The 72,089-nt window shown below is 42.9% G+C and overlaps 5 protein-coding genes and 1 pseudogene across 5 annotated transcripts in view; 1 reads left to right on the forward strand and 5 right to left on the reverse strand.

The window, feature by feature from the left end:
* The window catches only part of LOC121778777 (fatty acyl-CoA reductase 2, chloroplastic-like), a 3,389-nt gene extending 2,559 nt beyond the window's left edge, over positions 1 to 830 (forward strand). The window contains exons 7-9 of the mRNA XM_042176179.1: positions 1 to 58; positions 160 to 521; positions 612 to 830. The exon at positions 1 to 58 is cut by the window's left edge and continues 24 nt beyond it. Coding sequence (XP_042032113.1) covers positions 1 to 58; positions 160 to 521; positions 612 to 768 — 577 coding nt within the window. The 3' untranslated portion in view covers positions 769 to 830. The remainder of the gene's footprint in view (positions 59 to 159; positions 522 to 611) is intronic.
* A 13,373-nt stretch (positions 831 to 14,203) lies between these two features.
* On the reverse strand, positions 14,204 to 15,382 carry LOC121780098 (F-box protein CPR1-like). The gene has a single exon (XM_042177622.1). The coding sequence runs from the start codon at positions 15,380 to 15,382 to the stop codon at positions 14,204 to 14,206; it is 1,179 nt and encodes a 392-aa protein (XP_042033556.1).
* Positions 15,383 to 18,090: 2,708 nt separating this feature from the next.
* Positions 18,091 to 19,185, reverse strand: LOC121780099 (putative F-box protein At3g16210). Its single transcript, XM_042177623.1, has one exon. It carries the CDS (start codon positions 19,183 to 19,185, stop codon positions 18,091 to 18,093), a length of 1,095 nt encoding a protein of 364 aa, XP_042033557.1.
* A 4,006-nt stretch (positions 19,186 to 23,191) lies between these two features.
* Positions 23,192 to 23,950, reverse strand: LOC121780100. Its single transcript, XM_042177624.1, has 2 exons — positions 23,707 to 23,950; positions 23,192 to 23,613 (listed from the first exon to the last, which is right to left on the reverse strand). The coding sequence occupies exons 1-2, from the start codon at positions 23,948 to 23,950 to the stop codon at positions 23,192 to 23,194; spliced, it is 666 nt and encodes a 221-aa protein (XP_042033558.1).
* Positions 23,951 to 37,159: 13,209 nt separating this feature from the next.
* On the reverse strand, positions 37,160 to 42,241 carry LOC121780101 (annotated as a pseudogene).
* A 13,205-nt stretch (positions 42,242 to 55,446) lies between these two features.
* LOC121780022 (G-type lectin S-receptor-like serine/threonine-protein kinase At1g34300) lies at positions 55,447 to 58,354 on the reverse strand. The gene has a single exon (XM_042177540.1). It carries the CDS (start codon positions 58,197 to 58,199, stop codon positions 55,674 to 55,676), a length of 2,526 nt encoding a protein of 841 aa, XP_042033474.1. The 5' UTR covers positions 58,200 to 58,354; the 3' UTR covers positions 55,447 to 55,673.
* Positions 58,355 to 72,089: the final 13,735 nt, after the last annotated feature.

Here is a 72,089-nt window from a genome sequence, read left to right on the forward strand (position 1 = left end):
CTATGGGAAAGGACAACTTCCAGGGTTTTTTGGAAACTCCCAAGTGATCATGGATGTTGTAAGTTCAAGTGTTTATTAAATTGAATAAATTAAGAATTGATTTTTTTGGTCAATAGTTTCATTAAGACATAGTACTAATTTATTTTTTATCCTAATCAGATACCAGTAGATATGGTAGCAAATACAACAATTGCAGCTATTGCAAAGGAGGGAAACATGCATAGGCCACAGCCACAACCTAGTGTTTACCATGTTGCATCTAGTTCTACAAATCCTCTATTATATTCTGATTTTTTTGAATACCTTTACCACTACTTCAACTCATCTCCTCTTATCCCATCTCAAAAAATTTCAAGAATTAAATATTTTGACAATTTCCAAGATTTATCTGAATACACAAGCAATTCAATCAATGGAGATGAGAAGATGACTCTAAAATCCAAAAATCAAGCTAAAGCCAAAGCTGCATATGCCAACAAACTTTGCAAGCTGTATGAGTTCATAGGATTTTTCAGTGCAAGGTACATTATCTTGATTAACATTGGGTCTGGATTTCTTAGAGAATTTTGTACAAATAAATCAATATATTTAAAAAATATATTATTTTTCAGGTTTGACACATCGAACACGGAGAAGTTAATTGAAGCAATGTCAAAGGAGGAAAGTGTTAGTTTCGAAGTGAATACTAGAAATATAGATTGGAAGAAGTACTTTGAGGAAATTCATATTCCTGGTTTGATAAAACATATGATCAATGACACTATGTAAATGATTTGTATAAAAGTTAATTTGGTAATATACTTATATGTATGATTGTCTCTGTTTGTAATATCCGAAAAAAAATAATTAAATAAGTTTTTTTTTACTCTTTTAATTAAGGTTTGAATTTTGTGAATATCTTGTTTAAGATATGGTTTGGTAATCTTAATTGTTTTATATTTTTGTATGTGATTATTTAGATTTTTATGGTTAATTGAAAAACAAAATAAAATCCTAATTAACAAATTATATCTCTCTCTCTCCCTCTCTCTCTCGATTTCTCTCCCTCTCCCCACTACTTTCTCAACCTCTCCCCACTCCCACATAACCGATGCACTCCCTTTCTTTCCAATCTCTCCCTCACATCGGTTCCTCTCTTTCTCTCTCGCAATCGTTCTCAACATCACGGTAAGGTCTCCCTCTTTCTCCCCCTCGGTTCTCACTTTTCCCCGTTCACTCCCTCTCATCGATTTCTTGGATTCATCAAGGTGTTACTCTCTCTCGTACTGAATCGGAGTCGGAGAAGGGAAAGCTTTCGACCTTTATTTGAACTCTCCGGGAAAGGTAACCCAAGACCCTAACTCATGCTAATTTCGAAAACACATGCATATAGGACGTTTTGAGTTGTTTAGATGCTGTATAGGACTTGTGGTTATGTGTTGGTGTTGAGTATGTTTTTGGTTGTGACTGACAGTGGGTTCCGAACCCTTTTTGACGAATCAAATGATCTCCTTTTGGTACGAAATTTTAACTGTGTAAACTTTGGTGTGTCTTCTGTGTGGTGTGTAATTTTCAGCTTCATTGGACGTCGGATGATTTTATAATGATTTTTGTAAGTAAACTGCGCAGTTCTGCGAGATGTACGTTTCTGGGTGATGTGTTTTTGTGCAATGGGTGTGAATCTGGGTGTTTTGTTATTATGATGTATGTGGGTGTGTTTGGCCAAGGGATGGCTCGGAGGAATCAGCGTTTGGTTCGAGTGTTTTGTGTGTGTTGGCCGAGAGTTTTAGGGTTTGGCCTAGGGTGGTGTTGTGGAGAGTTTTGGAGGGTTGATCTCATGTTTTCGGGTGTGTTTTGGGATGTAGAATGTGTGTTGTGAATGTCGTATAAGGTTTGAGAATCGTTGGTTGGGGGAAAACTGGTGTGCACTTGATTGGGCCAGCGGCCGAGACGCCGAGCCAGATGCCGAGACATGTGCCGAGCCGGGCGGCCGAGACGGTCGGCCGAGGTACCGAGCCAGGCGGCCGAGACGGTCGGCCGAGGTGCCGAGCCAGGCGGCCGAGACGGTCGACCGAGGTGCCGAGCCAGGCGGCCGAGACGGTCGGCCGAGGTGCCGAGCCAGGCCGAGATACCGAGCTTTTTCCGAACCTTTTCCGAGCCAAGTGAGCCGTTTGCACAAGGAGGGTTTACCGGGAGTGCGAGTGTTTTGGGTGTGTGTCGTGTGCGCGTCTTGGGTACGTTGTATGCGTGTCGGGTGCGTGCGTGGTGTGTTCCGGACGTGTGATTTTGTGTGATTGGCTTATAAGATGTTGTTAAGTGTGTGTACGGGTAACGTGCTAGATGTTGAAGTCATCCACGTAGGAATCATGCATTGTCGTTTAAACCTCGTTTTTCCTGACTCTAATTATGATATTTATTTATCTTTCAAAAGGGTGATCTTTTACGAGGAAATTGTGGTTGAAGAAGGGAACTATTTTAAAAGCTAAGCAATTGAGGTGGGCTTTTCTACCCTACTATTTTGTGGGTTATCTTTAATACGGACGTTGTTCCGGAAATGTTTATGGAGATGAACTGTTTGTCTTGCCAACTGTTTTGTTTTGAAACCTATCTGAAGTGGTTTACCACATATGTTTAATCGAATTCGGGTCTGTTGGGCTGCGAACCCTCAGGCTAGTGTACACGAGATCGGGAGCCATCTGAGAGCAAGTTGGCCGGTCTAGTTGACCTGGGGTGTGGCCACGCCCCTTGTCACCCGTTGGATCAGATAGTGTATGATGGTGGGAATAAGGGTGGCAGTATCTGAAAATGACTGCGCAGTCGAATTTATGAAATATGTTTTAGTGTACTTGGGTTATTTTCTTACACGTAAAACCCCAAGGTTACACTGATATGGCATGACAAACTATGATTTTGGCGTGTGTCCACTGAGTGCAATAAGTACTCAGCCCTGCATGTTGTTTTCTTAATGTGCAGGTTGAGCGACGATGGGGATGACGGATGTTGAGCAATTAAAGTCAAAATTGTGTTTTTACTTTGCCTTTTGGATGGTGTCGTGTCGTCATACCCGGCATTATCTATCTCTTGGTCTTTTCCGCTGCTTTGTAATCCGATACAATGTTTTCATTTAAACTCTGTTTACTTTAACTTTAGAAATGTCGCTACAGTACAATGTTTGAAGTGAACTTTCTTTTATTAAATGTTTTCGGGTCAAGTATTCTTGTTCCCCCCTTTCTTCCCCGCTTCTTTATTCCTCCCCTAGTCGCGGTCCACCGTACTTCCTATCCTTAGGAAATGCGGGCGTGACAGAGTGGTATCAGAGCCTAGGTTTTCTTTCTGCTCTGGATCCAAGAGTCTTTTTCTGTTTTGATTAAGTTTTCAAAAGTGTCATTGGCTCAACATCCGACTCATCGCACTCAACCTGAAATGAGGTAATGAAAATTTTGAATTTTTGGAAAATATATGGAAGTGGAGGAAATTGTGATTTTGGGTTTTGAAAATGATTTTTTGGAAAGTTTAAGTAAATATTGATGCATGTGGAAGGGTACAAAGTGATGTGAAAAGTTGGAAATTATGAGAGTTATGAACTGTTTTTGTGTGTTGAATTTATATGAAAGCATGAAAGCATGTGGCTGATGTGTGATGCTATGATGACGTGAATGTTGATGTGAGCTTTTACGTGTGAATGTGTTGGCCTTTTGAATGATTGAACTTAGACGTGAGAGGTTTCACTAGTGCTTCTTGGACCTATAGTAGATAAGGACTTATGGCCTTTGAACACCAGCGGGCTTGGAATTAGAACAGCGATACGTCTGCATACACATATCTCTCTCTTCTTCGGTTATGCACCCTGTTTTTATATACGAGGCGATTGTTTCTGTTTTTCTATAGATGGCGCGTATGTTCCGAACCCCGCGACGGAGTGATCGTGATAGACTTAGGGCACAGAGGGTGCTCAGGGAGTATAGAGTGTACCGGAAGAAGGATCACATACCGTTGATTGAGTTCGTAGCGCACTTCGATACCCTCTGGAGGGCAGCTCAGGAGTTCGGAGTGACAGAGCATGACGGCATTGAGAAGCTAATAGAATTGCTCCCTGACAGCTGGAAGGAGTGGGCTGAAAGAACGGCGAGGAGGTACACGTGGCATGAGCCCGTTACCGATGACATGGTGGGCGACATGGCTGGCTTTCGGAAGGCCGTGTATTGTGCACTGGTAGACTCTCGCGAGGAGCAGCCCCCACAGGATGTGCAAGAGAGGATCGTGTATCAGGACAAGTACGTGAGTATGTACGAGGGTGAGCAAGGGTTTGAAGATAACTATGAGGAGGAAACCGAAGAGGATCCCGAGGAGGAACCCGAGGTGGCTCCGCAAGGGAATTCCGAGGAGGACGATGACGAAGACCCGGAGGAAGGGCCTATGGATGAGGATGATCGAGTCGTAGTCTAGAAATAGAATAGTTGATGTCTTTTTAGTTTTGTTTTTAGTACGATCTGCTCTTGGGAAACAACGTTTGACCTCCTTTCTTTTAATGAGAATTTGATTTTGATATATATCCTACGTGTTGCATCTTATACTACATGAAGATTTTATAAGAAAATTTTGAGAAAGTGGTAATTTTGGATGAGAATTGTAGTAACACTTTTTGGATATTGAATCAGAATGCCGCCAAGACGTGTACGCCAACCACGACAAGGACCCAACGTGGAGGCACCACCTCCACCACCACCTCCACCCCCGCCTCAGCAAGAAAGATTCATAGTTACGTTCTCCAGGCAGAATCCCCCTAAATTCGATGGACAGGGAGATCCCTCAAAAGCCGAAGAGTGGATACGCGGCCTCGAGCGTATTTTCAGGGTCATGGAGTGCACAGATAGGGAGCGCATTGCTTGCGCCACCTTTCAACTATCAGGTGATGCCGATTACTGGTGGGAGACTCGGCAAAGAACTATGAATCCTGCACGCTTGGAAGCGTTAACATGGGAGGAGTTTAAAATGGAGATTGATAACAAGTATGTCCCAAAGACGTACAGACGGGCCAAGGTGGTAGAATTCCACACGCTGAGCCAAGGCCGAATGACTGTAACTGAGTACGACCGAGCCCTCGCACAGATGGCACGATATGCGCCCGAGTTGATGGACACCGACGAGAAATGGGCGGTGAAGTTCCGGGCCGGGCTCAAGGATGAGATAAAGGCCGCATTGGCTTGTCGAGGAGAACTCTCCTACTCGGAGATCTTGACTTGTGCACTGGACGTGGAAGATGCACTCCCTAAACCAAAAGTGGTGGCGACAACAAACGCGACACCCCTACAAGCTCAGTCAGGTCATCAAGAGAAGAGGAGGTGGGATGGTGATCACACTCAGTATGGTGGCAAGAGGCCACAACACATGAAGAACCCACCCTACAATGGCAGGAGACAGAATACCTACCACCCGAGGGCAAGCTTTCCGCCGAGGAACCCTCAATGTGGAAGATGCTTCAAGTACCACACCGGAGAGTGTCGAGACCCTAGATGCTTCAGCTGTGGTGGAAGTGGCCATTACTTCCGAAGTTGCCCAAATAAGAACATGGGAACGGGGACGAGACAGAACCAGTTAGGCTTCCGTCCACCATCCCAGGCACTACCTGCACCTCAACCGCCACAACGCCGCCAAGGACTGCCGTCGCAAGCAAGAGCCTACGCCTTGAAGGGGAAGCAGCCGGCAAACGGGAAAGAAACCTTTGGGCAAGGAAACTTGACAGGTATGGGCACCCTTCTCAACATGCCTATAGTTGTCTTGTTTGATACGGGTGCATCGCATTCCTTTATATCAACTTCTTGTGTGGATACATTAGGATTACCTACTGTTAAGACCGAACCCACTATGAGTGTGACCTCACCGGTAGGCGGGACTATAGATATATCCCGATCTTGTGCGTGTGTGAACATTGGAATAGGTGAACTCAGTTTGTTGGCTCATAATTTACAAGTAATGACGATGGGTAGCGTAGACATAATCTTGGGTATGGATTGGTTAGCGGAGAACCACGTTACCCTTCATTGTAGAGAAAGGGAAATTTCGTTTGAAACCCCAGGAAAAGAGCCGACGAGGTTTTACGGAATCTCAATGAACCGACGCAAGTCCATTGTCTCCGCGCTGCAAGCCTCTACAATGATAAGGAAGGGATGTCCAGCGTACCTTGTTTATTTGAATGGGGAGGAGAAGAAAGACAGGAAGATAGAAGAGGTGGCGATAGTGAGTGAATATCCCGATGTCTTCCCCGATGCATTGCCGGGACCTCCACCCGACAGGCAAGTAGAATTCACGATCGATCTGGAGCCCGGATCGGCACCAATATCCAAGGCACCTTATAGGATGGCGCCAAAAGAGTTGGAGGAGCTTAAGGTGCAACTACAAGAGCTACTGGAATTGGGATTCATTAGACCTAGCGTGTCTCCATGGGGAGCATCAGTGTTGTTTGTGAAGAAGAAGGATGGAACGATGAGGATGTGCATCGACTATCGAGAGCTAAACAAACTGACGCTGAAGAACAAGTATCCACTACCAAGGATAGACGACTTGTTTGACCAACTTCGAGGGGCAGGAGTCTTCTCTAAGATGGACTTGAGGTCTGGGTACCATCAGCTGAGGGTTCGGCGAGAAGATGTACCCAAGACGGCTTTCCGAACAAGATATGGTCATTATGAGTTCGTTGTGATGCCTTTTGGACTGACGAACGCCCCGGCAGTGTTCATGGACCTTATGAACCGCGTGTTCCATCCATATTTGGATCGGTTTGTTCTAGTTTTCATCGATGATGTGCTCATTTACTCAAAGAACGCGGAGGAGCACAAAGAGCACCTGAGAACCGTCCTAGCAACTCTAAGGGACGAGAAACTATATGCCAAGTTCAGTAAATGCGAGTTTTGGCTCAAGGAAGTGAACTTTCTTGGACATATAGTAACCTCAGATGGAATTCGTGTAGACCCGGCCAAGGTGGAAGCTGTGCAGGAATGGAAGTCGCCTTCTACACAAAATGAAATTCGAAGCTTCTTAGGACTGGCGGGCTATTATCGGAGATTCATTGAGGGATTCTCGAAGATAGCAAGGCCAATGACACAACAACTGAAAAAGGGAGTCAAGATGTTTTGGACACCAGAATGTGAGGCGAGCTTTCAGTTGTTGAAGGAGAAATTGACCACCGCACCAATTTTAGCTGTGCCGGAGTCAGGGACTGACTATGCGGTGTATACAGATGCGTCGAAGGTGGGGCTTGGATGTGTGCTTATGCAGAAGGGGAAAGTGATTGCATATGCATCGAGACAATTGAAGCCCCATGAGCTGAACTATCCGACACATGACTTAGAACTGGCAGCCGTGGTACATGCACTGAAGATCTGGAGACATCATCTCTATGGAGTCCGTTGTGAGATATACACGGACCATAAGAGTCTAAAGTACTTCTTTGAGCAAAAGGAGTTGAACATGCGCCAGCGTAGGTGGCTCGAGTTGGTGAAGGACTACGATTGTGGTATAAATTACCATCCGGGAAAAGCAAACGTAGTGGCCGATGCTCTTAGTAGGAAGTCGCAATCTCAGCTGGCCACCTTTCTTACTATCGAGGAGAGTTTAGTCCAAGAGTTCAGTAAGATGCGGTTGGAAGTAGTGAGAATGCCCGAGACTGTGGAAGGAATAGTAGCCACGTTGGTGATGGAACCCGACTTAAGAGCCAGAATTGTGGAAGCTCAACGGCGGGATACGTTACTAGAAAAGATTCGCTCAGAAGTGAGGGCGGGTGAACTCGGAAACTTTCACGAGGCAGCGGATAATGGTCTCACATACAAGGGAAGGTTGTGTGTGCCTAAGGATGAAGGCCTGAGGATCGAAATCATGAGAGAAGCACATGAAACCCCATACGCTGCACACCCAGGAAGCACCAAGATGTATCAAGACTTGAAGAGGCAATTTTGGTGGAACGGTATGAAAAAGCATGTTGCAGCTTTTGTGGAGAGATGCCTAGCATGTCAACAAGTAAAGACGCTACACCAACGGCCCTATGGGAGATTGCAACCCCTTGAGATTCCAGAATGGAAGTGGGAACATATTGCAATGGACTTTGTGACAGGATTGCCAAAATCCCAGCGAGGAAACACTGTGATTTGGGTGATTATAGATCGCCTCACCAAATCTGCTCATTTTGTACCGGTTCGTGCTACCTATGGATCCAACCAGTTGGCTAAGATATATGTACGGGAGATTATACGCTTGCATGGAGTACCAGCGACAATTACATCCGATCGCGATGCCAAATTTACTTCTAGATTTTGGACGAGCCTGCAGCGCGAGTTGGGGACTAAGTTGAATTTTAGTACTGCCTTCCACCCACAAACCGATGGGCAGTCAGAGAGAACGATTCAAGCCTTAGAGGATATGCTGCGAGCCGTGGTGCTAGATCGAGGTTGGGGTTGGGAAGAAGTGTTGCCATTGGTTGAGTTCGCGTACAATAATAGTTACCAAGCGACTATCAAGATGGCTCCATATGAGGCATTGTATGGAAAGAAGTGTAGATCGCCACTTTATTGGGATGAAGTGGGTGAGAGAAGAATTCTCGGACCAGACTCTGTAGAAGAGATGATAGAGATTGTTCGACAAATCCGTGGGAGGATCAAGGAGGCGCAGGATCGACAGAAATCATACGCCGATGCTCGGAGGACCGATCTACAATTCGAATCTGGAGAGAAAGTTTTTCTGAAAGTTGCCCCTTCTAAAGGAATAACTCGATTTGGAGTGAAAGGAAAGCTGAGACCCCGATTTATCGGACCGTATGAGATTTTGGATAGAGTCGGCGCGGTAGCATACAGATTGGCCCTACCACCAAGCTTTGGGAAGGTGCACAATGTCTTCCATGTGTCACAATTGAGGAAGTATGTGTTTGACCCCGCACATATAGTTCACCAAGAAGAGATGATGGTCCTAAATCCCGACCTAAGTTATGAGGAGAAGCCTGAGGCTATTTTGGATCGAAGGGTGCAAGAATTGAGGAATAAATCAATCGTTTCGGTGAAAGTACGGTGGAGGAATCATGGAGTCGAAGAAGCAACGTGGGAATTAGAAGATAAGATGAGAGAGAAGTTTCCAGAGCTGTTTGAGTGATCTAGGCAAATTTCGAGACGAAATTTCTTTTATGGTGGGAGGAATGTAATATCTGAAAAAAAAATAATTAAATAAGTTTTTTTTACTCTTTTAATTAAGGTTTGAATTTTGTGAATATCTTGTTTAAGATATGGTTTGGTAATCTTAATTGTTTTATATTTTTGTATGTGATTATTTAGATTTTTATGGTTAATTGAAAAACAAAATAAAATCCTAATTAACAAATTATATCTCTCTCTCTCTCCCTCTCTCTCTCGGTTTCTCTCCCTCTCCCCACTACTTTCTCAACCTCTCCCCACTCCCACATAACCGATGCACTCCCTTTCTTTCCAATCTCTCCCTCACATCGGTTCCTCTCTTTCTCTCTCGCAATCGTTCTCAACATCACGGTAAGGTCTCCCTCTTTCTCCCCCTCGGTTCTCACTTTTCCCCGTTCACTCCCTCTCATCGATTTCTTGGATTCATCAAGGTGTTACTCTCTCTCGTACTGAATCGGAGTCGGAGAAGGGAAAGCTTTCGACCTTTATTTGAACTCTCCGGGAAAGGTAACCCAAGACCCTAACTCATGCTAATTTCGAAAACACATGCATATAGGACGTTTTGAGTTGTTTAGATGCTGTATAGGACTTGTGGTTATGTGTTGGTGTTGAGTATGTTTTTGGTTGTGACTGACAGTGGGTTCCGAACCCTTTTTGACGAATCAAATGATCTCCTTTTGGTACGAAATTTTAACTGTGTAAACTTTGGTGTGTCTTCTGTGTGGTGTGTAATTTTCAGCTTCATTGGACGTCGGATGATTTTATAATGATTTTTGTAAGTAAACTGCGCAGTTCTGCGAGATGTACGTTTCTGGGTGATGTGTTTTTGTGCAATGGGTGTGAATCTGGGTGTTTTGTTATTATGATGTATGTGGGTGTGTTTGGCCAAGGGATGGCTCGGAGGAATCAGCGTTTGGTTCGAGTGTTTTGTGTGTGTTGGCCGAGAGTTTTAGGGTTTGGCCTAGGGTGGTGTTGTGGAGAGTTTTGGAGGGTTGATCTCATGTTTTCGGGTGTGTTTTGGGATGTAGAATGTGTGTTGTGAATGTCGTATAAGGTTTGAGAATCGTTGGTTGGGGGAAAACTGGTGTGCACTTGATTGGGCCAGCGGCCGAGACGCCGAGCCAGATGCCGAGACATGTGCCGAGCCGGGCGGCCGAGACGGTCGGCCGAGGTGCCGAGCCAGGCGGCCGAGACGGTCGGCCGAGGTGCCGAGCCAGGCGGCCGAGACGGTCGGCCGAGGTGCCGAGCCAGGCCGAGATACCGAGCTTTTTCCGAACCTTTTCCGAGCCAAGTGAGCCGTTTGCACAAGGAGGGTTTACCGGGAGTGCGAGTGTTTTGGGTGTGTGTCGTGTGCGCGTCTTGGGTACATTGTATGCGTGTCGGGTGCGTGCGTGGTGTGTTCCGGACGTGTGATTTTGTGTGATTGGCTTATAAGATGTTGTTAAGTGTGTGTACGGGTAACGTGCTAGATGTTGAAGTCATCCACGTAGGAATCATGCATTGTCGTTTAAACCTCGTTTTTCCTGACTCTAATTATGATATTTATTTATCTTTCAAAAGGGTGATCTTTTACGAGGAAATTGTGGTTGAAGAAGGGAACTATTTTAAAAGCTAAGCAATTGAGGTGGGCTTTTCTACCCTACTATTTTGTGGGTTATCTTTAATACGGACGTTGTTCCGGAAATGTTTATGGAGATGAACTGTTTGTCTTGCCAACTGTTTTGTTTTGAAACCTATCTGAAGTGGTTTACCACATATGTTTAATCGAATTCGGGTCTGTTGGGCTGCGAACCCTCAGGCTAGTGTACACGAGATCGGGAGCCATCTGAGAGCAAGTTGGCCGGTCTAGTTGACCTGGGGTGTGGCCACGCCCCTTGTCACCCGTTGGATCAGATAGTGTATGATGGTGGGAATAAGGGTGGCAATATCTGAAAATGACTGCGCAGTCGAATTTATGAAATATGTTTTAGTGTACTTGGGTTATTTTCTTACACGTAAAACCCCAAGGTTACACTGATATGGCATGACAAACTATGATTTTGGCGTGTGTCCACTGAGTGCAATAAGTACTCAGCCCTGCATGTTGTTTTCTTAATGTGCAGGTTGAGCGACGATGGGGATGACGGATGTTGAGCAATTAAAGTCAAAATTGTGTTTTTACTTTGCCTTTTGGATGGTGTCGTGTCGTCATACCCGGCATTATCTATCTCTTGGTCTTTTCCGCTGCTTTGTAATCCGATACAATGTTTTCATTTAAACTCTGTTTACTTTAACTTTAGAAATGTCGCTACAGTACAATGTTTGAAGTGAACTTTCTTTTATTAAATGTTTTCGGGTCAAGTATTCTTGTTCCCCCTTCTTCCCCGCTTCTTTATTCCTCCCCTAGTCGCGGTCCACCGTACTTCCTATCCTTAGGAAATGCGGGCGTGACATGTTTCTCAAATTATTATGGTAATAATATGTTTTGTGAAACTAATGCTTTGGATTGGATCTTAAACTGTTGCAATTGGTGTTTGCATACTGTTAGATAAGTTTTGTAATACTTATTATTTTTAAATAATCAAGATATTCAATTTTGAATAAGATATAGAATATCCGATTTTATAAACATAACATAAATCTATAGTATTGAATTATATAAATAACAATAATACTCAATAAACTCATATTTTACAATAATAAAAGAAAAATATTGAGAAAAAAAAAACAGAAAATTTGACAGATAAATATTGAAAGCTATAAGAAACCCTAATCCATAGTCTCTTTGCCACATTCTTGTTCATCAAAACTCTGTCACCATTAATGGAGCAAGATTACTTCATAAATCTACCATCAGTGATCACCACCGACATCCTCTCACGTCTCCCTCTCCGAAGCCGAGCAATCATCAAGTGCGTTTGCAAAGCATGGCTCAATCTGCTCGAGTCCGATGATTTCGTCAAATCCCATCTTTCCAGAATCAAAACCCCACCCGTCCTAGTCTGCATAATATCAACCGAGTTTCACTCAACTCGGTGCACGATTTTCGAAATTAGGCAGAAGTTTCACAGCAACCAGGCATGAACCCGCGCTTCGTCAACCCGAAAATTAGGCAGAAGTTTCCAGAGAAGAAGATCCCCTTGATGCAGGAAAACGCAACCGGCCACTTTGCAAGGGGTTTTTTCTTTTTTTATTCTAGACTACACTTAACATTCCAAGTGTACTTGATTTTTTTTATTCCGCCTTTGGGAGAGACGCATGACCATCATGCGTCTCCTTTTAATGAAACGCATGACGGAGATGTCTCTTTTATAGAGACGCATGAGGGACATGCGTCGTTAAATTTTAATTTTAATTTTTTTTAAAGACGCATAAGCGTCATGCGTCTTTCACTTTTTTATTTTTATTTTTTATTTATTTATTTATTTTTTATTTTTAATAGTGTCTTTAACTTACATACATATAGGGATGCTTTTTAAAAGCGTCCCAAAATTAATTCACCGACACTCCCCGTATGCGTCCTTATTTTAATTTGACACGCCCACATATTTCCACCAAACCACCAACATTAGATTTTCTGAACCACTCTACTCCTACAACATCATCACATGATTCAACCCTTTTCAATTTCAATTCGAAATATTTATAAATAAATACACTTCAAATATACATACCATAGCATTTGTTCATCACGCTTACAACACTCCTCTCCCATCCAGATTCTTCGTCCACCATCAAAATAAATTTTTGCAAAATAATCAAATACCAATTCATAAATATGCCTTTGAAAAGTAAATAATCAATCAAGACTTTAATTGCTTACCACGCGCATCCTTGAAGAAGAATCTCCCATTGGAATAAATGTTTTAGAGGATATAAAGATAGTTGTTGTTCGTGGAATTAACTGTCTCATGCATTGCTATTTATAAAAGAGAAAAAAAGTATTTTAGAATTAGATTACATAGAAAATCTTCCGTCCAAAAGGAGACAGTTATGCGTCTTCTAATAAAATAAAAATAAAAATAAAAAATAAAAATAAAAAAGTGAAAGACGCATGACGCTTATGCGTCTTTAAAAAAATAAAGAAAAAAAATTAAAAATTTAACGCCGCATGTCCCTCATGCGTCTCTATGAAAGACGCATCTCTGTCATGCGTTTCATTAAAAGGAGACGCATGAGGGTCATGCGTCTCTCCCAAAAGCGGAATAAAAAAAAAAGTCCAGTACATTCGAGAAATGATAACTGCATTCTATAACAAAAAAAGAAAAAACCCCTCCCTCTACAAGTGATATCATGTTAACACGATTTATGTTACTATTATACATCCTTCTTACAATAGCCTGTCTTGAAACAACTCATAATGATAAGATCAAACATTAACACCATTTAATATTAAAAAAACATTTGACATGAACATACGATTCGATAGTGACAATGAAAAATCTAGATTAACAGTATGAACTAGAATGAGATTATAAAGAATCGCCAACAATAGTTCATTTTAGTTAAGTGCACTAAAATAAGTCCATTTCTATTTATAGATAGTATTCCACAATATATATAAACACGACGACGTGATAAGGCCAAACTCGAACGACACACGATAAGATAACATTAAAAACAAACATGGACACGATGTAGATTGACATTATCATTTAGAAAGATATCATAGAGAGCATCCCAAAATATATACGAGCTACACAGCCAAATCTGAACACCATACGATAAAGAAACTTTAGACACGAACATGACCAGATAACCACAAAACACAAATATAATACAAAATCCCATGAAAGGCTCTCCATATCAGAAGTAATTAACAAAATTAGCCACTAAATAATGCCATTTAAGGTACAATTTGGGGCTAATTGGTTCACTTTATTGCAAAATTGCAAGAGATATTTTAGGTGCAGTAGCGACAACAATATATTACATACAACATCCCAAATATATAGTGTGTATCGGGTCGATACGATAAGGCCAAACCCGAACAGTAAACGACGAAGAAGACTTATAACCCAAAAACTACACCACAAACAAACCTTCCACACAAATACACAAATGTAGACTAACTAAAATGAGAACACATTCTTAAATCTGAAATTCTTGAGTGAGAAAAGGCTAGGAGTGAAAACGAGGGTACTAACGTAATCCTTCGCAGCTGCATCCTTAAACATATCGACTTGTTGAACAATTCTTGTCTTGTTGGAGTAGTAGATGAGCCGTTTTTCGTCTAGCATCATCAAAACGTCGCCATCTTTAAAAAGTTTAATTGGTTTAACACACATATAATTCCAACCAAAACCAGAAGCCCGATCAAAATCAAAACCATTATTACTTATCTTGTACAGCATGGTCCAAGATTCCTCGACCTGGTATTCCTTCATCAACCAGATGACAATTTCTTCTTCCCATGTGTATGAATAACATAGGCAGTCCCTCAAAGCAGACAACTCCCCGGTTAGACAAGTATGTCCATTTACAGGAGGAGGTGGAGGAGGAGCAGAGAAGACGCTAAAACATTCGTTTTCAAGATCAAAACCACAAATCCGTATGGTATGAGGCGAATAATATACACCTGTCCAATGGAGGTTGCCATTACAAACAATGTGTGCAGCTGAATAGATTCCGAGACCAGAAGCAGCGCCGGCTTGAACGCGCTTCCATGTTCCTGTTCCGAGGGTGTATACATAATGAGTGTCAGTGTCCGCATTGATACAGACCACCTTATATTGCCCACTTATTTCGCTCACACCAAATCCAAAACAAAACACCGGATCAACATCATCATAATCATCATCATCATCAACAACAACAACATCCAAGATGCATTCCTCAGGGCCCCAGATCTCGATATATTGACGAGTGATCGGATTGCATATAAAAAGAGGAATTTCAGCAAACCCTAACTTTGAGTATAGAAGAAGCAAACCATTTGCAGCCATTGCTGCCAGTGGTTCTGAGTTTTCGTGAGGGATATCGAAATGTGTGAGCGGAATGTAGTGAAGATCGTGGATCTCTAGATCGTCTTCGTCTTCGTCTTCAATATCGAAAATTGAGCACCGAGTTGAGTCCATCTGCTGCAAGAGAACTAGGGCGGGTGGGGTTTTGAACTCGAAATCGTCGGAATCGATCAGATTGAGCCATCGTTTGCAAACGCACTTGCTTAATGCGATGCTTCGGATAGGGAGCCGCGAGAGGATGTCAGTGGTGATTTCAATTGGCATATTTCTGAAGAAATTACGCTCCATTTTAATGGAAGAAATGGAATGAGTACAGTGAAGAAGAATAAGTAGCAGCGGCGTTAATTTTGTGCTAAATACTGTAAGAATTAGGGCTTCTTCTGCTACAGTGAAATGGAGTCACGGATTTCGTCATTTATTATTTTTAGTTAATAAATAAATCTATTACTCCTTCGGTCACACTTTACGAGTCTCGGTTGAGTTCGGTCCGGGTTTTAAGAAATGTAAAGAAAAGTTGGTGAAAAAAGATAGTGGAATGTGAGTCTTACTTTTATATATTAGTTTTAGACTAAAGTCCCAAAATAATCCTTAACCTATTGCATTTTTTTTTTATTTTGGTCCAAAACATTATCTTTTGAATTATTCGGTCCCTTATATTTGAAATCGGATTACATTTGGTCCATTTTGGATGGTTCCGTCAAATTTTTTACGGTTTTAATTATCGGGTCATAAACCCGTCACTAATCCGTCACTAATTGGGAGAAACTGATCCGTCACTAAATCCGTAACTAGTCCGTCACAAATCCGTCACTAATTCTTTAAAATTGTTTTATCTCCTTATAAAATATTGTCTTTTGACAATATTCAAAACAATATTATTTCATCAAAATAATTATTTACTTTAGTGAAATTATATAGGTTAAAACGTAAAAGACGATATTTTAAATAAACAATTGGAATGGCTAAGTAAGATGAATATAGTATGATGAGGATTAGTGACGGATCAGTTTCTCCCAATTAGTGACGGATTTGTGACCTAGTAATTAGAACCGTAAAAAATTTGACGGAACCGTCCAAAATGGACCAAATGTGATCCGATTTTAAATGTGAGGAACCGAATAATTCAAAAGATAATATTTTGGACTAAAATAAAAAAAACGCAATATGTTAAGGACTATTTTGGGACTTTAGTGTTAGTTTTATAATAAAATGTGTGGAAAAAAGTTAGTGCAATGTGAGGCCTATTATCAATTATGGAATATTCTAACCGGGACTTCTAAAGTGGGACACCAAAAAATGGTAAACAGGGACTCCTAAAGTGGGAATTGGGAAGGAGGGAGTACTTCACAAAGTTATCGACACCGTTTTTAGTGCGAAACTGATAAATTACTTATAAAAATGAAATTAAAAGTCTCATAATTCCACTATTGTAACAACTATGTGTATAATATCACAATAACTTCATTCGAATGAAAACTTTAAACAGCAATTTCTATTCGACACGACAAGGCCAAACTCGAATACTAAAAGACAAACAAACATTCGACAAAAACACATAAATGTAGACTAAAACGAGATCACATTCTCGAATCTCAAACTCTTGAGTGGGAGAAGGCTAGGATTGAAAATCAGGATTGCATATGTAAACACCTTTCACTGATACGGAGTGTAGTCATTGGGGTAAATACCTTTCACGAGTGATCATATTGCATATGTAAATACCTTTCATTGATAGTGAGAAGAGAATAAGCAATGCATTAGCAGTGATGCCTACCATTGGTCTTGTTCTTCCGTGAGGGATTGCCAAATCTGTGAGCGGATGGTAGTGAAGATCAGCTTCATCTTCGTCTTCAATTTCGTTAATCTTGCACCGAGTAGAGTTATTCCCCCAGTAAAATAGAACTATGGCGGGTGGGGTTTTGATTTTGGATTTAACGAAATCGAACAGATCGCGCCATGGTTTGCAAACGGATTTGCTGATTGCAAGGCTCCGGATAGAGAGGCGTGACAGGATTTCGGTTGTGATTTCTGATGTGAAGGCCTACTAATCCTGTCACTACGGCAAGTTTATCCTTTTATAGAAGTTTACATCATAGTCTAAATAAGTTAGGCCATCAATAAAAAATCTTTATTACTTAACAGATGATACGGCAAAGCTATTAATGAAATGTCGGTCTCAATTTCAAGTCTTGCGTGACACAATTTTTAAATTTATATTCACTTACCAATAAAAAAGGCTTATGCTATAGCGATCGACTATTTGTGTCAAATTGTAATCCCTTGATATCCATATCTGTGTGCTGATGGTAGTGAAGATCATGCCTCTCCAAATCGGTTTCGTCTTCGTCTTCAATTTCGAAAATTATGTTGGTGGTGATTTCTGATGTTAGATTTGTGAAGTAATCAGCCACCCACCATTAATGGAGAACTCAATCACACGTAGAAGATTTATAGCTTTAATAAATCTATTGATGATTATACTACTACGCCCTAAATAAAATTGTAAAAACCTAAAAGAAAAAGCTAAATTAAAAATCTAAAATTGAAAACTTGTAACATAAAATTTAAATTAAAAAACGTAAAATATAAAAGAATGATTTTATGACTTCATATCTTTCCTTTACTTTAGATCTTTTGCGGCATAGCAGCGTTTACTGTAAGTAAGAATTTAGGGCTTAAATAAATCTGATGATAATATTTTTACAGAAAACTACTTTTTCCTTAATAAAATTGCAAATACAAACGCCTTAATTCTCAATAAATGTCTCATATTTTCTTTGGCACACCCTATATTAGTATGATAATTTACCTATCGTAACAACTTTGTGTATTATATCGCAATGAATTCATTCGAATGAATAAATTAAACTACAATTCTTATTCGACATGACAAGGCCGAACCCGAACACTTAATGACAAAGAGGCCTTAGAACTGTAAAACTACACAAACCAACAAATTTCGGCACAAACACACAAATGTAGACACAAATTATGGGCTAAAACGAGATCACATTCTCGAATCCGAAACTCTTGAGTGAGAGAAGGCTAGGATTAAAAATCCTGGGATAACCCTTGTTTTCATCTGCATCCTTCAACATATTAACTTGTTGGAGAGTTCTAGTCTTGTTGGAGTAGTAGACTAGAATAGAATGGTCCAGCAACATCAAAACATCACCATCTTTAAAAAATTTAATTGCTTTAACAAGTGTATAATGAACAAGTGTATAATGCCCATCAAAACTAGCGGTACTCATCTTGTACTCTACGGTCCAAGATTCATTGACTTGGTATTCCTTCATCATCCAGATGAGAATTTCATCTTGGCGTTTGTTGTAGTAAGAATAACACAGACAGTCACTCAAAACAGATAATTCCCCGTTTCTAATTCCCGCAAGAGGAAGGGAGAAGATGCTAAAATGTTCTGTTTCAAGGTCAAAACTACAAATCCATTGGATACGACTCGAGTCAACTACTATCCAATGGAGGTTGCCATTACATATTGTGCATCCAACTGACTCGAATACGAAACCAGAAACCTTGCCGGCTTCAAGGCGCCTCCATGTTCCTGTTCCGAGGGTGTAGACATAATGAAGGTCGGATTTAGGGAACGAATTGATACCGATCACCTTATATTGCTGACTTATTTCGCTTACACCAAATCCAAATCGCATCACAGGATTCGGTGGCACAGGGCAGCAGAGCTCGGTATACTCACGAGTGATCGGATTGCATATGTAAAAAGGGCAGCTTAATGTTGAGTAAAAAAGAAGCAATCCATTAGCGGCGACACATTGCTTTCGTATTCTGTAGCCTTCCATTAGTCCTGTGATCTCCAAATCTGTGAGCGGATGGTAGTGAAGATCAGCTTCATCTTCGTCTTCAATTTCGATAATCTTGCACCGGGTTGAGTAATGCCCCCAGTAAATTTGAACTAGGGCGGGTGGGGTTTTGATTTTGGATTTGACGGTATCGAACAGATCGCGCCATGATTTGCAAACGGATTTGCTGATTGCAAGGCTTCGGATAGAGAGGTGTGACAGGATTTCCATGGTGATTTCTGATGGTAGATTTGTGAAGTAATCAACCTCCATTATTGAGAAGTAGCTGCGTATATTTGTGAATTAAGAATTAGGGTTCTTATCAACAATATTTATATCTGTTTATTTACTTTTTTAACTAAAATAATATTGCATACATTTAAATAATATTCATTTTTAAAATTATTAATTAGGGAAAATCTTGAACATTACATTATAAAACCTTCGTCACAAACACGACCAGATAACAATAAAACACGAATGTTGACTAACATTATGACCTATAACGTGATTATGAATAGCATCCCTCAATATATATATACAAGCTATGCCCGACATATAAGGCCAAATGCGAACACTAAAGAGAAAATAAATCTTAGAACTCGATCCCTACACGACAAAAAAACTTTACACGAACACATAATTGTAGACTAAAACGAGAGCACATTTTCGATTCCAAAATTCTTGAGTGAGAAAAGGCTAGGACTGAAAATCTTGACATAGGTATAGTAATCCATCGAAGCAAGGCTCTTAAATATCCCGACTTCTCGAGTAATACTTGTCTTGTTGGAGTGGGAGATGAGTTGCTCATCCAACAATATCAAAACGTCACCATCTTTGAAAAGTTTGATAGTATAAACCGCGATTTCCTCCAAATGACTATCCAAAGCAAATTCAAAATACTTAGCACTCAAATTGTATTCAATGGTCCAAGATTCCTCGACTCTGTATTCCTTCATCAACCAGATGACAATTTCCACTTCCCAAGTGTAAGAAAAACACAGGCAGTCCCTCAAAACACTCAACTCCACATCACACACATCATCCATAGTTAGAAAAGGTCCATCGTCTCCTGTAGGAGGAGTAGAGAAGATACTAAAACATTTGGTTTCGACGTCAAAACCACAAATCTGCAAAGACTGTTGAATCAAATCATGCACAGTCCAATGAAGATTGCCATTGCATACAATGGGTCCGTCTAAATAGAATCTGAAGCCAGAAGCAGCACCGGCTTCAACGCGCCTCCATGTTCATGTTCCGATGGTGTATACACAATGAGAGTGTGTCAATAGGGCAACGATGAACTTTTCCATTATTTCGGATAATTTATTATTATTATTAAGCTTATTTATTGTAATTGTTAGAATTTGATTTACTTTTTCCATAGCAATTTGATTTACTCTTCATATTTATACGAAATCTACTTTTTCACATATACTATTAATATGTATGGAGTCTTTTATTATTAATAAAAATAATTATTCTCATTCTCTCTCGTGAAACGCTTCTCTAGCCTCTCAACTAGGGATTTTCTTTCACGTTCACATCTTAACTCTGGGTATCATCAAATAATTTATTGTGGTTTCATGACCTTAAATACTCTGTATTATTATTTGGCGTATTTTGTGATTTATTGTTATTGTTATTGTTATTAGGATTTGATTTACTTTCCAAAATTTCTCTAATAGGATTTGTTTTCCTAAACTAAGATGACACAATCTCTCAACAAAATGACGAAGATAAGTGCGTATGTAGCAAAAACCAACGTTAAGTCTCAGCCCATCAACAAAGAGAAGGTCAAGAACGACGACAGAGTGCCGCAAGCAATAGAAGAGGAAATTGCTATTATAGAAACTATATTTCCTTCAAAATTTCATTGCCAAGGCTCTCTTTTTTCGTCATTGGTTGCATCTATGAATAATCTCATGCCAGCTTAATGATGCAATTTTGATTGGTTGCAAGAGGACAACGAGATGGAAACTCATATTTCTGACTTACACCTTAAGGCAAAGTGTCTTTCAACCTTGGAGAATTGATAGGGACTTTATTTTGGAAGTGAGCTGTTACACTCTATATTATGATTTATTGTTATAGTTATTATAGTTGTTAGGATTTGATTTGTTTGCCTAATTTATAGAAGATCTTTTTTGTACCACATATCATATATTAAAAATAATGAACATAAAATAATTATTCTCATTCTCTATGGCATGAAACACCTCCATAGCCCCTCAACTAAGAATTTTCTTTCTTGTTCACATATTTTCTCCTATTATCTTCAAATAGATAGGTATTAATCCATAATTAATACCTATCACTTGACCTCTCAACGCTTGGCAAGCACGATCGAACATCAAGTATTAGTTCAATGCTTAATACTCGGTTTCTCAATTCTCAATGGTCAAACACTCGATTAAGCATTGATGCTCGGCCGCACACCACTCTATGCTCGATCGGAATTAATAGAGCAAGGTGAGTGAGGTTTGAGTCACAGAAAGATGGGAACTTCATGAAATAGGAGTATGATTTATGAACAATATCTATAGTGACAAAATGAGTGTTCAATGATAGTTGAATGTTTTTAAAGTATTCCAACTATGTTTATCACGTTGAATAATCCATGAGACTCAAAGAACTTGTACTATATTACCTTTTTCCAGCCCTATTCCATTACAAACACAAACTAAAATCAAGAATTCATCAAAATAAAAGAGAAAAAGCAAGATGCCAATGTGTAAATCTGTTTTGACCTAATCAAAGGAAAACATTTTTTTATCTGTTTTCGTTTGTAGTCAATCTACAAGATACTAAGATCAGTTCACTTCGTCACCAACGTCAACAGCAACGAGTAAGTTTCCCGTTCTCTGTGCTTCCTGGACGAGAACGACAACCATCCAGTTGTCTGCATCGACGGCCAGGAAGTTCTTAGTCATCAGGGCTGTTCTTGTATATGCCAAAAGCACACAAAAGTGCCCTCCTCATTTGATTGTGAAGTTTGAATGAAGTTATAAACTAAAGAATTTGAATAATCTCACAAATGGAGGCACAAATCAGAAATAGATATTTTAACTGAGAGTCAACATTGCTCTTAACAATACACAATAAGAAACCTTCGACATGGACACGACCATATAATGACAAAACACATCTGTAGTCGAACATCATGAACTAGAACGAGATCACGTTCTCGTCTCCAAAATTCTTGAGCGAGAAAAGGCTAGGGGTGTAAACCATGACAGAGGCAAGGTCATCCTCTGAAGTTGCAACCGTAAGCAAACCGACTAGTCGATTAGTTCTCGTCTTATTGGAGCAACAGAGCTCAGTATATTCACGAGTGATCAGATTGCATATGCAAACATGAGGATTATATTCTGTTGATGGTGAGTACAGAATAAGCAATCGATTAGTAGTGAAGATCATGGCTCTCCAAATTGGCTTAATCTTCAATTTTGAAAACTGTGCACTGAGTTGAGTTCCTCCCAATCGAAGTGAAGCGAACTAGGGCCGGTGGGGTTTTGAGCTTGGATTTGTCGAAATCGTTGGAATCAAGCAGATTGATATTGTTGTTGTTGATATATAGTACTCCCCTATTCCCCAAATTTTGTCACAATTTGACCGGGCACGAGTTTTAAGAAATGTAATGGAAAGTGGGATGAAAAGTTAATAGGACGTGGATCCTATGAAATGTGTGTGAGAATAAGTTAGTGGAATGTAGGGTCCACTATAAAAAATGATAAAAAGTGAAATGTGACAAATTTTGTAGGAAGAACGAAAATAGAAAAATGTGACAAAATTTCATGGAGTACATCGGTATTTATAGAACACTAGATATAAAAACTCTACGTTATAAATGTTAATCTCTTCCCATCATACTTGGAACATTTCGAATTGTTTTCATGATGAAGTTATAATAGTTTCTGTAATTTTCTACTTAAGATAAAAGAATTAAATTACCTTCGACTCATTAGATGGCACAAACAAGCTACGGCGATCAACGATTTGCGTAAAAATTATTCTGAGTAAATAAGTCTATTAGTTTATGTTTTAATTTAATTTGTATGTGTATGGTTAAAGGTTTCAGGTTCTTGCATAATTTACTCATAAAAATGAAATTAGAAGTCTCATAATTCCACTATTGTAACAACTATGTGTATAATATCCCAATAAATTCATTCGAATGAAAACATTAAACTACAATTTCTGTTCGACATGACAAGGCCAAACCCGAATACTAAAAGACAAACAAACATTCGACAAAAATGGAGACTAATATTATGGACTAAAACGAGATCACATTCTCGAATCCCAAACTCTTGAGTGGGAGAAGGCTAGGATTGAAAATCAAGGCATAACCCTTCTTTGCATCTGCATCCTTCAACACATTAACTTCTTCAAGAGTTCTAGTCTTGTTGGAGTAGTAGACTAAAATAGAACTGTCCAGCAACATCAAAACATCACCATCTTTAAACAGTTTAAGTGCTTCAACAGATATACAATGCTTACGAAGAGATAAATCTAAACAAGTAGTACTCATCTTGTACTCTATGGACCAAGATTCATCGACTTGGTATTCCTTCATCATCCAGATGACAATTTCATCGTTGTTGTGTGCGCAGTAAGAATAACACATGCAGTCCCTCAAAACAGACAATTCCCCATGTCTAATACCCATAGGAGGAAGAGAGAAGATGCTAAAACATTCTGTTTCAACGTCAAAACCACAAACTACCCATATGTTATTCCTCAAATTATATACTAACCAATGGAGGTTATCATTACATAAAATGGGTATACCCCATAAATTGAAACCAGAGGAAGCTCCGGCTTTAACGCGCCTCCATGTTCCGGTTCCGAGGGTGTATACATAATGAGAGTTGGAACCAGTGTCCCCATTGATCAAGACTACCTTATATTGCCCGCTGATTTTGCTCACACCAAATCCAAATTGCAACACTAGATTCGGAAAATTCACGAGCTCAGGGTAGCTGAGCTCGGTATATTCACGAGTGATCAGATTGCATATGTAAATATCTTTCATTGACAGTGAGTAGAGAAGAAGCAACGCATTAGCACTGGTACCCCTTCTTCTTACTGTGCTTCCGTAAGGGATCTCCAAATCCCTTCTTCTTCCTGTGCTTCCGTAAGGGATCTCCAAATCTGTGAGCGGATGGTAGTTGATGGGGTACGTACTAAACAAGCCCAATAGCAGTGACGGCCCATCAGCCCAAAGCCCAAGGAAGAGTATCAGTTCGGCATTACCAAAGAGTTCGGCCCCAGCCTACGGCTCGGTAAAAGCCGACCAATCAGTTCGGCATTACCAAAGAGTTCGGCCCCAGCCTACGGCTCGGTAAAAGCCGACCAATCAAGCTCTACTCTCAGATCGGCAAAAGCTGCTCGGCAATAGTTCAGCAGTTCGGTCTCAGTATTCGACCGAACTGGGAGATAGTGGACCCATGCAGAACCTCCACGACCTCCACTACACGATCTATTTAGTGGTGGACCCATGCAGGATCTCATGACCTCCACGACATCCACGACATACTTAGTGGTGATGTAAGCCACGACCTAGTTAGTGGTGATGTAAGCCACGACCTAGTTAGTGGTGATGTAAGCCACGACCTAGTTATTGGTGATGCAAGCCACGATCTTAGTTCAATGTATAAATAGAACTTAGATCAGAAGGAAAGAGAGTTCTCGAGAGATCAAATATCAAATAGCAAGTCTGTATTGTAAGCTGTAGAAAACAGATCAAGCAATACAACTCTGCCCTCTTTTCTTCCCGTGGACGTAGATTTACCTCAGTAAATCGAACCACGTAAATCTCTGTGTCGTGATCTGTATTTTCCTACATTTACTACTATCAAAAATTCGCCAAACCATCACTGGCGCCGTCTGTGGGAAACAGAGAACCAAATTTGTGATAAAGCGAATTTTTGACCCTTTTTCCACCCAAAAAAAAAATGCATACCAGATCACATACTACCCGTAATACCGTTCGTGAAAACCATGAGGAAGCTAGTCCAGCCCGCAGGTCCGGAAAACAGCCTCGGGAGACATCTACTTCCAGTTTTCACGATGAAGGAACAAGCCGCTCAAAAGGTCCACACACCGAGTCTTCCCAGCAGCCTGATTTGAATGAGGCTGTCAAGCTGTTCTTGGCTGAGAAGCAGGATGAGTTCTTAGCCTTCCTGCAAAAGAGCCAAGAGCCGAAGACGAAAACGGTGGATTCTCCTTCCTCTTCCAGACATGAAAGTCACTACCGCAGTAGTGCCGTGTCTTCCAGGAAGAAGAATCCTCAACCCCGACATGTTCCTGTTCCTCCTCGGTACCGGAATCACAGGAGATCTCCATCTCCTCCATACCGAAGAGATGTCGGGTTCGCCATGTACGGAGCATTGAAGACTCCGTTCTCGGACGATATCACCCGAACTCCCCTTCCACAGAACTACCGAACTCCGTCGATGACTTATGACGGGTTGGTGAATCCTCATGACTTCCTGGGACGCTATCAGTATAACATGGCGAACCAGGGTCTCAATGAGGTCCACATGTGCAAGCTGTTTCCCGAGCTGCTTATCGGGAACGCAAGAAGGTGGTTCGATAGCCTCCCCCAAGGCAGCATTAGATCTTACCGAGATCTAATGGATGCTTTCCACAGGAGGTTCTTTCAGAAAGCGGAAGCCCGAATCACTTCGGCTCAGCTGCTTTCTATACGTCAAGGTCGCGACGAAAAGATCAGCGACTTTATGACGAGATTCCACAAGGAATGCCTACAAGTAGATGATCTCAATGATCTACTTGTCATTTCGGCATTCCAAAATGGAATCCTGCCCGGAGCTCTCTACAGAAAGCTCGTGGAATGCAGTCCGCAAACAGCTCAACAGATGTGGGACATTGCGGACCAGTTCTCCCGTGCCGATGAGGCAGACCGTCGCAAACGGTCTTTAGACAGCTCATCCCGAGGAGACAGGAGGAAGCCCGATCATAGCGATCAGGGACAAACTCGCCGAACTCCTTTTGGCGATCAGGGACATCCTCGCCGAACTCCTTTTGAAAGGATTCAAAGGACTCCGGTGCAAGACCGATTGGGGCCACGTCTCAATCCTGAGAAGCCGCCCGCTCAGTTCGTACCATTGAACAAGTCAAGAGCGGAAATTTTCGAACTGCATTCCGATATGTTCGAAAAACCAAAGCGGATGACGAAATCGGCCGCGCGTCGACCTCAGGATCAATATTGCTCCTTCCATCAAGACCACGGTCACGATACCGAGGAGTGCCGACATTTGGCTGCAGGTATTGATGCTCTTGTGAAAGCAGGGACATTAAAAAAATACCAAAGCAAGCAGCCGAAAAAGAACAAAAAGCAGAGAGGTGCGAACTGCGCTCCTCAGGATCCGAAAAGGCAACAAGATCCCGAAGACGATGACGAGCAGCAATATGATGGAGTAATCCTGACTATTGATGCTCTCCCTGCCGGGAAGACTAAATCGTCCCTGAAGTCAGAGCGCAGAGACTTCAATCGAGAGGAGCCAACGCATAAAAGGCTGAAGCAGGACGAAGTGATTACATTTTCAGATGCAGATCCCGTCCCGGCCATCTCTCCTCATCAAGACGCTATTGTCATCCAAGCTGGAGTGGCAAACAAACTGATCCACAGAGTGTTTGTGGATACAGGAGCGTCAGTCAGCATTCTTTTTAAAGAATGTTTCGATAAACTAGAAGTGGATCCAGCTCGGCTTAGTCCGGCACCACTTCCTCTGAAAAGTTTCGCCCAGGAGGACACCCGCCCTGAAGGTATTATCAGCCTTCCGATCACGGTGGGAAAAGCGCCTACAAGCTCCAGTACGATGATCGAGTTCTTTGTGGTAAAAGCTCGGTCTCCGTACAACATCATCCTGGGAAGAGACTGGCTCAACGCAGTTCGGGCCGTTTGCTCTACTTATCATCTCACCATCAAGCTCCCCACTAAAGGGGGGATAGCGGTCATCCGAGGTGATCAAAGGAGAGCAAAAGAGTGTCTGCAGATTGCGCTTAAAAGTGCCGAGCAATCAGATCGGCATCATCAAGCATAGCAATCACAGCAGCCGGAGTCAGAGGCAAGCGAAATGACCGAAGTCACACCAGAGCCGAACTCAATGACCGTTCAGTTATACGAAGATGATCCATCCAGAACGGTCAAGATCGGTTTCGCGGGAACGCCTCTACTCCGGGAAAAGACCATCCAGCTCCTCAAGGAGTACAAAGATGTCTTTGCATGGTCTCCGTTGGACATGACCGGAGTGCCCTCTGAGGTAATCACTCATCGGTTAAATATTGATCCATCAGTCCGGCCTATAAAACAGAAGCAAAGACTCTTTGCGACAGAAAGAAATCAAGTCATCCATGACGAAGTCCGCCAATTACTGAAAGCGGATGTATTATTCGAGGTGAAATATCCCTCTTGGGTGGCCAATCCTGTGATGATCAAGAAAAAAGAAGGAGGATGGCGGATGTGCATAGATTTTACCGATCTAAACAAGCACTGTCCTAAAGATTGCTATCCCCTTCCGAACATAGACAAAAAAGTAGAAGCTTTGATCGGCTTCGAAATTTTCTGTTTTCTTGATTTATACAAAGGCTACCACCAAGTCTTAATGGATGAGAGTGATGCTCCAAAAACGGCTTTCATTACTGACTTCGGCATCTTTGCTTATAAAAAGATGCCGTTCGGTTTAAAGAATGCCGGAGCCACATATCAAAGGATGGTAGATAAGCTTTTTCGGCATTTGATCGGAAAGGAGGTTGAAGTGTATGTTGACGACATAGTCGTTAAAAGCAGAAGCACTTCGGAGTACGAAGACAATCTCAAGTCCACTCTCGACGTGCTCCGAAAAGCCAACCTCAAACTCAATCCCCAAAAATGTACCTTTTTGGTAGATTCGGGAAAGTTTCTAGGTTGTTGGGTTTCAAAGGAAGGACTCAAGGCAAATCCGCTAAAAGTTCAAGTTGTTCAGAACATGGCAATGCCGAAGTCCATACATGATGTGCAAAGGCTAACTGGATGTCTAGCCGCACTGAATAGATTCCTTTCCCAAGCAGCCGAAAAGCAAATGCCATTCTTCAAAGTGTTAAAGAAGGCACCAAAGTTTGAGTGGGGAGTCGAGCAGAAAAAGGCTTTTGACGAGCTCAAAAGTTATTTAGCCGAGCTTCCTATTCTCTCTGCTCCAACAGATGCTGAAGTGATATTCTTATACTTAGCGGCATCGGATCAGACCATTAGCGCGGTGCTTGTACGAGAAGAAGGCCTAAAGCAGCTTCCCATCTACTTTACAAGCCGAGCATTAAGAGGTCCAGAAACAAGGTATCAACCTCTGGAAAAAATTGCTCTGGCATTAGTAAATGCAGCAAGGAGACTGCGGCCATATTTCTATGCTCACAAGGTATGCGTCTTAACCGATCTTCCACTTCGGCAAGTTTTGACCAAGCCAGAAGCATCAGGCAGAATCGCCAAATGGGCCATAGAGTTGGGAGAACACTCAATCGAATACCTACCTCGGAAAGCCATCAAGGGACAAGCCTTGGCAGATTTTCTTGCAGAAGCAAAGTTCGATCAAGCAATCCCTGTCATTGCCGAACAGAAAAATTCTACCAATGCCGAACTAGCACAGCCCCTGGAATCCGAAGTAGAGCCACCGGACTGCTGGAGCGGATTCGTAGATGGAGCTTCGAATAAAACGGGAAGTGGAGCTGGTATTTTACTTATCGCTCCCGACGGACACGAGGTAACTTACTCACTTCGGTTCTTATTCCCAACTACTAATAATGAAGCCGAATACGAAGCTCTCCTTGCCGGACTCAAGCTAGCGCAAAGTCTATTTATCAAGTCTCTCAAAATCCATTGTGATTCACAAGTCGTAGTGAATCACATGTTGGGTACAAGTGAAGCCCGTGATGAGAGGATGAGGAAATATTGGGACAAAGCGCAAAGCATTAGCCGAAGTTTCTCTTATTTTCGGATAATCCGCATTCCCAGAGCGGAAAACAGCCGAGCAGATATTTTAAGTAAGTTAGCCTCATATCCAAGTTCAAAGGTGGAGGAATTGATGCACAGAAGCATTGATGAAGCTGAGGTACTTTCAGTAGCCAGCTCGCCGAACTGGATGACGCCGATCTTACAGTATCTAGATCAAGGACAACTGCCCGAGGATAAGAGAGAAGCTCGGAAAATCACATGCCGAGCCATTCGGTACGAACTTCATGGAGGAGTCCTATACAGAAAGTCCTACCTTCAGCCGTTATTGCGATGTGTAGGGCCAGAAGAGACGGACTACATCCTTAGAGAAGTTCATGAAGGATCTTGCGGTAGCCACATCGGAGCTAGAGCTTTAGCTAAAAAAGTTCTGAGATGGGGGTATTATTGGCCAACTTTGGTACAAGACGCAGTGCAGCTCGTCAAGACATGCACGAAGTGCCAAATCCATGCAAATATCCCAAAGATGCCGCAGACCGATCTATATGCTATGCAAAGCCCTTGGCCTTTTATGCAATGGGGCATAGACATAGTGGGACCACTACCACAAGCTCCTCGGCAAATGAAATTTCTTATTGTTGCCGTGGATTACTTTACAAAGTGGGTAGAAGCTGAACCATTAGCTACGATAACGAGCTCGAAGGCATTGGATTTCGTCTGGAAGAACATAGTGTGCCGATTTGGCTTACCCCACATCCTCATTTCGGATAACGGGACTCAGTTCACCGACAAGACATTCAAGAATTGGTGCCAAGAGCTGAATATTCAACAGCGGTTCACTTCGGTCTCCCACCCACAAGCAAACGGACAAACGGAGGTAACAAACCGTATCTTGGTGAAAGGGTTGAAAGCTCGGTTAGAACAAGCCAAAGGACAATGGGTAGAAAATCTCCCTCAAGTCCTATGGTCCTACCGAACTACACCCAAAGCTTCCAACGGTGAAACTCCGTACAGTCTGGTGTACGGCGCTGAAGCCGTGATTCCGGTTGAGATCGGCGTACCCAGTCCCCGAACTCTAAATTTCTCCTCAGAAATGAATGATGACGGACTGAGAGCCGAACTAGATCTGACCGAAGAAAGAAGAGAATTGGCCTGCATAAAAACAGCCAAGTACAAGGAGCAAGTAGCCCGGTATTATAACCAAAGGGTGAAAAAGCTGCAATTTCAAGTGGGAGATCTTGTCTTGAGAAACAACGAAGTAAGCCGAGCAGAAAAGCTGGGCAAGCTCGAACCCACATGGGAAGGTCCATATCGGGTGTCAGAAGTCCTCGGCAAAGGGTCTTACAAATTGACTCACATGTCAGGAGAACAAGTACCCCGAACATGGCACATTTCCAACCTCAAGAAGTTCCATTTGTAAGAGACAGTCCGGTCAGTCCGTCTTGTGTCTAGTTCGGTCCTAGAGGTATGTGTTTTCTTTGTTTTTTTACTTTGTCTATGTGCTTTTTGTTTGTCTATGTGCGTCTCGTTCGTTTATGTGCGTCTTGCTTGTCTAGGTGTGTTTTGTCTGTCTATGTGCGTGTCGTCTCTTACAAATGTTACTGAGGTATCTTGTTCTTCAAAGGCTGATCCCCTTTTTAGAACATATATAAGCCAACGATTGTGAGTCCAAGCTTCTAAGGAGGATACAAGACCACAATTCAGCTTAAAAAACAAGCAGTTCGTCTGAAACGAACTGCAACAATAAGCCAACGATTGTGAGTCCAAGCTTCTAAGGAGGATACAAGACCACAATTCGGCTTAAGAAACAAGCAGTTCGTCCGAAACGAACTGCAACAAAGGGAAAGTCCGATCCACGCGATAAAACTCGCCGAATTAGGACAAGGGAAAGTCCGATCCAAGCGATAAAACTCGCCAAATTAGGACACAAGCTTAGTCCGGTCAAAGAAATTTACTTCATAAGACCAAAGACGAGTCCGGTCAAAGAAGTTTATTTCATAAGACCGAGGACCATATCCGGTCAAAGAAGTTTACTTCATAAGACCGAGGACAAGTACGATGAAATTATTTCGCTGAGCTGTTAATACGCAGTGTTAGAAGCGAAATGAAAATTTCATTTATTAAATCTTGTTCGGCATACAACTCCGCTACCCTACAAAATGGCGTTACGCTATTACAAAGGACTATTCTACTGTCCAGGGTTGCTAAAGTTGAGCCATCTATTCACAAAATCCTCGTGAAGCCGAGTTCGGGCGTTCCAGGCAGCTGAAGAATAAGCAGGTTGACGAGATGCTCTGATCGACCTGCCGCCTCTTCCCTGAGCCCGAGAAGCTCTAGCACCTCGGCGGCGAATAGTCTCTTCACAAATCATTTGCCGATCTTGCTCACTCATAACCACAGCTCCTCTGCGAACTTCAGTCCGTCCTCGACTTGACGTCTCCGGTTGTTCCTGAGTTCGTTGCTGACTTGGAGTAGGGTTTTGAGCAAGTGAATCAGAAGTTTGAGCTGGAGTGCGAGCATCTGTTGGCGGGAAATGCCTAAGGAATCTCTCGATTGAAGGACGCCGGGAAAGAATGATGTCGTACCGAGAAGCATAGCGCCGCAATGAATTCACGACTTGTTGGCAAACCGAGCTCTCCAGCGCATTGTTCCTCCGGAGTACATGATATTCCTCCCACAGTTCGTCAACTCGTTCCTGAACTTCAGAGATGGTCATTCCCCCGCGCCTGCAGATGAAATCCTCATACGCAGTCCTCTCAGCGACGGCGGTATTCAGCTCGGCCTCCAGATCTTTCTTTTCGGACTCTAAGTCCTTATTGTCGGCCTCCAGCTTCACTGAACGAGCCAAGAGTTCGTCATTCTTCACCTGGTCAGCTATGGCTCTTTTCTCAGCTTCGTCTAAAGCCGAAGAGTACAGCCGCTTCCAGTGAAGTACCTCCAGCTCCTTAAGAGTTCAGAATATAGAGCAGCTATGTCAGTTCGGCATTTCAGATTACTGAGCAGGTAGTAAACCACAACAGGAGTAAAAGAGAGTACGAAAGGCTATACGAAGACACAAGAGCAGAAAGAAGAATTTTTTCATTCATAAGAAAAAAATTTTTCTACACAAGGGCTTCAAGGCCGTTTTACAAGAAGGAAGAAACTAAACTAAGAGAAGGGAGACGAAATCATACTCCGCCAGCTTCGTCTCCGCCTTCTCGGTGAGGTTCAGCTTCCTTCTCCTTGTCTGCTTCAGCTTCAGCCTCGGCCTCCCTGCTCTCCCCAGCCTGCTCGGCGCCACCGTAGCCAATCTGCTGCGCCTCCTGCTCGGCCTGCTCATCGCCGGTCTGCCGCTCATGCTGCTCGGTCTCACCCTCTCCATGGAAAATTGGAGCGGGTGAAACTGACCCTATGGAGGCAAAGATAGCCTCCATGTTCTCATCGCGGTCAGCTCGGCAACTACGAACTTGGTCTGCAGAAAGCAGGACCGAGGACGAAGCAAGCTCCTCAAGCACCGGCAGACTCTGAAGCCGAGCTGCTATCTCTCGGCCGTACAGCGGCAGGATGACTTCGGGCCCCTGCTCGGCATTATCGGTCATCAGTTTCAGCAGATCACCGACAAAGGCCGAAAATTGATTGCTCAGAAAGAGTTTCTCCGCGAAAGCACGGAGAACCTCCCCTTGGGCAACCACGGCGGCAGCATCCCTCCGTTTCGTCTGCTCTCGCTGGATGACGAGCTGGTTTTTGGCAAACTGGGCTTCATCCTGGGCCGAGATCCTAGCAGCTCTGGCCTTCTCAAAGTCGGCCTTAGCCTGTTCGGCCTGGTGACGAGCTGCTGCCAACTTCCTCTGCATCTCAGCATAATCGTTGGACGCTTTGGAGAGTTCAACGGCGACGAGCTTGGAGAGCATATCGTTCCTCTGAAAATGGAAAAAGGAAAAAGTCAACCGAGGGGCCACAAAAAATACAGGAAAAAAGCAAGGCCAGAAAATCAAGAAGACAATTCACCTCGGCGAAGTCCGTGGGCCATAAAAATGGCTCACAGATATGCTCCGAAGGAGGCGCCAAGACCACGTCTTTCTCTGGCGCTCTTGGGGGCTTCTGGGTCTTCCCCTTCCTACTTGCCGAAGTCGACTCCGGCTTCTTTGGATCCGAAGAGGTCTTTTGCCTCTTCGGATTCTTCTCGGCATCAGGCGCCGAGCTGGTAGCCTTCTCTTTCTCCGGCTCCTTAAGCTCGGAGGATTTGCGGCTAATCTTATTCAGCATGTACACTGCCAAAAAGCAAGAAAGCAAAGTTAGTTTTCGCCACAAAAGCAGTAAGGCACAAAAAAGAATTCCTCACCCTCGGTCTCTTCATCCGAAGACGAGGAGTCGAACACGAAGTCGCCCTTGACGAGCTCAGACTCCAGGTACTGCTTCCTAATCATAGGAATCTTATTGAGCTCGCCCTCGAGCTCGTCCAACGGTTCTAACCGAGGATGAGGAATCACGGACTTCGGCCCTCTCCAAGGAAAGCCCGGAGCCGCTGTCCTATTATAAAAAAAGAAGCGATTTTGCCATTTCGGCCATTTGGTTTTACAAAAGGCTCTAAAGGGCTGTAAAGGGATCAAGTAAAACCAAGATCCCTTCCTCTTAAACTGGAAAAAATTAAGGATTGCCCTCAGAGACAGATCCTTATCTAGCCTACGCAGTTCGGCAGCAAAGGCCGATAAGTGCCTCCAAGAATTCGGAGTCACCTGACCTAAAGGGAGTTGAAAAAAATCTAGCAGCTCTACAAAGGCAGGGGGAAGAGGGAAACGAAGCCCGCATTCCAAGCCGGCTTCATAAACGGTGGCGTAACCCTCCGGCGGCGAGTCAGCCCTATGAAGGTCGTCGGGAATCGCAACCTTCCCCCCAGGAAAAAAATATTTTTCGTGTAAGGATATCACAGTATCCTTACTCAAGATGCTGTGAAAATACTCTACGGTCTTTTCCCCGGATTCTTTCCGGCTAGAAGACCCCTTATCCCCTTTCCTACCGCTACCTGACTCAGAAGAAGAAGAAGAAGACATAGTTCTTACTCTTTGAAAGTCTGAAGAAATTCTGAAGAAATTCTTGAAAGCGGAAGGAAATTTTTACGCAAAAGAGAGAGAATGCAGAAGAAGCAATAGCAAAAGTGTTCAACTGATGAAGAAAGGACGTATTTATCAGATTCAGAGAAGATTTCAAAATCATCGCACCGTTTCGAATCCCACCTTTTCAGGATTCAACGGCCGGATTTTACTGTCGCATTTAATGCAGTCACGCGCAAGGCACGTCCCCTGACGTCAGCCTCCCCCGTACCTTTATCCAGAATGCCGAAGTGACTCGCTTCGCCGAAGTGATTCACTTCGCTTTTCGGGTGGGGTAGTGATGGGGTACGTACTAAACAAGCCCAATAGCAGTGACGGCCCATCAGCCCAAAGCCCAAGGAAGAGTATCAGTTCGGCATTACCAAAGAGTTCGGCCCCAGCCTACGGCTCGGTAAAAGCCGACCAATCAGTTCGGCATTACCAAAGAGTTCGGCCCCAGCCTACGGCTCGGTAAAAGCCGACCAATCAAGCTCTACTCTCAGATCGGCAAAAGCTGCTCGGCAATAGTTCAGCAGTTCGGTCTCAGTATTCGACCGAACTGGGAGATAGTGGACCCATGCAGAACCTCCACGACCTCCACTACACGATCTATTTAGTGGTGGACCCATGCAGGATCTCATGACCTCCACGACATCCACGACATACTTAGTGGTGATGTAAGCCACGACCTAGTTAGTGGTGATGTAAGCCACGACCTAGTTAGTGGTGATGTAAGCCACGACCTAGTTATTGGTGATGCAAGCCACGATCTTAGTTCAATGTATAAATAGAACTTAGATCAGAAGGAAAGAGAGTTCTCGAGAGATCAAATATCAAATAGCAAGTCTGTATTGTAAGCTGTAGAAAACAGATCAAGCAATACAACTCTGCCCTCTTTTCTTCCCGTGGACGTAGATTTACCTCAGTAAATCGAACCACGTAAATCTCTGTGTCGTGATCTGTATTTTCCTACATTTACTACTATCAAAAATTCGCCAAACCATCAGTAGTGAAGATCGTGGCTCTCCAGATCGGTTTCATCTTCGTCTTCAATTTCGATAATCTTGCAACGAGTTGAGTTACTCCCCCAGTAATTAAATCGAACTAGGGCGGGTGGGGTTTTGATTTTGGATTTGACAGAATCGAAAAGATCGCGCCATGCTTTGCAGACAGATTTGCTGATTGCAAGGCTTCGGATAGAGAGGCGTGACAGGATGTCGGCTGTGATTTCTGATGGTATATATGTAAAGTAATCAACCTCCATTAATGGACGCAGATTTGGACGGAATAACTGCTTAAACACTTAAATGAAGAAGAAGAAGAAGAAATTAGAGGCGTGTATTTTGTGATTAAGAATTAATTAGGGTTTTAACTTGACTTGAAAATTAAGCTACATAAAATATAAATTAAAATACATTGAAATATATTATATACACAAAAATGAGGTAGTTATAGAATAAAGATTTGTAGGCTAAGTTAATTATATTTTAGGTTTTATTTATTTCCTAGTTATTTTAGGTTTTTCCATCTACTAATTCTATTAATTAAAAAATAAATAAAACCTAAAATATAATTTACTTAGCCTTTAAGTCTTGTATTCTATAGTCTTGTATTCTATAACTACGTCATAAAATACATTTAAATAATCTATTCTTTTCTCTTTTTAGTAAAATAAAATATAAGTCACTTATATTTACATCATTAGCAACTCAGCTCGTCACCTCACCCATCTCGAGCTGCTCTCGCTGAGACAAGACGACGGCAAGCTAGCATTGCAGCCGAAAAATCCCGTGTCGTCACATGGAGGGTCTCTTTTTATTATTATGATCAAATACAAGACAATCACAGTTGCTCACAGGAATTCATTTTTGATACATCTGCAAATTGAGTTCATTAAAAATGATTAGGTCAAACTCAAAATTTAATTCAGGTTGACACGATCTAATACAACGAAAAAACAAATGTTGATAAACATACTATATGACATGATTTATTGTTATAGTTGTTAGATTTTGATTTACTTTCCATAACAATTGAGAACTACTAATGACGACAATGTGACGAACATCAAGTATTAGTTCAATGCTTAACACTCGATTAAGACACCACTTTATGCTCGATTAAGACACCACTTTATGCTCGATCGGCATTAACAGAGCTAGGTGAGAGAGGTTTGAGCCACAAAAAGATGGGAACTTCATGAAATAGGAGTGTGAATACTATCTATAATGACAAAATGAGTTTAAAATGATAGTTGAATGTTTTAAAAGTATTAGGTTGATTGTATCTCGTTGAATAATCCATGTGACTCAAACAACTTGTAACAAATCCTTTTTCAGATTACCTTTTTTCAGCCCTATTCCGTTACAAACTAATTCTATTATTCATCACAATAAAAGAGAAAAAGTAAGATACAATTGTGTAACTCAGTTTTGACCTAATCAAAAGAAAACTTTTTTTCCTGTGTTTTCCTTTGTAGTCAATCTTCAAGATACTAAAATCAGTTCACTTAGTCACCAATGTCAACAGCAACGAGGAAGTTTCCCGTTCGCTGTGCTCTTCCTTTCACAGTCACATAACAATAATTACAATTCCTTTTTCCAAATTTCCTTTTTTTCAGCCGTATTCCAAAATAAAATCAAGAAATCATCACAATAGAAGAAAAAGCAAGATACAGATATATGCTCTGTTCTAACCCAATCAAAGGAATAAAGCCCATATAACAACAAAACACATATGTAGACTAACATTATGAACTAGAACGAGATCACATTCCCGACTCCAAAATTCTCAAATGAGAAAAGGCTAGGAGTGTACTCCATGGTCCACCCTTGACTCGGTATTCCTTCTCTTCTCGTATATAGCCATATGACAATAATTACAATTCCCTTTTCAAATCACCTTTTTCCAGCCAAATTCCATAACAAACACAAAATATAATCAAGAAATCATCACAACAAATCAGAAAAAGAAGAAACAAATGTGAAAAATCTGTTTTTACCTAATCAAAGTAAAACATTTTCTCTCTGTTGTCAATCTACAAGATACTAAAATCTGTTCACTTTGCCTCCGATGTCAACAGCAACGAGGAAGCTCCCTGTTCGCCATGCTTCCCAGAGGCAAACGACGACACACAGCGACAACGACCAAGAGGGCACCAGCACTGAAACCGGAAATGTAGACCCAGCGACATCATCATAATAATAATAATAATAATAATAAGAAAAACTTATTCAAGAAAAAAAGATTAAATTGACTACACATATATAGCTGTATAACAATAATTACAATTCCTTTTCCAATTTAATTGTTCCAGTCCTATTCCATTTCAAACACAATAAAATCAAGAACTCATCACAATAGTAGAGGAAAAGCACATACTCCTACAACTTTGTACCCTGTTTTAACCTAATCAAAGGAAAAACACCTCTCTGTTTTCCTCTCTAGGCAAATAGTTCACTTCGTCTCCGACGTCAACAACGACGAACTCCCCCGTTCGCCGTTCTTCCCGGAGGCGAAGGACGACACTCCCGGGGTGGTCCGCATCAACGACGACGAAGAGGGCACCGGTATCGAAGCTGCGAAAGTAGAGAACGCGCTAACGCTGCTCGCAGTGGCACTGGTGCCACCAACGGATCCCTCCGAAGCCGCCTTAGGTGCCGGGGGCCGTTCGATCTCCATGATCCCTTCCAACATTTGCACGACTTTCCCCATCATCGGCCGCTGCGATGGCTGTTCTTGGATGCACCAGAAACTCACAACGACCGCCCTTCTCGCTTGTTCCATGTCGATCTCGTGATCCAAGAGGCGCTTGTCCACGACTGCCTCGACGTTGCCCTTCTCGAACTCCTCGTAAGCCCACAGAGAGAACTTCTTGTGGTTCGTCTCTGCAGAGACTTCGAAGTTCCTCTTCCCGCTCACGATCTCGAGCAACACCATTCCGTAGCTGTACACGTCGGATTTTGAGGTTATTGGGAGGTTGGCGAGCCACTCCGGAGCCAAGTAGCCCCGCGTGCCTCTCACGCTAGTTAGGGTTCTATACCGGTGATCCTTAGGGTTAACGAGCTTTGCAAGGCCGAAATCGGAAACCTTCGCGCTGTAGTTCTCGTCTAAGAGGATGTTCTCCGGCTTGATATCGCAGTGAACGATGCAATCCCGGCATTCCTCATGGAGGTAAGTGATCCCTCTCGCCGTACCGAGGGCTATGTTGTACCGATTCTCCCAATTCAGATGCTTCCCCGACTGCTCCTCGGAGGAGGTGAATAAGAAACTATCGAGCGAGCCGTTTTTCATGAACTCGTACACCAGCAGCCGATGCTTCCCTTCCGAGCAAAATCCAATCAATCTCACCAGATTCAAGTGGTGAGTGCTGCTGATGGTGGCCACCTCCATCCGGAACTGCTTCTCGCCTTGCTCGATCCCCTCCAGCTGCTTCACCGCAGCCACGGTCCGGTTAGCAAGAACCCCTTTATACACAGCCCCAAACCCTCCAGCCCCGAGCTTCTCCTTGAACCCCTTGGTCGCCTTCTGTAACTCCCTATACGAGAACTGCACCGGTGCACCCGATGCATACTCAAGGAGCGCGTACTGAGACGACAACGCACTAAACTTAGTATTGTTCCGAACACACCACCACCACAAACCACCTTCAACAAGTGCCAACGCGAACAGCGTGGCCAACACTGCCGCCACAACCACCCACGCCTTCAACCTCCACTTACTCCTCACCCCACCACCCCCTGAACCAGCCGAGGGATTAGGCATCACAGGCGAGCAAACTTTCACATACGAAGTGCTTGGAATAGCCGGGGTGTGAAAGCCACTCACGAAGCTACTCGTCTTCAAGAAACACTGCCCTGATCCATCAGATAAAGAGGTAGAAGCAACACAAGATGCCCCATTCAGACAATTCAGGTTACAAGGCTGATTTCCCATGTAGAAAACCTGCGATGCCAGCTCGGGATTGAAGGTTAAGAACTCGGTATGATCCAACGGCAGCATAGCCACCTGACCAGGGCAATCTTGAAGCTCAACCTTCCTCTTACAACCACTCCTACTATCACCAGCATCAATTAACTCAAAATTAAGTGAAGGACATCCACAAATTGGGGAAGTATCATTGTAGCTACAAATCCCATTATTCCCACAGAATCCATAAACCTGACATTGATCACTCACAGCAGCCCAACCAGTAGCTAAAGCCCCAATACTACTCCCTTGAACAAAGCTATGAATCCTCAAATTCCCATCATTATCTAATCTAACAATCCTAATCACATTGCTTTCCTCAGCATAATCACTACTGTAAGCCAAATCAAGATCGCTAGAGAGTGAGATATCAGAGAGGGAGAGGATCCCAGTTGGCTGAATTTCAAGAATTGGGTTTAGTAAAGTTGAATTGGCGGTGGAATTCAAACCTGAGTTGTAATAAGTGACGGAGTTGTTCCACAAAAGCGTCAAGTTCCCATTTCGCATAATTTGGAATGTGTAGGGACCTGATTTGAGGGTGTGATTGGCGTTGAATTGCTGATTGGGGAGGAGGGGTGTCGGGTGGGGCGGTCGAAGGAGGCCCAGACGGCGGCCCGCCGGAGGAGTTTTTGAGGATGAAATTTCCGGATCAAGAAGCTCGGCGGCGGAGACGCCGAGGGAGGCGGTGGAGGAGGACCAGAGGGGGGAGGAGGAGGAGGGAGAGGGGAGGAGCTGGAGGTCGCCGGAGGGGAGGAGGCGGAGGACGGCGGAGGAGTGGAGCGGGGGGGGCCGGCTTGCCAGATGGGGATGGAGTTGAAGGAGATGGCGGCGATGAGGGAATCGGCGGCGGAGGGGGAGGGGAGGAAGGAGAGGGTGAAGGTGTTGTTGGAGGAGGTCCATTTTGAATTGGGGTCGGAGGCGAAGAGGGTGGAGTTTAGAGGGATGTCGGCGGCGGAGGCGAGGAGGAGGAGGGGGGAGGAGGAGGAGGAGCGCCGGAGGAGGGGAATGCGGGAGGCCCATTTCGTTTGGTGGTAAGATCGGAGCTTTACGGCGGAAAAACACGCCCCATTGAAGAATTGGGAGGTGATTGAAGCGTAGATATAGTCAATGTGTGTGTTTGTGTGTGTGAGGAGAGAGAGAGAGAGAGTGTTTGACCTTTGTTTTCCGATTTGCAGCTATTTGCAGGTCTTAAACACGGTTGGATTCATTTCTTTACAACTGTTTAAAAAAATGAGTAATTATTATTTATACCAGTATTTAATTATTTCTCTGACCACCATGTATATTATTCTCTGAAATTATAACACGCCTCAATTTTATATAGCTCGAATTATATAACTATCACACTCGTGAATTTTATATTGATTCTAAAATCAGATTTTATTTTTGCTGTATATTACTAGAATTTTAAATGAACTTGGATTTTCCGGTGAAATTTAGAGACATAAGTTGGGAAATTTACTACAACATGGTGAGTTTTTCCCAATGTTTTATTTAGAAAAAAAATTCGAATTTATGGAAAATTCATTACGGGACTGAAGTTATGGTTCGTGATTTTAGAGATAATGAGAAATATTAAATTTAAGCTAAGGTTCGTAACTTTAGAGATCGGTGTAATTATAATTTTTTTTACCAAAATTTTGTATTTTTCACGAATTGAAAATTTGGACACAAATAATAAACTTAGGTTTGCGGTAAATTTTTCATGAGTGAGGTTTAAATAGGAAATATTGAATTTGTGTGAAATTCATTACAAGAGACCTAAGTTAGGATTCGTGATTTTAGATATATCAAAATTATGCTAAGGTTCGTGACTTTGGTCGGGCTGAACCAAACAGCCTACAATTCTGCCCATGAACTCATGAAAGCCCATTTACCATACATGCATGTTAATTATTTTCACACCTACCAGACGAGCCCTTATAGTATACACAATTAATAGTAACATTATAGGTAAAAGTAAAAATTTAAATAACATCGCGATGGACTCAAACTAAAAACTTTAGATACGAATATTAACCGTTCTGTCACTCGGTCAACTCATAGCCATAATGCATCGCCAACATATGTGATTGGTTTTGTTTTTGTGGCTATAGGCACGAGAAGTTTAAGATTTATGAGTTTGGTATACAATTAATTTGAAAGTGAAGTTTCATCAATAAATTTTACTATCATTATTGTTGTGTTAAGTTCATGTATTTGTCTATGGCATGTGATATATATTGATAAAGTTTATTGTTTTCGAATCTACCACTTTTAGGTAGATAGTTCGATCTTCACATTCTTGGCAGGACAAAATTCTATTTTCCATCAATGTGAAAATTAAATACTCATTTGCTAGATTTTTGGAGACGTGTTCGTGTATAGTACTCCTTATAATAAATTAAACGCGTTTATGTGAAAATTATGTGGGAAACCAATTAGTATCTCATTATTATTTTTATTTTTTAATTTTGAAATTGCATATATATTAATATATATGCAATTGGTCAATGGAAAAGTAAAATTGAGTTATTATTAGTGGTCCTTGTTATTAGTAGACTATGAATTGGTCAGTGTGATGAAGATTGTGATAAGATTTTTCTTTCTCCTCTCCTCTTTTTTCAAGTCAACCATTTGATCAAGTAAAACTTCATGTCATTAGTTTTCAAATAATAAACAGAAAGTTATAATCATAATTATAACTATATTTTCTTTACTTCAAGTTTTATTAACAATAGTAATGTAAGGAAGAAAACATGACGTACTAAAAATTTAGTTTGAATAGGTCAACAAAATATTGTGAACCAAAATTAAGGAAAACAATTGACTAAAAGAAAAATAAGTTCACACATCCTTTTCTTTGATAACTTAACAATTTTCATAATTCTTGATTTTTTAATCATCAAATCAAGAATTCACACGATTTAACATTTGGAAACTTGCCAATAATTGCAATCACTATTCCAAGGCTGAACTAAAACAAATACTACAAAAATTGAAACTAAACCAAGATCTTCAATCAAAAGATGATCATGTTTCTTCACCTTCCAAGCTAAAGATGAACACCAAGATCCTTCAAGACGAAGCCAACGACGAAGCAACCACCATTTGGTACAACGAAACTGATGAAATCAGTCAATCACAACAGAAGATTGAGCTGATCCATCAGCCAGGGAACAAAGGTGGAGGTGGTTTCTTCACATCAGCAATCCCTTCAAGCATCTGCACAACCTTCCCCATCGTAGGCCTAAAAGAAGAGGTGTTCTTGGATGCACCAGAAGCTCACCTTTAGCAGCTCCTTGCTGCTCATCATCAAGGTCATCCTCCTCCAATAGTTTCTATCAAGAAACTGATCCCACATTGTTATGACAAGTGACTCATACGCTAAAACTACGGAATCTTGGTTTAGAATAAAAAAGAACCACATCAAAACAGTACCAACAAATGGCCATTACCAAAATGCTTCCCAAACTAAACAGCAATCTTAAAGTGTACTGTCTATTTCGACTTTTTGAAGAGAACGGAGGATTTGAAAGCCCAAGGAAGAGTATCAGTTCGGCATTACCAAAGAGTTCGGCCCCCAGCCTACGGCTCGGTAAAAGCCGACCAATCAGTTCGGCATTACCAAGAGTTCGGCCCCAGCCTACGGCTCGGTAAAAGCCGACCAATCAAGCTCTACTCTCAGATCGGCAAAAGCTGCTCGGCAATAGTTCAGCAGTTCGGTCTCAGTATTCGACCGAACTGGGAGATAGTGGACCCATGCAGAACCTCCACGACCTCCACTACACGATCTATTTAGTGGTGGACCCATGCAGATCTCATGACCTCCACGACATCCACGACTACTTAGTGGTGATGTAAGCCACGACCTAGTTAGTGGTGATGTAAGCCACGACCTAGTTAGTGGTGATGTAAGCCACGACCTAGTTATTGGTGATGCAAGCCACGATCTTAGTTCAATGTATAAATAGAACTTAGATCAGAAGGAAAGAGAGTTCTCGAGAGATCAAATATCAATAGCAAGTCTGTATTGTAAGCTGTAGAAAACAGATCAAGCAATACAACTCTGCCCTCTTTTCTTCCCGTGGACGTAGATTTACCTCAGTAAATCGAACCACGTAAATCTCTGTGTCGTGATCTGTATTTTCCTACATTTACTACTATCAAAAATTCGCCAAACCATCACTGGCGCCGTCTGTGGGAAACAGAGAACCAAATTTGTGATAAAGCGAATTTTGAGACCCTTTTCCCTTTTTCCACCCAAAAAAAAAATGCATACCAGATCACATACTACCCGTAATACCGTTCGTGAAAACCATGAGGAAGCTAGTCCAGCCCGCAGGTCCGGAAAACAGCCTCGGGAGACATCTACTTCCAGTTTTCACGATGAAGGAACAAGCCGCTCAAAAGGTCCACACACCGAGTCTTCCCAGCAGCCTGATTTGAATGAGGCTGTCAAGCTGTTCTTGGCTGAGAAGCAGGATGAGTTCTTAGCCTTCCTGCAAAAGAGCCAAGAGCCGAAGACGAAAACGGTGGATTCTCCTTCCTCATCCAGACATGAAAGTCACTACCGCAGTAGTGCCGTGTCTTCCAGGAAGAAGAATCCTCAACCCCGACATGTTCCTGTTCCTCCTCGGTACCGGAATCACAGGAGATCTCCATCTCCTCCATACCGAAGAGATGTCGGGTTCGCCATGTACGGAGCATTGAAGACTCCGTTCTCGGACGATATCACCCGAACTCCCCTTCCACAGAACTACCGAACTCCGTCGATGACTTATGACGGGTTGGTGAATCCTCATGACTTCCTGGGACGCTATCAGTATAACATGGCGAACCAGGGTCTCAATGAGGTCCACATGTGCAAGCTGTTTCCCGAGCTGCTTATCGGGAACGCAAGAAGGTGGTTCGATAGCCTCCCCCAAGGCAGCATTAGATCTTACCGAGATCTAATGGATGCTTTCCACAGGAGGTTCTTTCAGAAAGCGGAAGCCCGAATCACTTCGGCTCAGCTGCTTTCTATACGTCAAGGTCGCGACGAAAAGATCAGCGACTTTATGACGAGATTCCACAAGGAATGCCTACAAGTAGATGATCTCAATGATCTACTTGTCATTTCGGCATTCCAAAATGGAATCCTGCCCGGAGCTCTCTACAGAAAGCTCGTGGAATGCAGTCCGCAAACAGCTCAACAGATGTGGGACATTGCGGACCAGTTCTCCCGTGCCGATGAGGCAGACCGTCGCAAACGGTCTTTAGACAGCTCATCCCGAGGAGACAGGAGGAAGCCCGATCATAGCGATCAGGGACAAACTCGCCGAACTCCTTTTGGCGATCAGGGACATCCTCGCCGAACTCCTTTTGAAAGGATTCAAAGGACTCCGGTGCAAGACCGATTGGGGCCACGTCTCAATCCTGAGAAGCCGCCCGCTCAGTTCGTACCATTGAACAAGTCAAGAGCGGAAATTTTCGACATGCATTCCGATATGTTCGAAAAACCAAAGCGGATGACGAAATCGGCCGCGCGTCGACCTCAGGATCAATATTGCTCCTTCCATCAAGACCACGGTCACGATACCGAGGAGTGCCGACATTTGGCTGCAGGTATTGATGCTCTTGTGAAAGCAGGGGACATTAAAAAAATACCAAAGCAAGCAGCCGAAAAGAACAAAAAGCAGAGAGGTGCGAACTGCGCTCCTCAGGATCCGAAAAGGCAACAAGATCCCGAAGACGATGACGAGCAGCAATATGATGGAGTAATCCTGACTATTGATGCTCTCCCTGCCGGGAAGACTAAATCGTCCCTGAAGTCAGAGCGCAGAGACTTCAATCGAGAGAGCCAACGCATAAAAAAGGCTGAAGCAGGACGAAGTGATTACAATTTTCAGATGCAGATCCCGTCCCGGCCATCTCTCCTCATCAAGACGCTATTGTCATCCAAGCTGGAGTGGCAAACAAACTGATCCACAGAGTGTTTGTGGATACAGGAGCGTCAGTCAGCATTCTTTTTAAAGAATGTTTCGATAAACTAGAAGTGGATCCAGCTCGGCTTAGTCCGGCACCACTTCCTCTGAAAAGTTTCGCCCAGGAGGACACCCGCCCTGAAGGTATTATCAGCCTTCCGATCACGGTGGGAAAAGCGCCTACAAGCTCCAGTACGATGATCGAGTTCTTTGTGGTAAAAGCTCGGTCTCCGTACAACATCATCCTGGGAAGAGACTGGCTCAACGCAGTTCGGGCCGTTTGCTCTACTTATCATCTCACCATCAAGCTCCCCACTAAAGGGGGGGATAGCGGTCATCCGAGGTGATCAAAGGAGAGCAAAAGAGTGTCTGCAGATTGCGCTTTAAAAGTGCCGAGCAATCAGATCGGCATCATCAAGCATAGCAATCACAGCAGCCGGAGTCAGAGGCAAGCGAAATGACCGAAGTCACACCAGAGCCGAACTCAATGACCGTTCAGTTATACGAAGATGATCCATCCAGAACGGTCAAGATCGGTTTCGCGGGAACGCCTCTACTCCGGGAAAAGACCATCCAGCTCCTCAAGGAGTACAAGATGTCTTTGCATGGTCTCCGTTGGACATGACCGGAGTGCCCCTCTGAGGTAATCACTCATCGGTTAAATATTGATCCATCAGTCCGGCCTATAAAACAGAAGCAAAGACTCTTTGCGGCAGAAAGAAATCAAGTCATCCATGACGAAGTCCGCCAATTACTGAAAGCGGATGTATTATTCGAGGTGAAATATCCCTCTTGGGTGGCCAATCCTGTGATGATCAAGAAAAAAGAAGGAGGATGGCGGATGTGCATAGATTTTACCGATCTAAACAAGCACTGTCCTAAAGATTGCTATCCCCTTCCGAAACATAGACAAAAAGTAGAAGCTTTGATCGGCTTCGAAATTTTCTGTTTTCTTGATTTATACAAAGGCTACCACCAAGTCTTAATGGATGAGAGTGATGCTCCAAAAACGGCTTTCATTACTGACTTCGGCATCTTTGCTTATAAAAGATGCCGTTTCGGTTTAAAGAATGCCGGAGCCACATATCAAAGGATGGTAGATAAGCTTTTTCGGCATTTGATCGGAAAGGAGGTTGAAGTGTATGTTGACGACATAGTCGTTTAAAAGCAGAAGCACTTCGGAGTACGAAGACAATCTCAAGTCCACTCTCGACGTGCTCCGAAAAGCCAACCTCAAACTCAATCCCCAAAAATGTACCTTTTTGGTAGATTCGGGAAAGTTTCTAGGTTGTTGGGTTTCAAAGGAAGGACTCAAGGCAAATCCGCTAAAAGTTCAAGTTGTTCAGAACATGGCAATGCCGAAGTCCATACATGATGTGCAAAGGCTAACTGGATGTCTAGCCGCACTGAATAGATTCCTTTCCCAAGCAGCCGAAAAGCAAATGCCATTCTTCAAAGTGTTAAAGAAGGCACCAAAGTTTGAGTGGGGGAGTCGAGCAGAAAAAGGCTTTTGACGAGCTCAAAAGTTATTTAGCCGAGCTTCCTATTCTCTCTGCTCCAACAGATGCTGAAGTGATATTCTTATACTTAGCGGCATCGGATCAGACCATTAGCGCGGTGCTTGTACGAGAAAGAAGGCCTAAAGCAGCTTCCCATCTACTTTACAAGCCGAGCATTAAGAGGTCCAGAAACAAGGTATCAACCTCTGGAAAAAATTGCTCTGGCATTAGTAAATGCAGCAAGGAGACTGCGGCCATATTTCTATGCTCACAAGGTATGCGTCTTAACCGATCTTCCACTTCGGCAAGTTTTGACCAAGCCAGAAGCATCAGGCAGAATCGCCAAATGGGCCATAGAGTTGGGAGAACACTCAATCGAATACCTACCTCGGAAAGCCATCAAGGGACAAGCCTTGGCAGATTTTCTTGCAGAAGCAAAGTTCGATCAAGCAATCCCTGTCATTGCCGAACAGAAAAATTCTACCAATGCCGAACTAGCACAGCCCCTGGAATCCGAAGTAGAGCCACCGGACTGCTGGAGCGGATTCGTAGATGGAGCTTCGAATAAAACGGGAAGTGGAGCTGGTATTTTACTTATCGCTCCCGACGGACACGAGGTAACTTACTCACTTCGGTTCTTATTCCCAACTACTAATAATGAAGCCGAATACGAAGCTCTCCTTGCCGGACTCAAGCTAGCGCAAAGTCTATTTATCAAGTCTCTCAAAATCCATTGTGATTCACAAGTCGTAGTGAATCACATGTTGGGTACAAGTGAAGCCCGTGATGAGAGGATGAGGAAATATTGGGACAAAGCGCAAAGCATTAGCCGAAGTTTCTCTTATTTTCGGATAATCCGCATTCCCAGAGCGGAAAACAGCCGAGCAGATATTTTAAGTAAGTTAGCCTCATATCCAAGTTCAAAGGTGGAGGAATTGATGCACAGAAGCATTGATGAAGCTGAGGTACTTTCAGTAGCCAGCTCGCCAAACTGGATGACGCCAATATTAAAGTATCTAGATCAAGGACAACTGCCCGAGGATAAGAGAGAAGCTCGGAAAATCACATGCCGAGCCATTCGGTACGAACTTCATGGAGGAGTCCTATACAGAAAGTCCTACCTTCAGCCGTTATTGCGATGTGTAGGGCCAGAAGAGACGGACTACATCCTTAGAGAAGTTCATGAAGGATCTTGCGGTAGCCACATCGGAGCTAGAGCTTTAGCTAAAAAAGTTCTGAGATGGGGGTATTATTGGCCCAACTTTGGTACAAGACGCAGTGCAGCTCGTCAAGACATGCACGAAGTGCCAAATCCATGCAAATATCCCAAAGATGCCGCAGACCGATCTATTGCTATGCAAAGCCCTTGGCCTTTATGCAATGGGGCATAGACATAGTGGGACCACTTCCTCAAGCTCCTCGGCAAATGAAATTTCTTATTGTTGCCGTGGATTACTTTACAAAGTGGGTAGAAGCTGAACCATTAGCTACGATAACGAGCTCGAAGGCATTGGATTTCGTCTGGAAGAACATAGTGTGCCGATTTGGCTTACCCCACATCCTCATTTCGGATAACGGGACTCAGTTCACCGACAAGACATTCAAGAATTGGTGCCAAGAGCTGAATATTCAACAGCGGTTCACTTCGGTCTCCCACCCACAAGCAAACGGACAAACGGAGGTAACAAAACCGTATCTTGGTGAAAGGGTTGAAAGCTCGGTTAGAACAAGCCAAAGGACAATGGGTAGAAAATCTCCCTCAAGTCCTATGGTCCTACCGAACTACACCCAAAGCTTCCAACGGTGAAACTCCGTACAGTCTGGTGTACGGCACTGAAGCCGTGATTCCGGTTGAGATCGGCGTACCCAGTCCCCGAACTCTAAATTTCTCCTCAGAAATGAATGATGACGGACTGAGAGCCGAACTAGATCTGACCGAAGAAAGAAGAGAATTGGCCTGCATAAAACAGCCAAGTACAAGGAGCAAGTAGCCCGGTATTATAACCAAAGGGTGAAAAAGCTGCAATTTCAAGTGGGAGATCTTGTCTTGAGAAACAACGAAGTAAGCCGAGCAGAAAAGCTGGGCAAGCTCGAACCCACATGGGAAGGTCCATATCGGGTGTCAGAAGTCCTCGGCAAAGGGTCTTACAAATTGACTCACATGTCAGGAGAACAAGTACCCCGAACATGGCACATTTCCAACCTCAAGAAGTTCCATTTGTAAGAGACAGTCCGGTCAGTCCGTCTTGTGTCTAGTTCGGTCCTAGAGGTATGTGTTTTCTTTGTTTTTTTACTTTGTCTATGTGCTTTTTGTTTGTCTATGTGCGTCTCGTTCGTTTATGTGCGTCTTGCTTGTCTAGGTGTGTTTTGTCTGTCTATGTGCGTGTCGTCTCTTACAAATGTTACTGAGGTATCTTGTTCTTCAAAGGCTGATCCCCTTTTTAGAACATATATAAGCCAACGATTGTGAGTCCAAGCTTCTAAGGAGGATACAAGACCACAATTCAGCTTAAAAAACAAGCAGTTCGTCTGAAACGAACTGCAACAATAAGCCAACGATTGTGAGTCCAAGCTTCTAAGGAGGATACAAGACCACAATTCGGCTTAAGAAACAAGCAGTTCGTCCGAAACGAACTGCAACAAAGGGAAAGTCCGATCCACGCGATAAAACTCGCCGAATTAGGACAAGGGAAAGTCCGATCCAAGCGATAAAACTCGCCAAATTAGGACACAAGCTTAGTCCGGTCAAAGAAATTTACTTCATAAGACCAAAGACGAGTCCGGTCAAAGAAGTTTATTTCATAAGACCGAGGACCATATCCGGTCAAAGAAGTTTACTTCATAAGACCGAGGACAAGTACGATGAAATTATTTCGCTGAGCTGTTAATACGCAGTGTTAGAAGCGAAATGAAAATTTCATTTATTAAATCTTGTTCGGCATACAACTCCGCTACCCTACAAAATGGCGTTACGCTATTACAAAGGACTATTCTACTGTCCAGGGTTGCTAAAGTTGAGCCACCTATTCACAAAATCCCCATGAAGCCGAGTTCGGGCGTCCCGGGCAGCTGAAGAATAAGCAGGTTGACGAGATGCTCTGATCGACCTGCCGCCTCTTCCCTGAGCCCGAGAAGCTCTAGCACCTCGGCGGCGAATAGTCTCTTCACAAATCATTTGCCGATCTTGCTCACTCATAGTCACCGCTCCTCTGCGAACTTCAGTCCGTCCTCGACTTGACGTCTCCGGTTGTTCCTGAGTTCGTTGCTGACTTGGAGTAGGATTTTGAGCAAGTGAATCAGAAGTTTGAGCTGGAGTGCGAGCATCTGTTGGCGGGAAATGCCTAAGGAATCTCTCGATTGAAGGACGCCGGGAAAGAATGATGTCGTACCGAGAAGCATAGCGCCGCAATGATTTCACGACTTGTTGGCAAGCCGAGCTCTCCAGCGCATTGTTCCTCCGGAGTACATGATATTCCTCCCACAGTTCGTCAACTCGTTCCTGAACTTCAGAGATGGTCATTCCCCCGCGCCTGCAGATGAAATCCTCATACGCAGTCCTCTCAGCGACGGCGGTATTCAGCTCGGCCTCCAGATCTTTCTTTTCGGACTCTAAGTCCTTATTGTCGGCCTCCAGCTTCATTGAACGAGCCAAGAGTTCGTCATTCTTCACCTGGTCAGCTATAGCTCTTTTCTCAGCTTCGTCTAAAGCCGAAGAGTACAGCCGCTTCCAGTGAAGTACCTTCCAGCTCCTTAAGAGTTCAGAATATAGAGCAGCTATGTCAGTTCGGCATTTCAGATTACTGAGCAGGTAGTAAACCACAACAGGAGTAAAAGAGAGTACGAAAGGCTATACGAAGACACAAGAGCAGAAAGAAGAATTTTTTCATTCATAAGAAAAAAATTTTTCTACACAAGGGCTTCAAGGCCGTTTTACAAGAAGGAAGAAACTAAACTAAGAGAAGGGAGACGAAATCATACTCCGCCAGCTTCGTCTCCGCCTTCTCGGTGAGGTTCAGCTTCCTTCTCCTTGTCTGCTTCAGCTTCAGCCTCGGCCTCCCTGCTCTCCCCAGCCTGCTCGGCGCCACCGTAGCCAATCTGCTGCGCCTCCTGCTCGGCCTGCTCATCGCCGGTCTGCCGCTCATGCTGCTCGGTCTCACCCTCTCCATGGAAAATTGGAGCGGGTGAAACTGACCCTATGGAGGCAAAGATAGCCTCCATGTTCTCATCGCGGTCAGCTCGGCAACTACGAACTTGGTCTGCAGAAAGCAGGACCGAGGACGAAGCAAGCTCCTCAAGCACCGGCAGACTCTGAAGCCGAGCTGCTATCTCTCGGCCGTACAGCGGCAGGATGACTTCGGGCCCCTGCTCGGCATTATCGGTCATCAGTTTCAGCAGATCACCGACAAAGGCCGAAAATTGATTGCTCAGAAAGAGTTTCTCCGCGAAAGCACGGAGAACCTCCCCTTGGGCAACCACGGCGGCAGCATCCCTCCGTTTCGTCTGCTCTCGCTGGATGACGAGCTGGTTTTTGGCAAACTGGGCTTCATCCTGGGCCGAGATCCTAGCAGCTCTGGCCTTCTCAAAGTCGGCCTTAGCCTGTTCGGCCTGGTGACGAGCTGCTGCCAACTTCCTCTGCATCTCAGCATAATCGTTGGACGCTTTGGAGAGTTCAACGGCGACGAGCTTGGAGAGCATATCGTTCCTCTGAAAATGGAAAAAGGAAAAAGTCAACCGAGGGGCCACAAAAAATACAGGAAAAAAAGCAAGGCCAGAAAATCAAGAAGACAATTCACCTCGGCGAAGTCCGTGGGCCATAAAAATGGCTCACAGATATGCTCCGAAGGAGGCGCCAAGACCACGTCTTTCTCTGGCGCTCTTGGGGGCTTCTGGGTCTTCCCCTTCCTACTTGCCGAAGTCGACTCCGGCTTCTTTGGATCCGAAGAGGTCTTTTGCCTCTTCGGATTCTTCTCGGCATCAGGCGCCGAGCTGGTAGCCTTCTCTTTCTCCGGCTCCTTAAGCTCGGAGGATTTGCGGCTAATCTTATTCAGCATGTACACTGCCAAAAAGCAAGAAAGCAAAGTTAGTTTTCGCCACAAAAGCAGTAAGGCACAAAAAAGAATTCCTCACCCTCGGTCTCTTCATCCGAAGACGAGGAGTCGAACACGAAGTCGCCCTTGACGAGCTCAGACTCCAGGTACTGCTTCCTAATCATAGGAATCTTATTGAGCTCGCCCTCGAGCTCGTCCAACGGTTCTAACCGAGGATGAGGAATCACGGACTTCGGCCCTCTCCAAGGAAAGCCCGGAGCCGCTGTCCTATTATAAAAAAAGAAGCGATTTTGCCATTTCGGCCATTTGGTTTTACAAAAGGCTCTAAAGGGCTGTAAAGGGATCAAGTAAAACCAAGATCCCTTCCTCTTAAACTGGAAAAAATTAAGGATTGCCCTCAGAGACAGATCCTTATCTAGCCTACGCAGTTCGGCAGCAAAGGCCGATAAGTGCCTCCAAGAATTCGGAGTCACCTGACCTAAAGGGAGTTGAAAAAAATCTAGCAGCTCTACAAAGGCAGGGGGAAGAGGGAAACGAAGCCCGCATTCCAAGCCGGCTTCATAAACGGTGGCGTAACCCTCCGGCGGCGAGTCAGCCCTATGAAGGTCGTCGGGAATCGCAACCTTCCCCCCAGGAAAAAAATATTTTTCGTGTAAGGATATCACAGTATCCTTACTCAAGATGCTGTGAAAATACTCTACGGTCTTTTCCCCGGATTCTTTCCGGCTAGAAGACCCCTTATCCCCTTTCCTACCGCTACCTGACTCAGAAGAAGAAGAAGAAGACATAGTTCTTACTCTTTGAAAGTCTGAAGAAATTCTGAAGAAATTCTTGAAAGCGGAAGGAAATTTTTACGCAAAAGAGAGAGAATGCAGAAGAAGCAATAGCAAAAGTGTTCAACTGATGAAGAAAGGACGTATTTATCAGATTCAGAGAAGATTTCAAAATCATCGCACCGTTTCGAATCCCACCTTTTCAGGATTCAACGGCCGGATTTTACTGTCGCATTTAATGCAGTCACGCGCAAGGCACGTCCCCTGACGTCAGCCTCCCCCGTACCTTTATCCAGAATGCCGAAGTGACTCGCTTCGCCGAAGTGATTCACTTCGCTTTTCGGGTGGGGTAGTGATGGGGTACGTACTAAACAAGCCCAATAGCAGTGACGGCCCATCAGCCCAAAGCCCAAGGAAGAGTATCAGTTCGGCATTACCAAAGAGTTCGGCCCCAGCCTACGGCTCGGTAAAAGCCGACCAATCAGTTCGGCATTACCAAAGAGTTCGGCCCCAGCCTACGGCTCGGTAAAAGCCGACCAATCAAGCTCTACTCTCAGATCGGCAAAAGCTGCTCGGCAATAGTTCAGCAGTTCGGTCTCAGTATTCGACCGAACTGGGAGATAGTGGACCCATGCAGAACCTCCACGACCTCCACTACACGATCTATTTAGTGGTGGACCCATGCAGGATCTCATGACCTCCACGACATCCACGACATACTTAGTGGTGATGTAAGCCACGACCTAGTTAGTGGTGATGTAAGCCACGACCTAGTTAGTGGTGATGTAAGCCACGACCTAGTTATTGGTGATGCAAGCCACGATCTTAGTTCAATGTATAAATAGAACTTAGATCAGAAGGAAAGAGAGTTCTCGAGAGATCAAATATCAAATAGCAAGTCTGTATTGTAAGCTGTAGAAAACAGATCAAGCAATACAACTCTGCCCTCTTTTCTTCCCGTGGACGTAGATTTACCTCAGTAAATCGAACCACGTAAATCTCTGTGTCGTGATCTGTATTTTCCTACATTTACTACTATCAAAAATTCGCCAAACCATCAGTAGTGAAGATCGTGGCTCTCCAGATCGGTTTCATCTTCGTCTTCAATTTCGATAATCTTGCAACGAGTTGAGTTACTCCCCCAGTAATTAAATCGAACTAGGGCGGGTGGGGTTTTGATTTTGGATTTGACAGAATCGAAAAGATCGCGCCATGCTTTGCAGACAGATTTGCTGATTGCAAGGCTTCGGATAGAGAGGCGTGACAGGATGTCGGCTGTGATTTCTGATGGTATATATGTAAAGTAATCAACCTCCATTAATGGACGCAGATTTGGACGGAATAACTGCTTAAACACTTAAATGAAGAAGAAGAAGAAGAAATTAGAGGCGTGTATTTTGTGATTAAGAATTAATTAGGGTTTTAACTTGACTTGAAAATTAAGCTACATAAAATATAAATTAAAATACATTGAAATATATTATATACACAAAAAATGAGGTAGTTATAGAATAAAGATTTGTAGGCTAAGTTAATTATATTTTAGGTTTTATTTATTTCCTAGTTATTTTAGGTTTTTCCATCTACTAATTCTATTAATTAAAAAATAAATAAAACCTAAAATATAATTTACTTAGCCTTTAAGTCTTGTATTCTATAGTCTTGTATTCTATAACTACGTCATAAAATACATTTAAATAATCTATTCTTTTCTCTTTTTAGTAAAATAAAATATAAGTCACTTATATTTACATCATTAGCAACTCAGCTCGTCACCTCACCCATCTCGAGCTGCTCTCGCTGAGACAAGACGACGGCAAGCTAGCATTGCAGCCGAAAAATCCCGTGTCGTCACATGGAGGGTCTCTTTTTATTATTATGATCAAATACAAGACAATCACAGTTGCTCACAGGAATTCATTTTTGATACATCTGCAAATTGAGTTCATTAAAAATGATTAGGTCAAACTCAAAATTTAATTCAGGTTGACACGATCTAATACAACGAAAAAACAAATGTTGATAAACATACTATATGACATGATTTATTGTTATAGTTGTTAGATTTTGATTTACTTTCCATAACAATTGAGAACTACTAATGACGACAATGTGACGAACATCAAGTATTAGTTCAATGCTTAACACTCGATTAAGACACCACTTTATGCTCGATTAAGACACCACTTTATGCTCGATCGGCATTAACAGAGCTAGGTGAGAGAGGTTTGAGCCACAAAAAGATGGGAACTTCATGAAATAGGAGTGTGAATACTATCTATAATGACAAAATGAGTTTAAAATGATAGTTGAATGTTTTAAAAGTATTAGGTTGATTGTATCTCGTTGAATAATCCATGTGACTCAAACAACTTGTAACAAATCCTTTTTCAGATTACCTTTTTTCAGCCCTATTCCGTTACAAACTAATTCTATTATTCATCACAATAAAAGAGAAAAAGTAAGATACAATTGTGTAACTCAGTTTTGACCTAATCAAAAGAAAACTTTTTTTCCTGTGTTTTCCTTTGTAGTCAATCTTCAAGATACTAAAATCAGTTCACTTAGTCACCAATGTCAACAGCAACGAGGAAGTTTCCCGTTCGCTGTGCTCTTCCTTTCACAGTCACATAACAATAATTACAATTCCTTTTTCCAAATTTCCTTTTTTCAGCCGTATTCCAAAATAAAATCAAGAAATCATCACAATAGAAGAAAAAGCAAGATACAGATATATGCTCTGTTCTAACCCAATCAAAGGAATAAAGCCCATATAACAACAAAACACATATGTAGACTAACATTATGAACTAGAACGAGATCACATTCCCGACTCCAAAATTCTCAAATGAGAAAAGGCTAGGAGTGTACTCCATGGTCCACCCTTGACTCGGTATTCCTTCTCTTCTCGTATATAGCCATATGACAATAATTACAATTCCCTTTTCAAATCACCTTTTTCCAGCCAAATTCCATAACAAACACAAAATATAATCAAGAAATCATCACAACAAATCAGAAAAAGAAGAAACAAATGTGAAAAATCTGTTTTTACCTAATCAAAGTAAAACATTTTCTCTCTGTTGTCAATCTACAAGATACTAAAATCTGTTCACTTTGCCTCCGATGTCAACAGCAACGAGGAAGCTCCCTGTTCGCCATGCTTCCCAGAGGCAAACGACGACACACAGCGACAACGACCAAGAGGGCACCAGCACTGAAACCGGAAATGTAGACCCAGCGACATCATCATAATAATAATAATAATAATAATAAGAAAAACTTATTCAAGAAAAAAAGATTAAATTGACTACACATATATAGCTGTATAACAATAATTACAATTCCTTTTCCAATTTAATTGTTCCAGTCCTATTCCATTTCAAACACAATAAAATCAAGAACTCATCACAATAGTAGAGGAAAAGCACATACTCCTACAACTTTGTACCCTGTTTTAACCTAATCAAAGGAAAAACACCTCTCTGTTTTCCTCTCTAGGCAAATAGTTCACTTCGTCTCCGACGTCAACAACGACGAACTCCCCCGTTCGCCGTTCTTCCCGGAGGCGAAGGACGACACTCCCGGGGTGGTCCGCATCAACGACGACGAAGAGGGCACCGGTATCGAAGCTGCGAAAGTAGAGAACGCGCTAACGCTGCTCGCAGTGGCACTGGTGCCACCAACGGATCCCTCCGAAGCCGCCTTAGGTGCCGGGGGCCGTTCGATCTCCATGATCCCTTCCAACATTTGCACGACTTTCCCCATCATCGGCCGCTGCGATGGCTGTTCTTGGATGCACCAGAAACTCACAACGACCGCCCTTCTCGCTTGTTCCATGTCGATCTCGTGATCCAAGAGGCGCTTGTCCACGACTGCCTCGACGTTGCCCTTCTCGAACTCCTCGTAAGCCCACAGAGAGAACTTCTTGTGGTTCGTCTCTGCAGAGACTTCGAAGTTCCTCTTCCCGCTCACGATCTCGAGCAACACCATTCCGTAGCTGTACACGTCGGATTTTGAGGTTATTGGGAGGTTGGCGAGCCACTCCGGAGCCAAGTAGCCCCGCGTGCCTCTCACGCTAGTTAGGGTTCTATACCGGTGATCCTTAGGGTTAACGAGCTTTGCAAGGCCGAAATCGGAAACCTTCGCGCTGTAGTTCTCGTCTAAGAGGATGTTCTCCGGCTTGATATCGCAGTGAACGATGCAATCCCGGCATTCCTCATGGAGGTAAGTGATCCCTCTCGCCGTACCGAGGGCTATGTTGTACCGATTCTCCCAATTCAGATGCTTCCCCGACTGCTCCTCGGAGGAGGTGAATAAGAAACTATCGAGCGAGCCGTTTTTCATGAACTCGTACACCAGCAGCCGATGCTTCCCTTCCGAGCAAAATCCAATCAATCTCACCAGATTCAAGTGGTGAGTGCTGCTGATGGTGGCCACCTCCATCCGGAACTGCTTCTCGCCTTGCTCGATCCCCTCCAGCTGCTTCACCGCAGCCACGGTCCGGTTAGCAAGAACCCCTTTATACACAGCCCCAAACCCTCCAGCCCCGAGCTTCTCCTTGAACCCCTTGGTCGCCTTCTGTAACTCCCTATACGAGAACTGCACCGGTGCACCCGATGCATACTCAAGGAGCGCGTACTGAGACGACAACGCACTAAACTTAGTATTGTTCCGAACACACCACCACCACAAACCACCTTCAACAAGTGCCAACGCGAACAGCGTGGCCAACACTGCCGCCACAACCACCCACGCCTTCAACCTCCACTTACTCCTCACCCCACCACCCCCTGAACCAGCCGAGGGATTAGGCATCACAGGCGAGCAAACTTTCACATACGAAGTGCTTGGAATAGCCGGGGTGTGAAAGCCACTCACGAAGCTACTCGTCTTCAAGAAACACTGCCCTGATCCATCAGATAAAGAGGTAGAAGCAACACAAGATGCCCCATTCAGACAATTCAGGTTACAAGGCTGATTTCCCATGTAGAAAACCTGCGATGCCAGCTCGGGATTGAAGGTTAAGAACTCGGTATGATCCAACGGCAGCATAGCCACCTGACCAGGGCAATCTTGAAGCTCAACCTTCCTCTTACAACCACTCCTACTATCACCAGCATCAATTAACTCAAAATTAAGTGAAGGACATCCACAAATTGGGGAAGTATCATTGTAGCTACAAATCCCATTATTCCCACAGAATCCATAAACCTGACATTGATCACTCACAGCAGCCCAACCAGTAGCTAAAGCCCCAATACTACTCCCTTGAACAAAGCTATGAATCCTCAAATTCCCATCATTATCTAATCTAACAATCCTAATCACATTGCTTTCCTCAGCATAATCACTACTGTAAGCCAAATCAAGATCGCTAGAGAGTGAGATATCAGAGAGGGAGAGGATCCCAGTTGGCTGAATTTCAAGAATTGGGTTTAGTAAAGTTGAATTGGCGGTGGAATTCAAACCTGAGTTGTAATAAGTGACGGAGTTGTTCCACAAAAGCGTCAAGTTCCCATTTCGCATAATTTGGAATGTGTAGGGACCTGATTTGAGGGTGTGATTGGCGTTGAATTGCTGATTGGGGAGGAGGGTGTCGGTGGGGCGGTCGAAGGAGGCCCAGACGGCGGCGCCGGAGGAGTTTTTGAGGATGAAATTTCCGGAATCAAGAAGCTCGGCGGCGGAGACGCCGAGGGAGGCGGTGGAGGAGGACCAGAGGGGGGAGGAGGAGGAGGGAGAGGGGAGGAGCTGGAGGTCGCCGGAGGGGAGGAGGCGGAGGACGGCGGAGGAGGGAGCGGGGGGGCCGGCTTGCCAGATGGGGATGGAGTTGAAGGAGATGGCGGCGATGAGGGAATCGGCGGCGGAGGGGGAGGGGAGGAAGGAGAGGGTGAAGGTGTTGTTGGAGGAGGTCCATTTTGAATTGGGGTCGGAGGCGAAGAGGGTGGAGTTTAGAGGGATGTCGGCGGCGGAGGCGAGGAGGAGGAGGGGGAGGAGGAGGAGGAGCGCCGGAGGAGGGGAATGCGGGAGGCCCATTTCGTTTTGGTGGTAAAGATCGGAGCTTTACGGCGGAAAAACACGCCCCATTGAAGAATTGGGAGGTGATTGAAGCGTAGATATAGTCAATGTGTGTGTTTGTGTGTGTGAGAGAGAGAGAGAGAGAGTGTTTGACCTTTGTTTTCCGATTTGCAGCTATTTGCAGGTCTTAACACGGTTGGATTCATTTCTTTACAACTGTTAAAAAATGAGTAATTATTTATTTATACCAGTATTTAATTATTTCTCTGACCACCATGTATATTATTCTCTGAAATTATAACACGCCTCAATTTTATATAGCTCGAATTATATAACTATCACACTCGTGAATTTTATATTGATTCTAAAATCAGATTTTATTTTTGCTGTATATTACTAGAATTTTAAATGAACTTGGATTTTCCGGTGAAATTTAGAGACATAAGTTGGGAAATTTACTACAACATGGTGAGTTTTTCCCAATGTTTTATTTAGAAAAAAAAATTCGAATTTATGGAAAATTCATTACGGGACTGAAGTTATGGTTCGTGATTTTAGAGATAATGAGAAATATTAAATTTAAGCTAAGGTTCGTAACTTTAGAGATCGGTGTAATTATAATTTTTTTTACCAAAATTTTGTATTTTTCACGAATTGAAAATTTGGACACAAATAATAAACTTAGGTTTGCGGTAAATTTTTCATGAGTGAGGTTTAAATAGGAAATATTGAATTTGTGTGAAATTCATTACAAGAGACCTAAGTTAGGATTCGTGATTTTAGATATATCAAAATTATGCTAAGGTTCGTGACTTTGGTCGGGCTGAACCAAACAGCCTACAATTCTGCCCATGAACTCATGAAAGCCCATTTACCATACATGCATGTTAATTATTTTCACACCTACCAGACGAGCCCTTATAGTATACACAATTAATAGTAACATTATAGGTAAAAGTAAAAATTTAAATAACATCGCGATGGACTCAAACTAAAAACTTTAGATACGAATATTAACCGTTCTGTCACTCGGTCAACTCATAGCCATAATGCATCGCCAACATATGTGATTGGTTTTGTTTTTGTGGCTATAGGCACGAGAAGTTTAAGATTTATGAGTTTGGTATACAATTAATTTGAAAGTGAAGTTTCATCAATAAATTTTACTATCATTATTGTTGTGTTAAGTTCATGTATTTGTCTATGGCATGTGATATATATTGATAAAGTTTATTGTTTTCGAATCTACCACTTTTAGGTAGATAGTTCGATCTTCACATTCTTGGCAGGACAAAATTCTATTTTCCATCAATGTGAAAATTAAATACTCATTTGCTAGATTTTTGGAGACGTGTTCGTGTATAGTACTCCTTATAATAAATTAAACGCGTTTATGTGAAAATTATGTGGAAACCAATTAAGTATCTCATTATTTTTATTTTTTTAATTTTGAAATTGCATATATATTTAATATATATGCAATTGGTCAATGGAAAAGTAAAATTGAGTTATTATTAGTGGTCCTTGTTATTAGTAGACTATGAATTGGTCAAGTGATGAAGATTGTGATAAGATTTTTCTTTCTCCTCTCCTCTTTTTTCAAGTCAACCATTTGATCAAGTAAAACTTCATGTCATTAGTTTTCAAATAATAAACAGAAAGTTATAATCATAATTATAACTATATTTTCTTTACTTCAAGTTTATTAACAATAGTTAATGTAAGGAAGAAAACATGACGTACTAAAAATTTAGTTTGAATAGGTCAACAAAATATTGTGAACCCAAAATTAAGGAAAACAATTGACTAAAAGAAAAATAAGTTCACACATCCTTTTCTTTGATAACTTAACAATTTTCATAATTCTTGATTTTTTAATCATCAAATCAAGAATTCACACGATTTAACATTTGGAAACTTGCCAATAATTGCAATCACTATTCCAAGGCTGAACTAAAACAAATACTACAAAAATTGAAACTAAACCAAGATCTTCAATCAAAAGATGATCATGTTTCTTCACCTTCCAAGCTAAAGATGAACATCCAAGATCCTTCAAGACGAAGCCAACGACGAAGCAACCACCATTTGGTACAACGAAACTGATGAAATCAGTCAATCACAACAGAAGATTGAGCTGATCCATCAGCCAGGGAACAAAGGTGGAGGTGGTTTCTTCACATCAGCAATCCCTTCAAGCATCTGCACAACCTTCCCCATCGTAGGCCTAAACGACGCGTGTTCTTGGATGCACCAGAAGCTCACCTTTAGCAGCCTCATTGCTTGCTCATCATCAATGTCATCCTCCTCCACTAGTCTTCTATCAAGAACTGATCCCACATTGTCTGAACAAGTGTACTCATACGCTAAACTACGGAATCTTGGTTTAGACATACAAAAGAACCACATCAAAACAGCTACCAAAAATGGCCATTACCAAACTGCTTCCCAAAACTACAACAGCAATCTTAAGTAGTGCTACTGTTCTATTTTCGACTTCTTTTGAAGAGAACGGAGGATTTGGTGTGGCGAGCTCACACACCTTAACGTATGATTTACTAGCAATTGTTGGTGATTGGTAACCACTGATGAAACTTGATCTTTTCATGTGGCAAGTGCCTGTTCCGTTTGCCAAGAAAGTCGAAGCTACACATGAAGAATCGTTTAGACAATTCGACCTGCAGGCTGCAGCAGTTGCTATGGAGGAATCTTCATCAGTTTCTGGAGGATATGTCAAGAACAAAGTATTATCCATAGGCAGCATTGTTGTTTGACACTTCCGAATATCCATTTTCCTCTCACAACCTGCATTCCTTCCCCCGTTCGACTTGGTCAGAAAGACTGAGATGGGCATCCACAGAAGGGATTCCCACTGATCTCATCATATCTGCAAACACCAAAATCTCCACAATAACCGAAAACCTTGCACTGATCTGTGACAGCAGCCCATGTCACATTCTTACTTCCTCTTCCATTTATTGAAGAACTATACAGCCGCAAATTCCCATCACAATCCAACTTCAGGAATCTCAGACTTTGATCACTTACTTCACCATAGTCACTACCTCGTGCCATTATTACACGTGATGATTGATCGTTCAGCAAAAGAATCCCTTCTGAATCCAGCCTTAAACTTGGTGAGGTCATCATGTTTGAGTAGTTAACATGATTATCTCTCCTGAACTCGAAAGATGAAAAGAGTACAACTCACATTGCAAGATATTATCAACAGTGAAACTTTGCATAGGAACTATTGTATCAGTTGGATTGTCAAAGGTTGACCACTTAGAAACATTTCCATTTTTAAGCACAAAGTTACCTGAGTTTTCGAGTGAGGCAGAGGTGATGCCTTGGTCGTATGTGTTGGACCGCCACACAACAGAATAGCCTTTATAGAGCAGGAGGTTATTTCGGTAGAAAGTAAACTCGAGCCAGGCAGAGGAGTCGACAGCACCACCTGCTTTCCAGATGGGAACCCCATTACATGTGATGGCAGCAAAATATGTGTCTGTGGATTCTTGAATGAAGGAAAGCGAGAAGAGTTTGATAGGCGATTGTTGAAAAAACCGGGTAATTTTCTCTCAAATAGTGAAATGAACCGATTCAGTAATTTCAGAGTTAACCTAATGGGGTCTACTCGATAAAATTACTTCTCTAAATAAATTCTTTGGAAAGACTGGCGAGGACACTGTCCTTCTTAAATACCAGATTCCTAACAGAATTTATCAGTCGGTGTATTTATCACAATATAAAAACACCCAAAAGAACCGTACAAAACACTACTACCAAACCCGCAAATAATATTGAATACAATATCACAACAGAAAATAAACCCAGAAATAAATGCGGAACAAAATAAATAATAAAGAAAGAACACACCCGAAACTTTGATAACGGAGTTCGGCCAAATTGCCTACGTCTCCGAGCACCCTCTGCAGAGCCCGCTTATATATAGACGGAGAAGAGAATACAATATTTGAGGTACCTTACAAATGAGGGAGGAGTGCTCCTTTTATAGGAAGCCACTCCCCCCAACTCCCTAATACCCACCGATGTGGGACAAAGAAATTTTGGCAATTTCAACAAATCTCCACCTTGACAAAATTTCAAATTCCACCGAACACAAATCTTCTCCATCCAAACAGACGACACGCGGTGCTTTCATATTGGCGCAGTCAAGCGCCAGCTCCAAATCGCAGAATATTAACCAAGTCCAAACAATGTTCAAACTTGGCTCTCGTTACCACCTTGGTCAACATATCTGCAGGATTCTCCAAAGTTGGAACCTTTCTGATGACAATTTCCTCTTCTTCGAGAATTTCACGCACAAAATGATAGCGAACATCAATGTGCATCGTCCTTGCATGAAAGACCTGATTCTTTGCTAAATGAATAGCACTCTGGCTGTCAGAATATACTTCAAGTTGTTTCTGACCAATACCCAATTCTTTCAGTAACCTATGAAGCCAAATCGCCTCCTTCACAGCTTCAGTAATGGCCATGTACTCTGCCTCTGTCGTAGACAAAGCTACCGTTGACTGCAAGGTAGACTTCCAACTAACTGTCGCACTCGCTAAAGTGAACAAATAGCCCGTAGTAGATCTTCGCTTATCCAAATCACCAGCATAGTCGGAATCACAATATCCAACTGCAAAATGACCAAGTGATTTATCCTGCTCAAACAACAAACCAATGTCTACAGTATCTTTGATATACCGCAGAATCCATTTCACAGCTTGCCAATGACCCTTTCCTGGATCATGCATGTATCTGCTCACAGTACCAACGGCCTGTGAAAGTCTGGTCTTGTACACACCATTGCATACATCAAGCTTCCAACTGCGTTAGCATAGGGAACCTTCGCCATATATTCTCGCTCATCTTCCGTATTTGGAGATAACTGAGAACTAAGTTTCAAATGTGGAGCAAGTGGGGTACTTACAGATTTGGAATCATCATTCACACCAAAACGCTGTAGTACTTTGGTCAAATACTGTTTCTGTGTCATCCAAAGCTTGCCTCCATTTCTATCCCTTGTAATCTCCATACCGAGAATCTTCTTGGCTTCCCCAAATCCTTCATCTCGAACTCTTTACTCAACTGAGCCTTCAATCTATCAATTTCAACTTGGCCCTTTGATGCTATCAGCATATCATCAACGTATAAGAGTAGGTAGATGTAGGAACCATCTTGAAGTCTGCGCAAATACACACAGTGGTCGTATTTGCTTCTTGTGTACATCTGATCCTTCATAAACTTGTCAAACCGTTTGTACCACTGTCTTGAAGACTGCTTCAATCCGTACAACGATTTGTTCAACTTGCAAACCCAATTTTCTTTACCAGCAACCTTGAATCCCTCCGGTTGGGTCATATAGATTTCCTCCTTCACATCACCGTGTAAAAACGCGGTCTTCACATCAAGTTGAGCTAGCTCCAAATTCAACTGCGCTACTAAAGCCAACAAAATTCTAATTGAGGAATGTTTAACAATAGGAGAAAATACCTCATTGTAATCAATTCCCTCCTTCTGAGCGTAGCCTTTAGCTACCAATCTTGCTTTGTAGCGAACATCATCTTTGTCAGGAAATCCCTCTTTCTTTGCAAAAACCCATTTACATCCAATTGCCTTCTTGCCTTTCGGCAATGGCATCAGCTTCCACGTTTTGTTCTTCTGAAGAGATTGCATCTCTTCTTCCAAAGCACATTTCCAACCATCGCTTTCTGAACTTTCAATAGCTTTCGAAAAGATACATGGAACATCATCAACAACTGGAAGCGCATATGCTACGATATCCGCAAATCGAGCAGGTTTCTTATTTTCCCGCCTCGTTCGCCTGACTGCAATTGGCTCTGATTGTTGCGAAGGTTCTTGGGGTGGAACCTCTTCATCATCTGACTCTTCTTCTTCCGTAGGAGAGTCATTTGTGGTGTTCGTAGTTGGGATCACAACTGCTTCTTCGAACTCCACCTGCTTCGGTGTATACTCCACCTGCTGCGAAGTATCACTACTATTTTGATTTACCTTATTCAACATGGAAGATTCATCAAAGGTAACATCCCTACTTACAATCGTCTTCTTAGACTCCAAACACCATAACCGATATCCTTTAACACCAGCACTGAAACCCATAAACAAAGCCTTCTTTGCACGTGGATCCAATTTTGACTCAGCCACTTGATAATATGCAATAGAACCAAAAATACGCAAAGAATCATAATCAGTTGTTGGTTTACCGGACCATACCTCTAAAGGAGTCTTGTCATCAATGGCAGAATATGGCAAACGATTGACAATGTGTTAAGCGTATGTGATGGCCTCAGCCCAAAATTTCCTGTCTAGCCCAGCATTAGACAGCATACAACGAACTTTCTGTTGTGGTGTATTTCTCACTGTGAAGTGCCGAACTATGCCACACTCCTGGAAAGGATCACTCTTGTATTCTCCACCGTTGTCAAATCGGAGAACCTTGATCTTCCTCCCCATCTGATTTTCAACTTGAGCTTTCCATTTCAGAAAAATCCCAAGGACTTCATTTTTGCTCTTCATAGTGTACACCCAAACTCTCCTGGAAAAATCATCAACAAATGTGACAAAATAATGTCTACCTCCAAGTGACGGGGTCTTGGCAGGTCCCCACACATCTGAGTGCACGTAATCCAGAATTCCCTTCGTATTATGGATTGCAGTGCCAAATTTCACTCTTCGCTGTTTTCCCAGAACTCAATGCTCGCAAAACTCTAATTTGCAAGACTTCGTACCTTTCAATAATCCTTGCTTGGTGAGAATTTGCAATGATCTCTCACCAGCATGTCCCAATCGCAAATGTCAAAGCTTCGTCGCCTCTACATCCTTCTTGTTACTCGAAGTTGCAGTTGCTACTGTCCCAACAACTGTACTACCTTGATAGTAATACAAATTGTTCTTCCTCACGCCTTTCAACATCACCAATGCTCCTGAAGTTGCTTTAAGAATTCCATCTCGCATCATCACAACTAGGCCTTTAGATTCTAAGGCACCCAATGAGATGAGATTCTTCTTCAACTGGGGCACGTACCGCACATCCTTCCAAATTCTGGTGGATCCATCCTGATTCCGTAGTGATTGAGTCTATCCCGGCTGTCTTACATGGACTGTCGTTTCCCATGTAAACAAGTCCGCCATTGAGTTCTTCAAAATCAAAGAACCACTCCCTGATGGGACACATATGATAGGTGCAACCTGAATCCAATATCCACTCGTCTGGATGCGATGTTGAAGCTGAAACCGTCAAAGAACAATCTGACTCCGCATCATTTTTGCATTTAGCAACATTTGCATCTTGTGAAGCCTTTTCTTTCTTCTTCAACTTTGGGCAGTCTTTCTTCCAATGTTCTTTCTCATAACAGAAAGCACACTCATCTTTGGCAACTCGCCTTTTCGATTTAGACCTTCCTCTTCTCTCCTTTGATCGGCCTTGTTGACGACCTCTTGCCACTAATGCTTCATCTGTAACTGCTTTGCCTTTCATTTTATCTGCCTTTCGCAATTCATGACTATACAAAGCAGAACATACAGTATCTAAAGACACATTCTCTTTACCGTGGAGTAATGTGGTCTCCAGATGTTCAAATTCATCAGGTAGAGACGACAACAACATCAATGCCAGATCTTCATCCTCAAATTTCACATCTAAATTTAGCAGGTCTGCTACTAATTGGTTAAACAAAGTAATGTGTTCATTCATAGTGGTACCTGGTCGGTATTCAAATCGGAACAACCTTTTCTTCATAAGGAGCTTATTCTGACCACTCTTCTTCAGAAATTTGTCCTCCAGTGTCTTCCACAATCTATGTGCAGAAGTCTCATTCTTGACAGCATACTTCTGCTCCCTGGACAGACACGACCGAATTGTTCCACAAGCTAACTGTAATAATGGAGTGCTCATTTCAGTTGGAAGAAGAAGGCAGAAGAAGGAAGCTCGGCTTTGAGCTGGAACTAGCCGAGAAGGGAGTTCGGTTTTTGAGCCGAGAAGGGAGTTCGGTTTTGAGCCGAGAAGGGAGTTCGGTCTTGAGCCGAGAAGGAAGAAGCAACCTAGAGAAACTAGCCGTTGGAGCAGCAGTTAGTTAGCTGAGATGTAGCGGTTATTCTTCTTGTTTTCTTGATTCTTGTTGTAGTTAGTTAGTAGCAGTTGCTACTTGATTGTAGAGCTTTAAATAGCTCATAAACCGTGTATGTAGTTAGTAGTTTTAATCAATAAAGAGTTTTCCAGTTTCTCTCCAAGATTATCATCTTCAATACTCAAAGTGTGAGTGTGTGTGTTTCTGCATTGTGTGATCTCATACAACAGTGAGTGTGTGTGTGATCTTCTTGAGTGTGTGAAAGCCTTGTGTGTGTAAATCCCAACAAGTGGCGCCGTCTGTGGGAAGGGATATTGAAGCTGATTTGCAGAGGATCAAACGGTTTCAGAGATGGCAGCAAGGCTTGATGCAGAAAAGTTCACAGGCAAGAATGATTATAGCCTGTGGAAGATGAAGATGAAGGCGGTTTTGATTCAACAAGGCTTGGCCGCAGTTCTTGCAAAACCAGAGGAGAAAGGAAAGGCTCCAGTGCTTGATGATAAAGCTCAGGCAAAGATGGAGGAGATGCAGCTCAAGGCACATTCTGCAGTGATTCTGTGCCTTGGAGATAAGGTCTTGAGGGATGTTCAAGAAGCCAAGACTGCGGTGGAGATCTTGGACAAGTTGGATGAAGTTTACTTGGCCAAATCCTTGGCTAACCGGCTGTATCTCAAGAAGAGGCTGTATGCCTATAGTTTTTCTGGAGATAGGTCCATCATTGAGCAGCTAGAGGAGTTCAACAAGATCATTGATGACCTGGGATCTGTTGATGTCAAGATTTCAGATGAGGATAAGGCCATTCTCACATTGAATGCCTTGCCTAGCTCGTATGGCCAGTTAAGTGATGCAATTATCTATGGAAGAGATAAACCTATCACCTATGCAGAAGTCTATTCAGCCTTGATGGCCAAAGAACTCCAGAAGACAGCCAACAGAGGCTCTGCAAGCTCCAATGTTCAAGCTGCAGAGGCCTTGAATGTGAAGAAATTCAAGAGGCAGAACTTCAAGAAGAAGTTTGAGGGCCCTAAACCCTCAAGTTCTGATGCTCAGAAGGAAACCAGAGCTTGCTATTGGTGCAAGAAACCTGGACATTTGAAGAAAGATTGTCATGCATGGAAGAGAAAGATGGCCTCTGAGGGACACAACCAATCTGATTGTGTGGAGAGTGCTGATCCCCCGGCTCAACTTATGAATATTAGTGACAGTGGGGTCAGTCACAGGTGGATAATGGACTCGGGGTGCAGCTTCCATATGTGCCCCAATAGAAGCTGGTTTCATGATCTTCAAGAAGCATCGGGTACGGTTGTTCTTGGAAATAATCATACTTGTCAGATAAAAGGGATAGGGAAGGTGAAGCTAAGCCTACAAGATGGCTCTGTGAAGATCCTGACTGGGGTGAGGTATATTCCAGAAGTGAAGAGGAACCTCATCTCATTGGGAATGCTGGAGCAGAGGGGGTTCACTATATTAATGAGTCAAGGAAAATTGTTTGTGAAATCTGGAGATGCAGTGATGATGGAGGCTGACAGAGAGCATATTCTCTATTATTTGAAGGCTAAGGCTGTTGATGGAGAAAGCAATGCTGTGTCAGATGATTCCCTAATGCTATGGCACAAGAGGCTGGGCCATCCAGCAGAAGGAAGCTTGAAAGAACTCATCAAGAAGGGCCTGATCTCTGGAGATTTCAACAAGATGGACCCCTGTGAGCAGTGTATACTTGGAAAAGCAAAGAAGGCACCCTATCCCACAGGTATTCACTCTTCTACAGCCCCTTTAGACTACATACATAGTGATCTTTGGGGGCCTTCACCGGTGTGTTCAATTGGTGGAGGAAAGTATTATCTAGCTATCATTGATGACTATACAAGGAAGTTGTGGGTATATATTCTTAAGGAAAAATCTGAAACACTCACTAAGTTCAAGATATGGTGTAAGGAGGTGGAGCTAGAGAAAGGAAGGAGTGTTAAATGTTTAAGAACTGACAATGGCTTGGAATTCTTGTCTGCTGAATTTGATATATTTTGCAAAGAGAAGGGTATGAAGAGGCACCGTACTGTTCCTGGTAATTCCCATCAAAATGGTGTTGTGGAGAGGATGAATAGGACTATCCTAGAGAGGGTGAGGTGCCTGCTTCTTGGTTCTGGTTTGAGCAGCAGGTTCTGGGGAGAGGCGGTGTATACAGCAGCCTATCTCATCAATAAATGCCCATCTACTGCCCTGAAATCTGAAACTCCTGATTACATGTGGTATGGAGCTCATAGTGACTACTCAAAATACAAGGTGTTTGGGTGTGCAGCCTATGCTCATGCTAGGCAAAGTAAGCTTGAAGCTAGGGCTCTGAAATGTATCTTGCTGGGATATCAGAGGGGTGTTAAGGGGTATAGGCTCTGGTGTATTGAGCCTGGTAGGCAGAAGGTGGTGGTGAGTAGGGATGTGGTGTTCTTGGAGGATCAGATGCCCTACTTGAAAGATAAGCTGGACTCCAGTGACTCCAGTGAAGTTGAGAGTGATTTCTTCAAGGTGGAGCCTATGGGAGTTGGCCTAGGAGCAGGTGGAGTCACTGACTCAGAAAATGAACCTGATCCAGAGGGTGATGGTGCTCCAGCTCAAGGTAGAAGAAATGATGAGCCCACAGCAGATCCTACCAGAGAGTACCAGATTGCAAGAGATAGGGGAAGGAGAAATGCAAAGCCTCCTGAGAAATTTGCAGATATGGTCTATTATGCACTGTGTGCTGCTGAGAGTATTGATATTGCTGATCCTCTCACCTATAAAGAGGCCATGAGAAGCAAAGACAGAGAGAGATGGATAGAGGCCATGAATGAAGAAATATAGTCTTTACTCAAGAACAAAACCTGGACTTTGGTGGACAAATCCAAGCTGAATACAGATGGAAAGGAGAGGAAGCTGATCAGTTGCAAGTGGTTGTTTAAAAAGAAGGTAGAGACCACTGATAAAGACAGAATCAGGTTCAAAGCAAGGCTGGTGGCAAGGGGATTTACACAGCAAGAAGGAGTTGACTTCAATGAGGTGTTTGCTCCGGTTGTTAAGCACACTTCTATTAGGATTTTGTTGGCTGTGGTGAATCAGCTAGATTGGGAATTGCAGCAGCTTGATGTGAAGACTGCCTTCCTAAATGGAGACCTAGAGGAGACTATCTTCATGGATCAGCCAGAGGGCTATGTGAAGAGTGGTGAAGAAAGCAAGGTGTGCTTGCTACAAAAGAGTCTTTATGGTCTTAAGCAAAGTCCTAGACAGTGGAACAAGAAGTTTGATGCACAAATGAAGAAGATTGGCTTCATTAGATCAGAGTTTGATGATTGCATCTACATCAAGAGGAAGGGCAAAACACCTATTGCCTATCTATTGCTCTATGTGGATGATATGCTACTTGCAGGACCTTCTATGACAGAAATTCAGCAAGTCAAGGAGGATTTGAAGTCTAGCTTTGAAATGAAGGATCTAGGAGAGTCAAGGAAGATCCTAGGCATACACATTCAGAGAGACAGAGGCTGCAAGAAGCTGTGGATGCTTCAAACTGACTATATTGAGAAAGTTTTGCAGAGATTCAAAATGGAAAATGCAAAAGCTGCATCAACTCCTCTGTCCCAGAGTTTTAAGCTTTCAAAGGAGCAGGCCCCTAAATCTAAGCAAGAGGCTGAGGAGATGGAGTCTATTCCTTATGCTAGTGTGGTTGGAAGTGTTATGTATACTATGATCTGTACCAGACCAGATCTGGCACATGCTATCTCAGTGACTAGCAGATACATGGCTGACCCGGGGAAGGAGCATTGGAATGCTCTTAAGTGGATATTGAGGTACATGAAGTCAACCAGTGGCTGGGGAATTGTCTTCAATGGCTGGGAAGGTGAATCTGAGGAGGTTGTGCAGGGCTATTGTGATGCAGACTATGCTGCAAACCTGGACAACAGAAAGTCCCAAACAGGTTATCTTTTCACCATGTTTGGAACTGTAATCAGCTGGAAATCAGGTTTGCAAAGTGTTGTTGCTCTCTCAACAACAGAATCAGAGTATATAGCTCTCACTGCAGCTGTACAGGAGAGCTTTTGGATTCAGGGAGTGATTTCTGACTTTGGTTTTGACCAAAAGACAATGGTGATTCATTGTGACAGCAGCTCAGCTATGTGCTTGGCTAAACATCCGGGTTTTCATGAAAGGAGCAAGCACATAGACATAAAGTTGCATTTTATTAGAGATGAGATTGAGAAGGGGAGAGTGAAGGTGATTAAGATTAACACCTTGCACAATCCGGCTGACATGCTAACAAAGTCTCTAGGTAGAGACAAGTTTGATCATTGCAAGAAGTTGATCAATGTTTGTGCAAGAACTGAGATGAGCCCTCAGGTGGAGAATTGTAATAATGGAGTGCTCATTTCAGTTGGAAGAAGAAGGCAGAAGAAGGAAGCTCGGCTTTGAGCTGGAACTAGCCGAGAAGGGAGTTCGGTTTTTGAGCCGAGAAGGGAGTTCGGTTTTGAGCCGAGAAGGGAGTTCGGTCTTGAGCCGAGAAGGAAGAAGCAACCTAGAGAAACTAGCCGTTGGAGCAGCAGTTAGTTAGCTGAGATGTAGCGGTTATTCTTCTTGTTTTCTTGATTCTTGTTGTAGTTAGTTAGTAGCAGTTGCTACTTGATTGTAGAGCTTTAAATAGCTCATAAACCGTGTATGTAGTTAGTAGTTTTAATCAATAAAGAGTTTTCCAGTTTCTCTCCAAGATTATCATCTTCAATACTCAAAGTGTGAGTGTGTGTGTTTCTGCATTGTGTGATCTCATACAACAGTGAGTGTGTGTGTGATCTTCTTGAGTGTGTGAAAGCCTTGTGTGTGTAAATCCCAACACTAACCGATTTATGGTACTTCAATCTTTATCATCTATATCTTCTGGTTTCTTTTCTTCAATGGCAATGTCAAGACCCTGCTGGAAAAGAGAGTCTAGAACCTCCCCCTGCCACATACCAAAATGGCCAGTACCGTCAAATATCTCCACCGTCAATTTCATATTTGATAGTGGAAACCTCGACCACGATGACGAAGAACTAGCCTTGTTTTCTTGATTATTACCCGCCATTACAGACTCAAAATAAAGTATTCAATATTACAAACAAATAGAACCAAGGACGAACCTTGGCTCTGATACCACTTGTTGAGAAAACCGGGTAATTTTCTCTCAAATAGTGAAATGAACCGATTCAGTAATTTCAGAGTTAACCCAATGGGGTCTACTCGATAAAATTACTTCTCCAAATAAATTCTTTGGAAAAACTGGCGAGGACACTGTCCCTCTTAAATACCAGATTCCTAACAGAATTTATCAGTCGGTGTATTTATCACAATATAAAAACACCCAAAAAAACCGTCCAAAACACTACTACCAAACCCGCAAATAATATTGAATACAATATCACAACAGAAAAAAAAACCCAGAAATAAATGCGGAACAAAATAAATAATAAATAAAGAATACACCCGAAACTTTGATAACAGAGTTCGGCCAAATTGCCTACGTCTTCGAGCACCCTCTGCAGAGCCCACTTATATATAGACGGAGAAGAGAATACAATATTTGAGGTACATTACAAATGAAGGAGGAGTGCTCCTTTTATAGGAAGCCACTCCCCCCAACTCCCTAATACCCACCACCGATGTGGGACAAAAATTTTTTGGCAATTTCAACAGCGATCTCCACGAATCACTTGTGTTCGAAACATTTAGTGTTGAACCTGGGAAAATATCCCGAGCTTTAATGACAGCAGCTGAGATGAAGTTGAAGATGAAAAGGAGCCACACCATCCTC

Source organism: Salvia splendens, chromosome 19 (genome assembly GCF_004379255.2).
Source record: "Salvia splendens isolate huo1 chromosome 19, SspV2, whole genome shotgun sequence".
Lineage (NCBI taxonomy): Eukaryota > Viridiplantae > Streptophyta > Magnoliopsida > Lamiales > Lamiaceae > Salvia > Salvia splendens.

Coding starts and splice junctions, on each gene's coding strand:
- LOC121780098 (XM_042177622.1), bottom strand. CDS start 15,382: ATGGAGCGTAATTTCTTCAGAAATATGCCAATTGAAATCACCACTGAC.
- LOC121780099 (XM_042177623.1), bottom strand. CDS start 19,185: ATGGAGGTTGATTACTTCACAAATCTACCATCAGAAATCACCATGGAA.
- LOC121780100 (XM_042177624.1), bottom strand. CDS start 23,950: ATGAAAGATATTTACATATGCAATCTGATCACTCGTGAATATACCGAG. Junction 23,614..23,706: donor CTCTGGTTTCAATTTATGGG/GTATACCCATTT, acceptor ACGTTGAAACAG/AATGTTTTAGCATCTTCTCT.
- LOC121780022 (XM_042177540.1), bottom strand. CDS start 58,199: ATGGGCCTCCCGCATTCCCCTCCTCCGGCGCTCCTCCTCCTCCTCCCC.